The 72,089-nt window shown below is 25.8% G+C and overlaps 9 protein-coding genes across 9 annotated transcripts; 3 read left to right on the top strand and 6 right to left on the bottom strand.

Annotated features, from left to right (window-relative positions):
* Nucleotides 1–6,021: 6,021 nt before the first annotated feature.
* Nucleotides 6,022–7,437, bottom strand: OCT59_001733 (uncharacterized protein; the record flags this gene model as incomplete). The annotated part of the gene is made up of 3 exons (XM_066144036.1): nucleotides 6,022–6,245; nucleotides 6,328–7,003; nucleotides 7,111–7,437. The coding sequence occupies 3 exons, from the start codon at nucleotides 7,435–7,437 to the stop codon at nucleotides 6,022–6,024; spliced, it is 1,227 nt and encodes a 408-aa protein (XP_065995238.1).
* Nucleotides 7,438–9,744: 2,307 nt separating this feature from the next.
* OCT59_001734 (uncharacterized protein) lies at nucleotides 9,745–10,998 on the bottom strand (the record flags this gene model as incomplete). The annotated part of the gene is made up of 3 exons (XM_025313401.2): nucleotides 9,745–10,421; nucleotides 10,530–10,900; nucleotides 10,988–10,998. 3 exons carry the CDS (start codon nucleotides 10,996–10,998, stop codon nucleotides 9,745–9,747), a joined length of 1,059 nt encoding a protein of 352 aa, XP_025187375.2.
* Nucleotides 10,999–13,197: 2,199 nt separating this feature from the next.
* OCT59_001735 (uncharacterized protein) lies at nucleotides 13,198–15,121 on the bottom strand (the record flags this gene model as incomplete). Its single annotated transcript, XM_066144037.1, has 5 exons — nucleotides 13,198–13,904; nucleotides 13,998–14,135; nucleotides 14,222–14,423; nucleotides 14,812–15,008; nucleotides 15,097–15,121. 5 exons carry the CDS (start codon nucleotides 15,119–15,121, stop codon nucleotides 13,198–13,200), a joined length of 1,269 nt encoding a protein of 422 aa, XP_065995239.1.
* A 6,829-nt stretch (nucleotides 15,122–21,950) lies between these two features.
* OCT59_001736 (uncharacterized protein) lies at nucleotides 21,951–23,496 on the bottom strand. The gene is made up of 5 exons (XM_066144038.1): nucleotides 23,339–23,496; nucleotides 22,448–23,240; nucleotides 22,349–22,354; nucleotides 22,244–22,279; nucleotides 21,951–22,166 (listed from the first exon to the last, which is right to left on the bottom strand). The coding sequence occupies exons 2-5, from the start codon at nucleotides 23,157–23,159 to the stop codon at nucleotides 22,123–22,125; spliced, it is 798 nt and encodes a 265-aa protein (XP_065995240.1). The 5' UTR covers nucleotides 23,160–23,240; nucleotides 23,339–23,496; the 3' UTR covers nucleotides 21,951–22,122.
* A 4,235-nt stretch (nucleotides 23,497–27,731) lies between these two features.
* Nucleotides 27,732–28,342, top strand: OCT59_001737 (uncharacterized protein; the record flags this gene model as incomplete). Its single annotated transcript, XM_066144039.1, has 1 exon — nucleotides 27,732–28,342. The coding sequence occupies one exon, from the start codon at nucleotides 27,732–27,734 to the stop codon at nucleotides 28,158–28,160; it is 429 nt and encodes a 142-aa protein (XP_065995241.1). The 3' UTR covers nucleotides 28,161–28,342.
* A 6,801-nt stretch (nucleotides 28,343–35,143) lies between these two features.
* Nucleotides 35,144–38,600, bottom strand: OCT59_001738 (uncharacterized protein; the record flags this gene model as incomplete). Its single annotated transcript, XM_066144040.1, has 13 exons — nucleotides 35,144–35,475; nucleotides 35,567–35,688; nucleotides 35,754–35,928; nucleotides 35,989–36,116; nucleotides 36,231–36,501; nucleotides 36,613–36,774; nucleotides 36,861–37,055; nucleotides 37,184–37,438; nucleotides 37,522–37,591; nucleotides 37,666–37,894; nucleotides 37,995–38,224; nucleotides 38,291–38,446; nucleotides 38,538–38,600. The coding sequence occupies 13 exons, from the start codon at nucleotides 38,598–38,600 to the stop codon at nucleotides 35,144–35,146; spliced, it is 2,388 nt and encodes a 795-aa protein (XP_065995242.1).
* Nucleotides 38,601–44,235: 5,635 nt separating this feature from the next.
* OCT59_001739 (uncharacterized protein) lies at nucleotides 44,236–45,699 on the top strand (the record flags this gene model as incomplete). Its single annotated transcript, XM_066144041.1, has 1 exon — nucleotides 44,236–45,699. One exon carries the CDS (start codon nucleotides 44,236–44,238, stop codon nucleotides 45,697–45,699), a length of 1,464 nt encoding a protein of 487 aa, XP_065995243.1.
* A 6,641-nt stretch (nucleotides 45,700–52,340) lies between these two features.
* Nucleotides 52,341–53,609, top strand: OCT59_001740 (uncharacterized protein; the record flags this gene model as incomplete). The annotated part of the gene is made up of 1 exon (XM_025329260.2): nucleotides 52,341–53,609. The coding sequence occupies one exon, from the start codon at nucleotides 52,341–52,343 to the stop codon at nucleotides 53,607–53,609; it is 1,269 nt and encodes a 422-aa protein (XP_025187381.2).
* A 7,523-nt stretch (nucleotides 53,610–61,132) lies between these two features.
* OCT59_001741 (uncharacterized protein) lies at nucleotides 61,133–62,791 on the bottom strand (the record flags this gene model as incomplete). The annotated part of the gene is made up of 1 exon (XM_025324219.2): nucleotides 61,133–62,791. One exon carries the CDS (start codon nucleotides 62,789–62,791, stop codon nucleotides 61,196–61,198), a length of 1,596 nt encoding a protein of 531 aa, XP_025187383.1. The 3' UTR covers nucleotides 61,133–61,195.
* Nucleotides 62,792–72,089: the final 9,298 nt, after the last annotated feature.

Genomic DNA, 72,089 nt, shown 5'->3' on the forward strand with positions numbered 1-72,089 from the left:
CAAATATTCAGGTAAAACCACCTCACAAAATAATAGATTGCAATTAAGGAGCACTGAATAACAAATGGAAAAAAAAAATTTTAACATTTTTATATTAATAATGCCAAACTTCGAAAATTATTTTTAGATAGATATTTATTATGTGAATTTGATTTTATTTGTCTATTATTAATATGGGTTTTGTTTTTTATCGCACCCGCGATATGTCGCAAGGGCATGCGCCTCCTAATTTTATTGGCGAAAAATTTTTTTGTGGCGCGTCAAATTTCAATTGTAACACGATCTTAAAAAATTTTTTTTTAAAAAATTCTTCGATCTGTTTTGGTTTCTTTGTCCCTACCCTTTAATAAAAACAAACCTTTACATTTCTTTTCTAATTACGTTTTCATTAAAAACATTGTTTATCATGTTTATATTCGATGGTTGGTTTCTTTTTTCTTCTTTTTTGTCTTGTTTTGAAAACTACACTAAAGGTTTTTTTTCTTTTTCAGGTCCTTTGCGTTGTGGATTTTGACGTTAATATCATTTGAAAAGAGACTTTTCGTTCTTTAAAGACTCGGTAGGTGAAGTTTAATACACCGTGTTTAATAACCTTAAAAACACTATTAACGATTTTTTTTACTTTAGATTCTTTCACTTTAGATTCTTTTCACAACGGAAGTTTAATGTCAATTTCGTTACTCTTCCTTCTTCTCATTTGGAAAAAATATTGGTAAGTGTCGGTTATATAGACTATGAACTAATTTAAACGGCCTCTTCAAAGTTTTTGTATATGTATTAACCTCTTGTAAACAATATTAACCAATTTTCTTCTTTTTTTTAGGTTCTTTAATTTGATTTCCTTTCTAAAGAAGACCTCTTACTTTCCACTTTGGCGAAGTCTCGGTAGGTGTTATTCAGGTTGTTGGTGTACGCGAAGCTTTTAGAAACAACACTAACAGGTGTTTTTTCTTTTTTTAGGTTTTTTTTCGTTGTAAAAGCTAAGATTTACCGCCAATTGTGTTTTTTTTCATTTCGGTAGGTGTTATATAGGTTAATGGTGCATGTAATAACCTGTTATAAATGATATTAATGAGTTTTTTTCTTTTTTTAGGTTCTTTCACGTTGTTAAAGCCAAACTTTAAAGCTGATCTCATTTTTAAGGTACCTTTGTTACCTTTCACTTCGGTAGGTGTTATATGGGCTAATGGTGTATGTAATAACCTATTATAAATGATAATATTAATGAGTTTTTTTTCTTTTTTTAGGTTTTTTTCACGTTGTTAAAGCCAAACTTTAAAACTGATCCCATTTCTAAGGTACCTTTGTTACCTTTCACTTCGGTAGGTGTTATATGGGCTAATGGTGTATGTAATAACCTATTATAAATGATAATATTAATGAGTTTTTTTCTTTTTTTAGGGGTTTTCACGTTGTTAAAGCCAAACTTTAAAGCTGATACCGTCGGACGAAACATACCAGGTAATAAAGGACTAGTAGAAATTGTTTGGCGGAAAAATTCTAACGCTCTACCAGGATAAATGGTATAAATCCTTTTTTCTCCATTTTTTTGGTACCTTTGTTATTTTTTACTTCGGTAGGTGTTATATGGGCTAATGGTGTATGAAACAGCCTTTGGAAATGATTAAAGTATATAAATTAGGAACCAGGATGCTTAACAATTTTTTTAATAAAGTAATTAATTACATACACATAAAATTCTTATATAGAAAAGGTCTAATAATTAATGATTAATCCTTACTTTTCTTACTTTCTTGATGGTATTGTCTTTTTATTTTGATAGAGAGTTGGTAAATATTATATTAAAAGACTTCTTTTATTGCAGAAGCTTAATTTTAATTTTAAATCTTGTTAAAAAAAGACTTTTCATTTTCGGTAAAGTGTTGATAGGACTAATAGTATATGTTATTGCTTTTATAAATGTCATTAACTTGGTTTTAGTTCTGAATAAACGAAAATATTAGTGTGCGGACAATGCTTAATTTTATTGGCTAGTAAATATATGAATTGTGATTGTAACACAAAAGTTACTATTTGTTTACCTAATTTTTTTGTACGTCCCTTTATTTTTTTTTGCTTTTTACACACCTTATACCTTTGTTTACTACAATGCAACAAGAAAACTCTGAACCAGTTTTGTATCAAGGAAAGGCTTTCACCACTTGGAAGCAAGCATTTGAAACTATTGAAAGTCGGGCAAAGCAGCAAGGGTTTAATATCATATATAGTCGTGTTGAGAAAAAATCTGATGGAACTTTTCGTAGACGTACTGCACAATGTGAACATCATGGTAATTATGTTACAAAATCCAATAAAGAGACAACAACAAAACGTCTAGGCTGTGCTTGGCATATTAATTTATCAGAACCTACCTCTAAAAATCCTTTTAAATATGTTTATATTACAACACTTCATGATATCCATTCACATAATCTTAATCCTAATATCATTCAATTTGGAGATAACAAATACATACCTCCTGAAATTATGAAGGAGATTGAATTTCTTACTATTAAATGCAGAATGGGAGCTGCTACACAAAGACAATATCTTGAAGCAAAGTTCCCAGGACAAATAATTTATGATAATGATTTGTATAAAGCAATTCAACATTTTCGTCCACAAAATAAAGATGATAGTAATGATGCAGCTAAATTGTATACGAAATTACTTGAATTATCACAAAATAATCCAATGTGGAAGGTTGCGATCAAATTTGATAATAATAATACTCTTACACATTTATTCTGGATGACGCCATCTCAGTTAGAATTATGGTATCGGTATTCAGATATTGTGGTACAAGATGTAACTTGTAAAACCAATAGGTATGAGATGGCTTTAAGTTTATTTATTATTCTTGATGAAAATCGGAATGTAAGACTTGTTGCACAAGCATTATTAATTGATGAAACAAAAGAATCACATGAATGGTCATTTGAACAACTCAATTTAGCAACAAATAATGTGTATCCACAAGTAATAATGACAGATGCAGATCCAGCTGTACATGCTGCGATTAGGTCTACATTTCCTACCACATACCCGATGCATTGCACTTTTCATATTAGCCAAAATTTGATTAAAAAGGTTCAAAAACTAATTGGAAATAAATTTCAAGAGTTTTTTACAAAATTTCATGCTGTACGTAATACACTAAACACACTTTCCTTTGAATCAGAATGGAGAAAATTAATTACTCAATATCCTGAAATACAGCAATATTTGATAAATACTCTTTATAATACTAAAGAATCATGGGCTCATCCTTGGACATGTCACCAATTTACTGCAGGACTCCATGCATCTTCTCCTGTAGAAAGCATTAATGCATGGATTAAAAGTTATATTTTTAACTCTAATATTTCTTTATGTGAACTTGGGGATGTAATAGAGAGAAGACAAATGGCAGAAAACAAAAAATATCAACTTGTGTTATGGAAAGCTGCTATTCCCTGTATGCCTACTCAGATTTCCACTGCTGCGTTCATGTTTACTTCTATTAACCAAAAACTTGAAGAATATTTGCCTCCTGCCATATTAGAACTTCAAAGAGATGAAATTCGTCAGTGTGTTTTTTATAATGCTGTACAAGTTACCCAAGAAGTAATTGATGAATTTGATAAAGTATATATTACAATAATAATTGTATACTTATTATGTTTGTATTTTACTTGATTTAACATTGCTATTACATGTGTTTGCAGTATGATCTCTTATTAGGTCAATATTTGGAAGATGTATCTGATGCTCGTCAAATAACTGCAGCATGTATGATTTCCAACATTAATAAAGATCAAATTTCATCTATGTGGGCTGTAAATGTTGAAAACAAACTTGTTGAGAAACATTTTATTATCTTATTAATAAATGGATCTCATTATTGCTCTTGTCTATCTCTTATTAATCGAGGAATTATTTGCAGGCATTATTTTCAAATAATGCTTCGTAGTCCTGCAGCAAGATTCCATTTAAGACTTATTCCTTCACGATGGTATTATAGAGATAAAGATCCTAGTAAAGAGCAATTTTTAGTTGCTAGCAAATTTGAAAATGAGATTACACCTCTTATTCCTCAACATAATGTTCCATTTTTAACTGCAATTTGCAAAACATCACAAGAATTTATTACTCGGCATGAACAACTTACAGACATACAATTATATGGTAAAATTGCTGGCTTATCACATAAAGCTACTATGAAAGCTGTTAGTAAAAGGGATATACGTATAATACATATTTTGGAGAATTACTTAAAAGATGTTGATGAAGAACAAGATGAAGAACAAAATGAAAATATCGAATTAGAAGATACAAAAGATGATGAATCTGATAAGGAAAATTTTCCTTTTATTCTCAATAATCCTAATAAACAAACCAGGTCTAAAGGACGCCCGAAGGGTACAAAACGAATTAAAGCAAGCCATGAAAAAGAAAAGGCTACGACTTCAGTAAATAGTAAACAATATAAATGTGGAAATTGTGGTGATATGGGTCATAATAAGCGAAATTGTAATATTTTAAGATAGTTATCAAATGCTAAAGTATCTTTAAATTTGACAATAAAGTTTATTAAGCCTCCTAATTAAATCTTCACTAATACTTCCCAAAGATATACATACACCACTAATCTATTTATTATCTCCAAAATAGAAGACATCAGAGTTTCCATGTGCATTTTTCATGTTCACTAGTCGTACTTGTTACACTTGCTGTATCATCATTGTCGGGTGAATTACATCCGTATGAATCTAAAAAAGAAAAAAAACCATTAATTCATTTTAAAGACTACTATATAGTACATACACCATTAGCCCATATAACACCTACCGAAGTGAAAGGTAACAAAAGTACCTTAGAAATGGGATCAGTTTTAAAGTTTGGCTTTAACAACGTGAAAAAAACCTAAAAAAAGAAAAAAAACTCATTAATATTATCATTTATAATAGGTTATTACATACACCATTAGCCCATATAACACCTACCGAAGTGAAAGGTAACAAAGGTACCTTAAAAATGAGATCAGCTTTAAAGTTTGGCTTTAACAACGTGAAAGAACCTAAAAAAAGAAAAAAACTCATTAATATCATTTATAACAGGTTATTACATGCACCATTAACCTATATAACACCTACCGAAATGAAAAAAAACACAATTGGCGGTAAATCTTAGCTTTTACAACGAAAAAAAACCTAAAAAAAAGAAAAAACACCTGTTAGTGTTGTTTCTAAAAGCTTCGCGTACACCAACAACCTGAATAACACCTACCGAGACTTCGCCAAAGTGGAAAGTAAGAGGTCTTCTTTAGAAAGGAAATCAAATTAAAGAACCTAAAAAAAGAAGAAAATTGGTTAATATTGTTTACAAGAGGTTAATACATATACAAAAACTTTGAAGAGGCCGTTTAAATTAGTTCATAGTCTATATAACCGACACTTACCAATATTTTTTCCAAATGAGAAGAAGGAAGAGTAACGAAATTGACATTAAACTTCCGTTGTGAAAAGAATCTAAAGTGAAAGAATCTAAAGTAAAAAAAAATCGTTAATAGTGTTTTTAAGGTTATTAAACACGGTGTATTAAACTTCACCTACCGAGTCTTTAAAGAACGAAAAGTCTCTTTTCAAATGATATTAACGTCAAAATCCACAACGCAAAGGACCTGAAAAAAGAAAAAAAAACCTTTAGTGTAGTTTTCAAAACAAGACAAAAAAGAAGAAAAAAGAAACCAACCATCGAATATAAACATGATAAACAATGTTTTTAATGAAAACGTAATTAGAAAAGAAATGTAAAGGTTTGTTTTTATTAAAGGGTAGGGACAAAGAAACCAAAACAGATCGAAGAATTTTTTAAAAAAAAATTTTTTAAGATCGTGTTACAATTGAAATTTGACGCGCCACAAAAAAATTTTTCGCCAATAAAATTAGGAGGCGCATGCCCTTGCGACATATCGCGGGTGCGATAAAAAACAAAACCCTATTAATATATATTATATTTCATTAAGAAATTTACGAATTGTTATCTTTTTAATTCAAATTTCTTAATAATGCCTAATTTCTTATATTTATCAATAAGTAATTTTATATCCTTCATATTTATCTTTGCTGATTTAGTAATGTAATAAGTTTCAGAAATAACAAAGATCAGTGAAAGTGATCTTTGTGATGTACGACCTTGCCAGTTTATAAAAAATTCCTTTAAATCTTGATAAAGCTCTTCTATTGGCAATCTAGAATAAAAATCTAAAATTAAACCATTAAAATATTTTTGTGAATAATTTGCTAAAACCTTGAAGAAGATTTTACTATCAAGCCATTCACGAACCATCATAACAAAATTCAATAACTTCTAAATATTGACAATTATTCAGTATTAGTTTCAATGTTTCTTCATCCCTAATATAAGTGTATAAAATTTTAAGATTTGGACAATATTTAGCTAAAGCTAAATTTAATGATTGTTCATAATAGTTATTATATATATATAATACTGTTAAATTATTTCCATTAATTTCCAAAAATTTAAATAATATTTTAATACTATCTTTTGAAAAATAACTATTATCATATACAATCTTTAAAATTTTCAATTGTGAAAAATAAGCATTCTGCAATTGATAAAAAGTATCATTTTGATCTAAATTGAGTTCTTGTAAATTTTTGAACATAGCTATAAATTGTTTGGTTATTTTACAATTCACTAATGTTAACCTTGTTAATGTTAAAGAATGCTTAGTTAATGAAAGGATTATTTCTTTATATTCATAATTACTAATATACTGAAGATTTGCGATTTTTAAAATTTTTAAATTATTTTGCGAAGAAATCAAATCTCTTATCCATTTTGAAAATAAATTCCTAAAATTTATAGTTAATGATTGCAGATTATGAGAAATAAATTTAGGACAAATATCTGAATCACATCTTAATTTTGCAAGGTTTGATAAATGGATTTTCGCTTCAGATAATAAATAAAGATCTTCGTAACGTGAATTGTTACACTTCAAAACTTTTAATGATCTAATTTGATTTAAAAGCATTTTTAATATTTCTTGTGATAACAATATTTTTGCTTTTTATATTTTTTAAGTGTATGTTGAATCATTACTTCAATTTTATAAATTGAGATAACTTTGCAGAATGATGCATAATTGAATAATGGAGGTTTCTGAATTGGAACAGCAATAATAATTCCATTCTTATGTAAAATTTCTTCTGATTCCTTAGGAAGACAAGCAATTAAAGTATTAATAATTGATAATGATATATATGGCTTATTATCATTGTAAAATTTCCAAACATTCCTCCATAAAATTCTAACTGCAGTTTCACAATAAAGACTATTAACTAATAGACATGAATATAAAGTATTTTTATCATCATATAAATTTTCAAATATATCAATGAGACAATCAGCGGGAAGTTGACAAGGCATTTTATTTGTTTTTAATGAGATGTAAGATATGTAAAGTAAAAAATTAAGCTAATTTAAACTTTTATATCATTTATAGTCACACAATCTTAATAGTAATAATTTTGATGAAATGTGATGAAATGAATATAATTTTGAACTCAATATGAAAAATTGTTGCTCTGTCTTAGTAAAATATATGTCATCATCTCTGACTAAAAGGATTATTAATTCTTTCCTTTATACCTAATGACGTAGGTAGCGCTTTTTAAAGAGAATGACTATGAAAAGAATACCTTCTACCCAAAAACCCAAACCTGACCCTTTTATATATATATTTCTTGGTCCTGATGAAAGCCATGAACCATATATAAATCAGCGATGGAAGATGATTTGGGAGCAGGACTTCAAATTATAAAACGAGACGAAATAATAGATAAAAATGATAAAAACGGAACTTTTAAAACACGGAGAACTTAGAGTAGTATGTCACAGAAGACGTCAAACAAAAATTTTGATCTGTAAGAAGACGAACAATTTTACGAAACGACAGATGGTATAACGGGTTCGACGTGTGATATGTAGGAATGATAAGGTTGAAGAATTTAACAAATTAAAATGAGATTTTTAGTGAAAGGGTTAAAGATATTAGTGATAAAGCAGAAGGATCTAAAGGTAAAGATAAAGAAATTGTGATAAATGGTGTTACTTGAACGTAAATAATAAACATGTTAGTAAATACTAAATAGAGTATTTTTAGTACTATAATAGGCGATATCCAATTTAGTTAAGTTTTTATAGTATAGCTTCAAATTTTGTATTAGATGATACTTTATTGATCCAATGTATTTACTCAGGTTGATTTTGGTATTAATTACGTTGTAATTTTTGCCAATACTAATAAAGTTTTAATTAAAAAAAAAATAATTTTATCCCTTGTTTCATTTTATCCCGTCACAAACAACACTTTCATTTCCTTTTTTAATGCGAGCCCTGGAATATATTAATGTTGTATAATTTAGTTGCACTCATGTTCATCACACAAATACCAAAAAGTCTGGAGGACTTTAACGGTTTCCGTTTTCCTAGTCTTGGGTTATAACTGATAAGTAAAAAGAAATTATGATGCGTAACCCAATTAGCCATCCTATTATGTCTATTGAGATAGTATAGAAAAGTTCATTGTTAAAACTTTTGTTTACACCTAAAGTTTCTTTTAATTCTTTTGATTATTGAAGAAACCATGCAAACTTATCATCATCATTTCTATCTTTGATCAATTAACATTAGTGTAAAATATTTTAAACTATCAATGTTGCTTTTTCATTAAATTTTTTTTAACATGTGTAGTTGATAGTAGTTAATTTAAAATTCTCAAATTAGGTAATTTTTATTCCAAAATTTCTGATTTTTTTGAGATAAAGAATCAAACAAAATATTTTTTGCTTAAAAAAAATTAATCATTATGGCGGGTGGTTTGACAGTGAATTTGTTTAATACTTTTATAAGATACTGATATATATCATTGGTCAGCCTATTAGGATCATGATAATTCTGACAGTCTGATATTTTTTGTTAATGGCTAAATATCAAATTCTTTTGATATTAAATTAATTAATTTAATAAGTTTTAGTATCAAAGCTTCAGTATAGATATTTAAACTATTTTATTTCACAAAGAAAACCAATTTCATTCTATACTTTTATTTATATATTATTATTAAACTATCATCATGACCTTACCTACCTGAATGAGCAATAACAGCAATAACTATCATTTAAAGGTTTGCTTCAAATTGAGTTTCATTAGTTATTTCACTTTCTATTTCTTTAGTTATGTGCTGTTTTCTTATTTAAATGTTTCTTGCTCCTTAAGACAATTTAAGTCATTGTACTCTAGATTTCATCTTTACTCATGAAGACATCTAAAATGTTTGGAAATACATAGAATAAATTATCACCAGATGATATTATCTAATTTTAATTCTGGTTAATTTATAATCATGATTTTTTATTAGGGTATTGCTAAAATCACCGGTGGTGATGGTTACCGATGATGAAATTATGATGTGATTCCGGCCATTATTTTATTAGGTTTTTAATTCCGGTCGAAAATACATCTTAATGCTGGTACGGTGACCATCACCGCCTGTGAGCTTTAGCAATTTACTTTTTATTAAATATAACAATTTAAATTTTATTTTTAACCAATATATCATATATATAGTAAAATACATAAAAAGATAATTTAATAATGTTATTTACATCACAAAATTTTCAGGGTATTCAATATTGCACAAATGGTTAAATTTCTCAAAGTTTATTAACAATATTATATGTATAATTCTTTGTACAAATTTATATAAACATAACAATTATTAACATATAATTTTTGATCTTTCATAAATAAAGAACCTCGACCGAAATTAAAACCAGAATGATCATAATCTAATACAGCTTTAGAATAATTTATTACAAGACTCATTTTCATATTACTAGTATCTTCACTATTTTCAAAAGAAAAAATAAAATTATCAGTTGAATAATAAAATAAAAATTTATCATTATAACTAAAATTTAAAAGATCATTACTAATGGTATTAAAACCAATAGAACTATAACCACCAAAAATCTTTTCCGAATTTTTAACTTTAATTAAAACTAAACTTGCTACTTGACCTTTACATTTTTCTTTAAATGAATCATTACTAATCCCATCACGACTACCACGATAAATAAGATCAAATTTTTGTAAATTATATAATGGATCATCTTTAATAATATGAACAAATTTTGCACTTTTTTTATTGATCCAATTATTAATTATATTTGCAAGTCCTGGTTTGATGATTTTTGATTTAATTTTTATTTTTCCAGGTGATAAATATGGAATATTTGTCGATAACGTCCCACCTTTGTTAAAAGAACTTACAACATCATCATAAATATGTTTGGGAAAAATTGGCTTATAAGGATAAACTTTATCAAAAAATTCGGAAGGATTAAATTCTATAAATCGAACAAGAGGAATTAATCAAATCAAAGTTTTCTTTAACGCTTCATATTCCTCATGATCCCAATTGGCTCTATTGTTATCCAAATCAGCTTGTTCGATACCCCATTTAATCAGATAATCCCAAATAACAGTTTCTTCAACTTGCAAGTCATCTCGTTCAAGTAAATAATAAAGAATATCTTTGTCTAATTTGGAAAAACCTTTTAAAGTAATAAGTGATTGTAAGTCCATACAAATTGATTCAATACAATATTCTTGCAATTTTTCACAATTTGCAAGTTTAGAGATCGTATTAAGAACGTGAACGAAATTTTGTTGAAACCATGATTGTTTTTCTTTAATTAAATAAGATAAACAATTTTGAGAGTAATTAAATAATTCTTCAAGAAGTAACTCATCAGAAGCGACTAAAAGCCCAAGAATATCTTCACCTGGTTTATTTATCAAGTTAAGTTCACCCGTATAAATATATCTTAAAAAGTAAAGTTACGTAAATTTAAATAAATAAATAAATGATAAATGATTATCAACTTCAACAGTCATATGATAATGTACTTACTTCAAAATCATTTCAAAAACAGTAGGAGAAATATTTGGTTTATTAAATATGATCATGTTATTTTTTATCATAATTCATTCACTCGTTCACCAACTTGAATAATAACGTTAAAATCATCAGAATCATTTAATATTAAGGAAAGGTCTTTTGAAAGACCGGAATGGAACATTAAAGCCATTTCAATTTTATATAAATTTTTGTGTCCAAGGATCGTATTTAACTTTAAATGCACAATGATGTAATGATGACGAATCCGTGTAATGATATTGAATAAATCAGCTAGCGCCACAAAAAAAAAAATTTACGTAAAGCGACTAAAACGTAAAACATGTTTATTTTGAATTCATTCGTTTCTAAAAAAAAGGAGACATATTTGAACTATAATTAATCAACTAAATGATTTACGAATTAAATTACGCTAAATTTTTTAGTAAATTATTTTATCGTATTTTTTTCAGAATAATAATTATCCCCGTGCAGATCATCTGAATAAAAAAATTTTTTCACCAAGACTGCGGAATTATTACCATATCACCGTGTAACATTAAATTAAAAATTCGTAATGTAAATTAATTGAATATGTTGAGTAATAATATCACTTATTAGAGAAAAATATAATAGTATTCAATTTTTTACGCTTTAATAATTTCAAATTATTTATTGTAAATATTGTAAATATTGTAAATATTCTTTTTTGTATCAGCGTCGTGTCAAATTGTTATATACGTTATAGTTGATTAAAAAGTTGACATGTTCTCAAATTTAAATTAATAATTTTTGGTTTGGCGAATTTAATAATTTTCCTAAAGTGTATTACTAGATACGATTTCTTGTTGCTATAATTAATTTTGTAAATTGTAAATTTTTTATTTAGTAAATGTTAAAAAACAACTTTTTGATACATACTCTAATTATACATACTATAATTTTAAATAAATTTTATGGAAGCGTGTTTATAACTAATTTAAAATTTTTAAATAACGCTTGTCATTGTTAATAAATCTTGTGGAACAAAGTATTTTATTGAATGAAAGTTAACTCTTATATGACGTAAAAAATCATATGCAAATTTGAATTTACGTGATAAAGAAATATTCATGTAGCTTATTACCATAAAGAGTATGAGTCAGTTATTTGATACTTCCAGAAAAAATTTAACAATTTAATTTATTCGGAACATTTATAATTTTTCTTTCAATAGATTAATTTATCCAATCTATAAACTTTATTGATTATTGATACTTGAGATTGTCTAAAGATTCCTATCAAAAGAACTTTTATTATTTTTGATGGAAATCAATCCAGTCTGTGTATCGACGTGTAAAGTCAAGTATTTAATATATTATGATAAGGTTTTACACCCCTCGTGAAGAAAGACTATGACTGTATGTATGAAAAATGGTTTTTAATATTTTAATATCATCTTATATATGATTACCATTCTTACAATCTATCTATTGTTTTTGACTTAATCACCAAAAATGTGTTGAGGAAACAGATAAATCCGGCGAAAATATGCAGAGTAATTAATAAATTTTGACAGTTAATTCTGGTAATACAATATCACAACGAAAAATCCAATAACTAGTTCCTAAAGGTTTTTTTCTGATTAAGTTCAAATTTTCAAGGTTATGACATACGGGTTACAGGGTATGATGAAAAACCTTAGACGTTATGTGACCCTCGAAACGTTCGAGATGAACGAGAAAATTGAAATGGAGACTATCTGATCAAATTACTTATTTTATTTTTCAAAGTAAATTTATTTATTAGTAAATTATTACTATTGCTTTTGATATATATAGCTAAATATTTGTAATAATTTTTTTTTTTTAAAAAAATAATTTAAAAATGTTTAAGAAAAATAATAATTTTAAAGTAAGATGCTGAAAATAATGAGTGAGGAAAAGTTTTGTATAAGTATTAAAATAATAATAATAATTTTAAAGGTAAGATATAATAATTAAACGTAATAATCTAAAAATGAATCCCTGAAAATAATGAGTGGAAAGATTCTTTATATACTAAATGTTTTAATGAAAAAAAAATATTTAAAGCAGTATATAATCAAATATAATAAATTTAATCTAAATATAAATTAAGTGGGGAGAATTTTTTTGTATATGTATAATTAAGGTAAATTAAAAAGAAAGTTAAAAATTATTAAAAAATATGATATTAAATAGAATATTATATTTTTTTTATAAAAATTAATTAATCTTAATATATCTATAATTAGTAGTTAATTTTTCATCAACGGATCTCCATATTATTCGACGAAATCCTATTACTACAATAACAAATCCTATCAACTTATTAGGATTTGAATTAATTATCTTAATTCGTTCATCACATACTCCTGTGGAATATTTATTTGCCTGTCCTTTTGCAATTATTCTCATGTACCTTTCTAATTGCTTTGCTCCATTGTTTAATATATCATTTATAGTTGTGCGAATATATTTATTAGATTTTTTATCAAAATATCTATATTGTCTTCTTAACAATATATCTTCATCTTCTCTTTCAATTACTTTATCTAATTCTCCCAATTCATTTGCATCAAAATATTTTCCATCAGTATTACTCACTAACCCAGTTAGTGGAATATATTTTAATTCAATATTAGTATAGCATTCTCCAAGGACAAAAACATCAAGGAAACCAAATTTACCGTATCCCTTATTCACTGCAGTATTCATTATTAAGCAAAGTTCAGGAACACGATATTTTGATGGCAAAAGAAGTTCTATAGTTACTTGAAGAACTGATTCATTTGCTGAATATAATGACCTTCGTAACCTTGTTAATAATGTTTCCTTTAGAAGTTTAATGAAGCTGATGATATTACCTGAAACAAGATCTTTATATGCCAAACCAATATAATCTTCATTTTGTCTTTGTCTCTTTTTAAGGTCTAATAAATTAATATAATAAGTTAATGAATCATATAAAAAAGTAGTGCCATTTAATGCTAAAAGTAATGCAATTTAATGATAATAAGACTTACTAATAAATGGATCATCATCTGTAACTTCTTCATTATTTCTTTTAATGATCTTATTAATTTTTTTGTGATTTACTTTAGGATTTTCATTTTGCTTTGATAAATAATGATCCTCATTTTGGTTTTGCTTCTCTTTAAGTTCTAATAAATTAATATTTGAATATATAAATTGGTAAATAATATAAATATAAAAATTATTGAGATGATTTAATGATAATATGACTTACCAATAAGTAAATTAGATGTATTATCATCATCATTTTTTTTAATACTCTTGATTTTTTTGTGATCAACTTGAGAAGATTGAGGAAGATCTTCAGTGAGTAATTTAGTTTTAGGTGTTAAATTCTCTTTTTCATGATTTTCTTGGATTACGATTTTCCAAAATGATTTGAATTCCTTCTTATACTCCAAGCGTTCTATATTTAGCTATCATTAGTAAGAAAGCATTATTAGCAGTGTGTAAACTTTTTATTTAGTAGTAAAAGAAGGTACATAGTCAATTTCTCCTCCAAAATTAACAGACTTTTACCAACGACAAAGACAGGATGCCTGAATATCGAGCTATGGAGTGGTTACCAAGCGTCTCCAAACAGTAATTCTCAGAAGCCAAGGCTTATTGTTTGATTAACTCAGCAATCTTGTCATCTTTACATATAACTCATTCCCCAACGTATGTTCAAATCCAGCTAAACTGAATCATCATCACATGTGGACACATAATGGTATATGTTCAAACTTGATATCAACTGGTCAATCTCCCGTACGGCTCGTCTTAAGAGTTACCCCATCCTTGCAAAATAAAAAAAATACACACCTTTTCTTTTAATGTGTTAATAACTTGTTGATCCACAAAAATCTTTTCTGCTTCTCTTATATAATTACCAGCCCAAGCATTGTCAAGATCATTCCACTTGAGATCCGAAGTTACTGAGGCAACAACAATATTTTTATGTAGAATTAAGAACCCACGATATGATTTATTGTTTTGCTTTTTTAAATAAGAGATGAGAGCTAAAAGTCAAAGATTTAGTTAGTAAACATGCTAAATAAGAAAAAAAGAATTACTATAAAATAAAATATTGTTTATTATTAAACTTACTATCTTGGCCAGGATATGAATTCATGTTGATTAATTTCAATTTATTTAAAAAAGTGAGTATTTTAATTTGAAGTTTCAGAAATTATTTATTTTGAGAGTTTCAGAAAAATTTTAGAGGGCTTTTAAATAAAAGAAAAGTTCTTGATTCAGATTGATACATCAATGCAAATTTACTTGTCAATCTGACACATTATTTCTATTATTGACATGAAGAATAGAAGGCAATTAAAAATAATGAGGTTTCTCTTTAATTATCTACATGTCTAATTTTAAGTCATAATGATATAACTTTAACTCTATATTTTATTATTTAGATTAATAATACTATAATAATTTGTATATTGTAATTATGACAGTTAATTTATATTGTTGTGCTCATGTAAGACACAGATACAGTAAGAGTTAATAATGATTAAAATATATAACTTTAACTTAATTATTTTATTATTTAGATTAATAATACTATAATAATTTGTATGTTGCAATTATGACAGTTAATCTATATTGTTATGCTGAATTAATGATTAAAATATATAACTTTAACTTAATATTTTATCATTTAGATTAATAATACTATAATAATTTGTATGTTGTAATTATGACAGTTGATTTATATTGTTGTGTTCATGTAAGACACAGATACAGTAAGAATTAATGATTAAAATATATTTTAATTATAATATTAGGCGGCGAACATAAACTTTCTTCATCCTTTTATATTTCCTTGGTTTCTTTAGAATACAATTTAATTAATTATGTTTAATATCTTTAAAGATGGATTACTATATCTTTAGAATATAATTTAATTAATTTAATTAATTATATTATTAATTGTGTTTCATACCTTTTAAAGATGTATTACTGTATTAATTAGTACAACTATTAAAAGTCAATATTGTTAATTTGCGTTGCTTGCGTAATCATGTTTTTCCTGAAAGTTCTAGCATATATTTTTTTATTACGCAACTTTAAATCATTAGTAAAAATGTCATTTTTCGGAGTGACTGATTATTTCTCATAAAACTGCATGATCTAATTGATCTAATTGCAGATGAAGTTGCGTGCGTAATTCGTCATACTATTCACGCAGGACATTAATAGTTTATTAGATAAATACGTGATCAGCACGTGGCACATTTATAGTAACACAAGGATAACATTTTAATCTTCTTTTTTAGTCACTTGGTACATTAACACAAAAAATAGTTATTATTTTTTTTTTTGTGTACAAAATAAATAAACTTTAAAGAGTATATATACAGTACATTTTAATAAAATAATATATTAATAATATAAGATTATTATAATAATCTAATTAAACCTTTATAAAGAATTGTAGTACATGATATTTAATTATTATTCAATTTTAATGAAATCATAATGATAATTTAGTTTTATTCAAAATTAAAGAACATTTCTACTGGATTTAAATTGAAAACATTAAAAATAATTTTAAAAGTTGTCAATATTTTGCAAGTATCAAAGTTTGATGTAGAAAGATGTGTGGCATTAACATAATATTTTCGAATTATCTATTTCATTTACGTAAAATCAAAATTGCAAAAAATAAATTTCTTTAATGATTATTACTAATATTGCTATTAATAATCCATATGAAGATAACATGAAAATGATAAAATATTAAATTAAGTATATTAAGAAATTCAAAATTACAAATTTAGTTTAAAAATGGAAATATTCTTATAAAAAGACTTATTTATATTTTAATTCTGGATTATTATTGTAGTAAAGTATAAAAGCCTATATCAGGTTATCTCTTACAGTAGTAAAAATTTTTTGATCAAAAATTTAATAAATACATATTTGCATAAGTTGTATCAAATAGCTTTTTGTAACATAGTTTATAAGATTGTATAATTATTCCATGTAATTATTTCCTAATGATACAAAACAGTAAAATTGTACATCTAATTTAACAAAATGGGTAATCTATAAAATATATAAACATGAAAATAAATGTCCAACACCACAGGGTTGCACACACTTTTTAAGGTAGACTTATAATATGATAATTTGAGTTATTAACTTATTATTATCAAATAAAATTAATGATAAAAAACATGACACATTATTACTAGCTTAGACCTTCAAAAAAAATGAAGAAAAAATACTAGAAATACCAAACATTAAATGAACTGACCAATAATATTAAATGTTGAATAGTTGACTATTATTTTATTATGTATTCAAAAGTCTTAAAACTAATTTTTTTTTATAACAAATAATTAATTAGCCTCTATAGGTAACCAGTTAATCAGTGACTGGTTGATCATCTAAAATATACTAAACAAATTGTCACATTTAGATAATAATTTGAATTGTTGATATGTTTGCGCTGATTTATTCCATATTTATGGGTAATGAAATTTAATAGGAAACTTTTTTTGCTAATTAACGAAAATAAGCTTAGTCTGTATTATTAATGATGATTGGCGGCCGCAGCTATACTTGCCACCCAAATAATTCCCATGATTTTTTTTTTTAATATAAAATTTTCCAGATATAATATTTATAATATTTTAACATTTTCTTTAAAAAGATTTGTTTTTAATATGTTTTATAATTTTTTTATATATTTAATTATCTATAAGTATTATTCTATTGAGCATTTATATCATTTAATATCACATAATCTGTTAATTTATTGATCATTGATTGGGTTAAATATATTCATCTTATATTGTAGTATATATTAATATAAATTTGAAATTGAAATTAAAAATTAGAAAACAAAGTCCTTTTTCGTGAATGTCAAGCCATTATACTAAGCACGTTTTTTGAATACAAAGCCTTTTGTTTCATGTATTAGCTAATATTTTAGGGTTAAGCAAAATCTTACATGACACAAAATTAAACATTTTTTTATTGGTTAAAATTAGTATTATATGTGTAATTAAATATTATTGGTTAAAAGTAAGATCTTACCTGGGGTGGGTAATAAAGCTCCTTATGATTTATGAAACTATTATTAGTTAATATATGTCACTGCTCTTAATTCTTAAACGTTAAGCCACTTTATTAAAAGTTAATACCAAGCCACTTCCTACCAAACTCCAAGCCCTTTTTTATTAAATACCAAACCATTTTCTGTTAAATATTTAGTTCTTTCATTAATTAGAATATAAAATCATCTATAAATTATCATCTAAAAATGAGTATTTTAATTAATATAAATATCTGTTATTAATTGTAAAATTAACTACAAATCAGAATTACAAATCAGAATTTTTCTGATTTATAATTAATATTTTATAGATAAATTTTTTAATATATTAAAATAAAGTTTTAAATTATTTTATTGTTAAAATGTTTATACAAAATATATTTTTAATAATGAATTATCAATATTAGCATATAAGTTTTTTTCCATAAACTTTTACAAGACGGACTATATAATAAGAACTAATTTTTTATTGTTACATCACCTTATAATGGAAAATATTTTAAAAAATTTTTTATAATGAAGAGAAATTTTTATGATGAAAAAATAATTTTTTATACATAATGGAAAATAATATATTATAATGAAAAAAAAATTCTTTTTATAAAATGGAGAAACAAATTATTATTTCTTAAAATTTACTAAGTAAAAAAAAATGTAAAAAATACTGTATATTTTATAATATAATTTAATTAATATTAATTTTACTACCAATAGATTCCTCTTACTAAAATTAATTCAATGATATAAAATATTGGTTTTAAATAAAGTATTTTTTAAACCCACTCCTGTAATATACAATTCTAGTTAAAATTAATATGTAAAATTTATACAAACCTATGGAAAACCTGTAAGGCCACTTAAACTCAGTTCATCATTTATTTAAGTTTTAATAAAATAAGGGTAACATATAATAAAAATACATTTTTCATAATAACTCAATCAATATTAATGATGAAACTAAATATGATTTTACTACCATTGGATTAATCCAATAGGTTAGATAGATAATATTAAACTCCTGTAATACGTAATTTTGGCCGGAATTGTGTGATCGGCGCATAAATTTCCTTTTTTAAAATGTGTGTGGAACCTTTTGGAATTTTTGCATTAGCATCACGTTATTCACGTGATAAATTTGACCAATGGGAGATGGGGATATGGAATTATGACAAATGGGATGGGATAAATGGAATATGGGATGGGATATATTTCTGTGGCAAGTATATCCGCAGCTATCTGAACCAATATTGTACTTTTTTTAAATTTCTCAAGTTTTTATAAATATTTTAATTGGGTTAAAACTTGTCAAAACGAAATTAAAATTTGTAACCGGTTGATTAATCGTAAATCAATTAATTGATCAAATTAATTACTAATTTATCAATTTTAAGGTACCTTAATCAGTAATCCCGATACTATCCTGACCATTACATCAAGCTCAAGCCAATTGCTTTGAGAAATTTAACATTAATTATATAATTTATCTTTTGTAAAATTATTTTTTTATTATTTTATTCCGGTCTTTCAAAATATTTTTGCTTAATATTAAACAATGTTGATAAATCTATTTACAGTTAATCCTAGTAATACAGGCAGGGCTTTACTATATACTCCTATTAATTACAGTTTAATCATACTTTTTATATACTCCCATTATAATAATCTTGTTGAATATTGTTTAATAAAAGCCTTGTGATTTGTAATAAAGTAGTATTGTACGATATGATATAATAAATAAAATATTTTTAATTATGTACAGGTACGATGGCACGATACTAATCGTACCGAAATATTACATTATCATATGAATAACCTTTGGGTATGATTAATCACATTACAGTTGTATTATAAACAAAATGAATAATAATTTTATAAAAAATTTCCTTTAACTTTTTAGTGGTAAGTTTTAAAATTGAATTAAAAAGAAAATAATATTATAGGTATTATACAGCATTTTATTGGGAGGCTTTGTACCGTAACTGCAAGTTTTAGTTGTATTTATTATATAATATATACAGTACATCCAGAGAAACAGGTACGATAAGATCGGCAAATGATGCATACTGGTTAAAGTTTCATACCTAAAAAACAATAAAGCACAATACCGACAAAAAGATAACGTAACCAAATAAATAATACCTATTTATATTTGCTACACCATAAATTCTAATATTCGTTTGATGCTAAAAGTGAAGGTGGTTTAATTTTCTTAAGAATATTTTTTGATTGGAAGCAAAATAAAAATACTTCATGCTCATCAGTTAAACTCTATTGCATGAAGTTCACTGTATATTATAGGGGAATATTTTAGAGTTTAAAAGAATATTTAATCTGAATTTCTCCAATCACTTGCTCGTCCTTCAAAAATTCAATCAATAATCAACGTGACTCAGTGATTCACGTGCACAATAAACTCATGTACTCATACTATAAATTAATATGTAACATGCAAAAAACTTCAGGAATAGCGTGGCTTTATGTATGTATGTATGACATACTAACATTCTAGAAGCTATAAATTTTTCATAAAAATATATATATTTTTACAAAAATCTTAGTAATATTAGTAATAAAAAGTATTCAACATTAAACTTACTGATTCAATTTGTATCATGAGCAAATTAAATGATATAAAACCAAAATGTGTTCAATGCAATCTGACTTCATTTGATCTAACTAATTTATCCAACAGATGTCAAATATCTAAATTATAAACAAACGAACAGTTAACGAATTGGATCTCTAGCTTAAATAAATGTAAGAAAAATTTACCAACAAGTAAACGTTAAACGTTAAACATGACAAGATAACAATAATTGCATAACATGAGTTACTCATTACAAACACATTTTTAATTACCTGTTATAATAGGTTTTCGGATTTATTATTTTTATAAATATAATAATAATCAGATAATACCATATTTGGTTTAACCTAGATGGTAATAATTAAATTAAAACGGAAATCAATGTTGATTCATCAAAAATCAGGTGCCGCAGCATCACGTTAAACCCAATCTGAAAAAAAAGTAAAAATATTAGTAAGTTAAAAATTCTGCGCCAAAACTAAACCAAATCTTCCGATCCTAAAGAAAAAAACATGAAAAAAAAATTAAAAATAAAAAAATAAAAAAAAATAAAAAATCTGTCCTTAAAAACTGGAATAAAATATTAATAAAAAAAAAAAAGAGGAAACAAAAAGATGAAAATCTAAATTTTCTGAAAAGTAAAAATGACTATTTTTAAGATATTAAAATTTAAATAAAAATAGTTCAGTACAAAAAACCGAAAATGAAATAATTTTTTTAAATACTATTCCTGTTCAAAAAAACTGAAAGGGAATAATCTTAAAAAATCATTTTAGTTCAATAAATTGGAAAAATAATTTAAAAAAAATGAATAATAAAAAATAATGAAGAAAAAAAATTCAGGATCCAAAAAAAAACTGGAATATAAAAAGAAGAAATTTTTAGTCTTAGTTCCAAATGGAATAAAAAAAATTATCATAACTGTAAACCGTTCGAACTTTATACAGTTTTCGTACAACTCGCATAATAATAATTATCAGGACGCGATAATTAAAAAAAAACATGTAATATGTGATTTTATATAATATTCACAAATTTTTAATTCATACCATAATTATATGGAATTACTTTATATTAATCTTATTCCTCAAATAATACTTTTTTTTTGCTTATTCGAAATACATTTACTTTCAAATTATCTCTGAATCCACATCATTTTAATTTTACTATAATAGAACATTTTATAAAAAGATACTTATAATGAAAATTTTGCTAAGTATCAATTATTTTATATCAACGTATTTTAATTATACAAGTATTATATCTCTATATTATTTCATATAAGTTATTCTAGATTTAATTTGTAAGAATAGATTTATTTAAATTGTTAGTTGCTTACATTATATATATTTAAATATGCAATTAATGTGCATTTTCAGGGTGTGCAAATCAATTTTTTCATGCACAAAATATTGCATATTTTTTACATATAAAAAATTTCCTGATGTAGTTAAACTAATTTGAAAATAAAACTTCATTCAATATTATTTTCATCATCTTGATTCATTTCATTAAGATCTATAAAATAAATAAACAAATAAATATATATAAATAAAGTAACAATAAAATAAAACATTAAAGAATAAATATCTTACCTGATTCATCTAATTGACAATCAAAACCTTCTGTAACTATAAATCAATTAAATTAATATTAATAAAAATATTATCTTATTAATCATATAAATATAATTTACTTACATAATGCTGATTGAATAGCACATGTTTATAGAAAATATACAATAATTAGTAACGTACTAAATATAAATTTTTATTAAAAAGTAAATTAAATTAGATTACCTGAATTTACTGGTTCTGGAAGATTTTTGAAATTTAGAAGTCTACTAGTATATATTGCTTGTGGATGTGTTTGAATGCTACTAGATCTTTTTTCACTTGTTCTGTTTAATTTGATTTTATCATCATATTCATCTACTTGAGATTCACTATCTTTATTCATATCATTATACCGTTCATTTAATTTTTGATACAATTCCTTAGCAGTTGGTCTATTTTCTGCTTTAGCATCCCAACATTTATTAATCAAATCTGCAAGTAATTTTGGTGTATATTTAAAAATATTTGGTCTAAGTCCTTTACATATTTTAATAGATAAAGCATAATCATGAGGAATATTATTATAAGGAGTTTCTTCAGATATATATTCATTCATCATTATTCCAAATGAATAAATATCAGATGCTTTTGTATATTGATATCCACGTAAAACTTCTGGTGCCATATAGGGTAATACTCCATAAATTCCTTCTTGTTTAGCTGATTGCTTTTCACTATTTGCTGGTTGACACATTCCTAAATCACTTATATATGGATACTCATGACATAATATATTGCCTGAATGAAAATCTTTATGAATTTTTCCAGCATTATGAATATCTAGAAGTCCTCTTGCAATTTGTCTGAATTCATAAATTTTTGAATAATAATTTGATTCATTATTGAGATAGTAATTTCTCAAATTTCCATCATCACAATATTTTAAAACCATCATATAATCTTTGGTATTTGGATCTTGAGTTATTCCATAACATTGAATAACATCATAAAGATAAATCTGAAGATGAGATTTAATCTAATAAAATAATGAAAAGTGAAAAGTTTTTAATAAATATATAAATAACATATAAATAAAAATTAAAATAAATAACTTATATTTCTTATTTTAATTACCTCATTTAAAAATTCTGTACTTAAACAAGAAGAATTATCCAAACTTTTTAATGCAAATTTTATATTCTTACCATACTTTTTCCATTTTTGATTTTCAATATCCCAAGAATCAATATATCCTTCAGGCCATTTAGCAGAATAAATTTTACCAAATCCACCTTTGGTAATATAAGTAATATCTTTAAAATTTTCAAAAGGTATCCATTCAATATATTTTTTATAGTGCACAGCATTAAGTTGTGATTGTTGTATAAATTCATCGATATCTTTATTTCCACTAGTCCAATTTTTAAAGTTATCCTTAAATCTTTTAGCATTACAAGGTTGACACCATTTTATTCCTGTGCCAGGTTCATTACATTCTCCACATATTCCATATACTTGTTTTCTTTTTTCTAAGTCATTCATATAAACTACTTTTTTATTTGACTCTTCTATTAATTCAGTAGTTGAATCTATAGTAGAATTTGTAATGACATGTTCCTTTTATAATAAATAATTAAAAAAAAAACTATTACTATTTAAAAAATAATGTTATTAATAATAATGATAAAGTGAACTGTTTTTACCTGATAATCATCATTGTATTCCTTCCATAAACTTTTAAGATTTTCTTTAGAATTCATTTTGGATATTTCCATACGATTTGGGTTGTATATATATAGATTGAATTTATTTATTAAATTCAAAGATAACAAATAACGTTACTTTAATAAATGAAGCGTAAAAAAAAAAACGGAGTTCGGGTAAATTTATTCGCAAATAAACTCTCGTGCAACATGTGTAACATTTATTTAAAATTTCTATAAATAGTATAGTATAAACCTGGGTTACAATTGATCGGCATAAATGAAAGCAATCATAGAATAAAAAATTTTCGCTAATGGGTTAAGTTATTATTTTAATAGTCAATATTATACTTTGATAATAATAAATTAACTAAAATTATTTGCAAAAATTCATATAGTGAGGTTAATAAAGTTAATAATTTCTAACCCAGCCCTGTAATTAATAAACTACTTTTACTTAAATGAAATAATCCTAGTAGGCATTGAAAAGAATGGATGGACTTTTCTTTTGAATATAAAATCGTAAAATTAAAATTGGTTTATTTAGTTATTAAATATTATCATGTAAAAAATTTTTTTTACTTAAATGAATTATCCATTATAAATTTCTTATTTTTCCATTTTGTCGATCCGTAGCGGAATTGTCATGTGATACCGATGAATATGATGAATATGATAGTAAACAAAAATTATTATAAACTCTAATTTTCACAGTTTACAAAAATTTTAATTAATTATTGAAACAACAAATAAATATTTATGAAATTTTATTAGAATTAAAATCAAATAAATTCATCATCGTTATACTACAGTACAATTCGGAAAAAATAATTTTTGGATCATTATTTCTGTTAATTATAAATATGTATTCTAACTAAAGATGAAAATGTATTGAATAAATTTGTAAAAAAAAAAAAAAATTTTTTTTCTTGCATTTGACTTTAAAATCAATTAAACTAAATATAGTTTGATAGATAAATTAAAAAACTATTTTCACAAGTTTAAATCATCATCAAAAACTATCGTTAATCCGTTAAAGTATGTAAAATATTTTATTAAATTTTGTATATCATTAAACGCGATTAAACAAGAGGTACGTACTATATTTATTGAAAAAGTTGAATTTTTATTATTCAAATTTTGTGGCCTTTGGTCGCAGTTTTTTAATTTTAGCATCGTTAACTAAAAAAAAAAAATAATTCTCAAATAATAAGGATCAAAATAATAAGGAAATATTAATATAGTATTCTCTATAAATTTATTATAAATCTTTTAGTTTACATCTTTATAAAATTGATTGTTACGATACTTTTTTTAAAAAATAAAAAAAAAATTGAATTTTGTATTAAGAATTTTAAAATTATTTCCTTTCGAAATTGCATTTGTTCGCAACTTGATCAGCAATCGCATATTATTATCAAACTGTATATAAAAAAAAATTTTTTAATTAAACTAATTAAAATAGTAAAAAAAAAATTTTCATTTTCCCAGCTGTGGATATAACAGCACATGAATTTGCGAATTCATAGATTTGGATTTTCCCATGACTGGGGTAATTACCAAAATTGACGATATTAATGTGTTACAAATAATATTTCTAAAATAAAAGAACCATTTACAAATAAAGATGAGCAACATGGTACAAGATTTCTGGGGAAAATAACTTTATCGATTGATTCTATAATTAGCAACTAACTGAAAAACCAAAGTAAATAGTATATTTTTTGAAATCTAAGCCAAGAATTTCTTTCTTATATGAATATTAAGTTTAGTTTCTTTATCAGTTTAACTTGACGAAATAAATGGCTTAGATTGATCCGCAAATCCGAAAGGTTTGATTGATAGAAGTATAATTTTTATTAAAATTAAAATTGTGATTGAACGTGAACTTCAATGTTTATTTTCTTAGAAAGTAAACAAATTGTACAGTACTGACTTATTCTCATAAAGATTTTATGTAAGTCCATTCCAAATAAAGCCACGTCATATTTCCAAATCAAGTTGTATATAGTCCATCATTCACAAACGAAAATTTCTAATAATGTATATATGAAAGGTTTTGACTAAGATCTAATTTAAGAAAAAAAAAAGTATAAATACGTTTTTTAACGATATTTTTTTCTCACATTAGTCAGATAAGTCAGCCACATATAATTGAATCAGGTGACAATACATATTTCATTAAACAATCTATTCTGCTGATTGTTATTCCAAATCGGGCCATAAATGAAAAAATCATATACAGACAGTAATTACATTACGATGCTGAGACGTTGCTTTAGTTAAAATGACTAAATATTGAAATATTAAATTGAAAAAAAAATATTTGATAACAAATAATAAACTCATCACTTTTTTTTGTGTCATTTTTTTTTTTTTGATTCTAGATCAAATAAATCCTCTCTCAATCTCTTGTTTCTAAAAATAAATAAGAAAAAATAGTTATTGTGACCCTTGCAAAGCCACATCGAGTAATTACCATTTTTATCGATGTATAAACATTTAATTTACACATAAAAATTCTAATATTTTTTAACATATTTTTTATAATAAAGCAGTAAAATACTTTTATTCAAAAAAAGTCTCTTTTTTTTAAAGAAAAAAATATGTATACATATCTGAACGTACATATATTATAATAAACTACGTAAAAAAAAAACTATTTAAATTCTTTGCACTGCAATGTAACACAAAAACAAAAAATCAATTTGAGCTTTCTGATTGGATTTTGTAGATTACCTAGCGTGTATATATATAGCAATAAATTAGATAAATTTGGTGATATAATTATAGGCCATTAAATTGTAGATCACGAATTCACACGCCAAGATTACGATCTATCTTTTTAATATATTTGGTTAAATTTAGATCAATTACTGCAAGCTAAAAGATTGTCATCCTATTTTGGAATCTAGGTCAACTGGTCAACCTGGACTAAAAATCATTTTCACGTATAATTACAATAAATTTTAAATTTTGATTCTTATTTGAAATACATATTTTGTGTCATTTTTTGGAAATCAATTTAAGAAATTTAAGAAATGAAATAAAACAGATGTTTATATTTTTTCACTTTATTTCTAAGATGTATAATTCATCCGCCTCAGCTCCGGACAAGCATCATTTCAGACTGTCAAATACAATTTACGAAGCAATCTTATTGTTCAATTTTAATATTGTATTTTTGAAACCTAAACAAGAATTACTTTTTTTTGATGAATACTAAGATTGATTTATCGTTTAAAATTCATTAACGAACAAAAACGTTAAAACTTTTATAGTAATAATGAATTGATTGATAAATTAGAGAATTTATATGGTTTATTGCATACTAATTACAAATAAACAAATTTAATAAATCCATCAAATAGATATACCGTCACACTATGAAAGATTAGATTAATAGGAGTATTAAATTTTTTTTAATTTATGATTGAACTGAATGAACAGGTTATTCAGATATAATTATTTTATGCAATTAATGGTCTTAAATGTTAGTATTTCATAAATGAAAAGTTTTAATAGAATAGTTACGTATATAATATATTCAGATGAGTAAATCAGAAGATGAAAAATGTATCAGTAAACGGTTTGTTCAGCTGATATGTTAAATTGGGTCTTAAATGATTTTTGAAAATTTAATATAACACGTTTTATTATACTAAATCGGGTTGTAAATGGTTCAATCTAAATAATCGATATGAGATAATTTTTTAATATAAAGGCATATCAAATTCGAATCCCTTTCAGACTAAAAAGTTTCAAAAAAATATTTCACTCTTAAAGAAAAAAAAACCTAAAATAATCCAAGCTTCATTATCGAGATGTCTTATAAAAAATCTGTTCGTGCATCAATACAGGATGGTAACAATCATGCATTTTGCCACGAAGCTTCAGCTGGAGTAAAGAGTGATTCGTTTGGCGCATCCGCAGAAGCAAAGTATAATAGTTCACTATACAGATACTGTGATGATGTTGGAGATCTTAAACTTTTAAATGCAGGAGTTGGAGCAAAAGCTGCAGCAAATACTATTGATGGCCTCAAAGCTAAAGTTGAAGCACGTTGTGATTTGGTAGATCTTGAAGTAGGAGGCTTTAAATCAAAATTTGGTATCAGTGCTGATACTGGTGGGTCAATTGGCTCAAATGGCGTAGAGGCTAAGGTTGCAGGTATTGGTTTTAAATTTGGTAAAGAAATGGGTATTAGTCTTCCTTTTGGAGAAATTTCATTTGATTTGGGAAAATTGTTTTAATAGTTTTACTTATTTTAAAATTTACTTTAACTTGTCATATTTTATATCAGTAGTAACACCTGTAATATTTTGATATTTGTTTACTACTATCTTTTATTGTTCTGTAAAATTTTTTTACTTTTATATTTGTTATTTTATCTTGTTATTAATAAAGATAAATTTTATTATTATCATATTATTACAACAATAATTTTATGGCGCAGTTTTCATTAATGACATGATAATCTTGTTTATTCAATAAAAACATCCAAGACGTGATATAATATAAATTGAATATTATGCTTTTAATTCACTGATTGATCCATGAATATTGTAATTAAAACTTATATAATATCATATATTCATATATTCATATTTTCATATACTATACTTTCGCTAAATCAGCATTCTCCCATTAATTAATTGTAATAGCATCATTATAATAAATAATTAGAACCAACCAAAATTTAATAAAAGCTAGTAACGCATCACGATCATCTTTGTTAGCGTTTACTTGTTTTTCTATTTCGTGCGATCTTTTTTTGTTTTTTTTCATTATTTTTTTTATTTTTTTATTATTATTATTTTCTATTATCAAACTTTTGCTTGTTAAAATCACTTTTCATCATCACAATGTTTCCTTCCAAAATCGTTTATTCATAATATTGTGCGCTCTTTCTAATTCTATGACTATTAATCCAAATTTTTTTCTTAATATTTACGAAACGTGTTCAATAATCATGATATTTTTCGATTCTTGATTACTCCTTATTCTATTAAAGCCATTATTAAATAATCCTTAAACTAATTCCTAAACCTTTAGATTTGCCAATAAATATTTTCAAATTTTCAAATCCTCTTTAATTAATATAATAAAATCAACATTTAATCAATCTCAAACATTTGTAATATCTTGAAGATTTTATGTAAACAATTCCCCCTTCATATGTTACCAAAATATTTTCTAGTACTAAATTTCAAATAATGTCATCTCATTATCTTCATAAATTCATATGTGATCTCAAATCTTTGGATATTAGATATTTGGTGAAATTATTATTTATTATATCATCAATAAAATTTAAAGATTTAACTTTACTACGTTTTATTATTTGTGAATAATAAATTATATTAGGTGGAATTATTAATAAAATTAATATTCGTCAAAGTATGTAAAATTGACCTATTAATATCGTAATCATTAGTTATTACAATTTACAATCATATCTAATATCAATTCCTTATATCTATCCATCCACCTAATAATGAATCATAAAACCATATATCTACTTTTAATGTAATTATAGCGTTCAAAAATAGAAAATATAAACATCTTATTATCATCATTAATATCCTCCTCTTTACCATTATCGTACTATACTTAATGATTGAACAACAATCAATAGTAACTAAGGCGTTAGATAAATCAAGGAATGAATAAAAAATTCTAAAAGTTTTACTTACCAAATTTCATGAAATACTTTTTCGGAATGTAAATACATTAATCCAACGAGTAATACCATGTGCAATTTGTAGTCTAGTAATGTACTAAAGTTTGATTTTCAAATAATCCCTCAATTTTCCTTCATAAAATTAAAAAATAATTACTATTTATTTAAGTCTATTATATTAAAAATTAAATATAATCGGTGAGTAAATTAGATAATATAAAATGCAATAATAAATTAATAGATTTACAGCAGATTTCTCGTTAACCCGGAAAACGATTGTTATTTGAATGATCAATTTTACGTTAAACTATTTAAAAAAAAAATCATTAAATTTCTTAATAATTAAAATTAATATAATTCATTACTTTAATATACACGATGATCAAATAGCTAGACATTTTGATACAGATATAATGTTGGAAAAAATACGTTCAAGATAAATGTATGAAAATATAAGATATGTTTAAGCATGTGCCCAATTTGGAAATTCGCTTTCAGAAATTCTTGAATTATTCAAAATTTTTTTAATAATAACAATAATTTTTTGATCCTCCCAATTAGCTTTTTTTTTTAAAAAAAAAAATATTTCATGAATTCTATGAATTATTATATCAATATTTTCCATCTAGATTACTAAATTTATTAAAATCAGAAATTCAATATCTTCCCCATTAATTTTTTCATCTACCCATTCTTACAAAAAAAATTTCATTATGAACAAGAATTTACTTATCTGTGATCGGTACCGAATATTTTTCTATTTTGGTTAGCGATCATCAAATATACCTAACCCTAAATTTTTGTTGACTAACCCCAAACTTTATTTGCCGTACTTGCCTACAATAAGCTAAAAAGAAAAAAATTTTTTTATTTCGATTTCTTTTAATATTTCCTTTATCACCAAGTTACGAAAAAGAAATTAAAAAAAATTTTTTATTATCATTATTCTTCTCGTTAATTTTATAATATGGAAAAAGAAACTTTCCAAATTATGAAAAGACCTATTGAAAGAGGGCCGATAAAAGTTCGAACAAACTTCTTTGAAGTTACTAAGTTACCGAAAACAAAAATTACACATTATGATGTAAAGATAAGTCCTGAGGTACCACGGCGATTAAATAGGGAAGTATTTAACCGTTTTTCGGAAGAAAACCAAGAAGCCCTTGGGGGTGTAAAACCAGTATTCAATGGTACGTATTCGATATATATATTGTTCGTTACAAATATCCAAATATTGAATAAAACAAAATTTGAATGTAATTTCATAATATAGCACAAAATTGTATTACGTATGCTTTTTTTAGAATTATCAATGCTATATAATGTCTAAATATATGCTTGTATTTAAAAGAAGGAAATGGATACTTACTAACTAATAGCAAATGTTTATAGGAAGAGCAGATATGTTTACACACAAGCAATTGCCATTTGAAAGCAAAAGTTTTGAAGTAAATTATCTTGTTTATTTTTTTACTTTTTTTGACTTTGAATTATTAAGTTTAATTATCATAATTAGGTGAAAATAGAGCAAGTTAACGCGCTCGTGACTAAAAAACGTCTACCTGAAATATTTAAAATTGCAATAAGAAAAATTGGAGTCATTGACATAGAGGACCTATTCCAATTTTTACACGGAAAAGGCAACTTAACCAATAATTGCCAAATGGGTAAGCTTTTTCTTTACTTTACTTTTCTTTCTTTAATAAAAGTGAACTTCATAATGGGTTATAATCATATTTATGTTATAAGCAATATATGCAGTGAACATCATTATCAGTCAAGAGATTTCTGCAAATCATCCTACTTTACTATATAATTTTTATACTCCGCAGGGAGCTACATCCCTCCATGAGGGCATAGAGGCTTGGCAGGGGTATCACCAATCAGCACATCCTACAAGGGGCAAAATGATGATAAACATAGACTTACATGCTGCTGCTTTCTACGAAGGTGGTCCACTTATTCAGATGGTTGCAAAAATATTGGGTCTTAGATCTCCCAATAATCTACGTAGACGATTATCAGATATGGAACATCAAAAAGTTGAGAAGAGAATAAAAAATCTTAGAATAAGTGATAATCATAGACCAGAAAATAAACAAAAATTTATGATTGAGAAATTAACTCAAAATTCAGCTTCTGACATTATGCTCGAAGTTATTGGTAATAAGATTGATCTGAAAACCTATTTCCAAAATATATATAATATACGTTTATTATATCCATTTCTTCCTTGCGTTGTTGTAAGGAAAAATATTTATCTCCCAATTGAAGTTTGTGATGTAATTCCGGTAACTATACATTAGTTCATCCATCTAGTGATATCATATGATTAAAAGAAATTTTTTATTAAAAAAATTTTTTATTACGTATAACAGGAACAACGATATTGGCGAAAATTGGATTGTAATCAAACAAATAAAATGACAAAATTTGCTCGTCAAAATCCGACCATTCGGGCAAATAGGATTCAGACTGGTCTCAATATATTAAATTACCGAGATAACAGATATCTTAAACAATTCGGGATGGAAGTATCAAGTGATATGACTGTGGTAGGTTTGAGATATTATTGCATCATAGGAATGTATCTCCACTAACGCGAGTTTACAGGTGAACGCTAGGATTCTCCCAACTCCAACAATTCAATACCATCAGTCATCAAGGAAGAGTCATGTCCGGCCGAATGGTGGATTGTGGAATTTACGAGATAAAAAAGTAATAAATGGTGCCATTCTCAGCTCATGGTCAATTTTGGCCTTTTTAAGTTATAAAGACTTACCTGACCAAGCTATTAAGCTTTTCATAAGAGAATTAATTACTACATGTCAAGATACAGGAATGGTAAGTTAAATTATATTAAGCCATTTTCGTATGAATCATTCAAATTTCTAATCACCTATAACAGAATATCTCAGAGAGGGATCCTCCTATATGTCATGCAAATCCTATAGGAAATACTGGAGAATCATTAAAAAAAGCTTGGTTGAAGGCTAGAGAAAAGGCGTGGGGAGTTAAACCACAGCTTATTCTTTGTATTCTCCCAAATACTGGATCAAATTTATATGCCGAAATTAAACGTGTTAGTGACACAATTATTGGTGTCGCAACACAGTGTGTCCAAAGTACACATACGAAAAAACCGGTAAAACAATATTGTGTGAACATTTGCCTAAAGATGAACGTTAAACTTGGAGGAGAGAATTCATTCCTCATTCCCGAACATATTCAATTCTTGGCAGATGAGCCTACTATTTTGATGGGCGCAGACATTAATTATCCTTCATCTGGTAAATTGTAATTTTTTTTTTTCACATGAATTATCTTACTAATATATTTATGTTTCTCGCATATCTCTTTAGGCTATAATGAAAGTCCATATTACGCTGCCCTATGTGGTTCCGTGAATGTTAAGGCATCACATTATGCAGCGTCAATTAGCGTTCAACCCATCTTTTCTGAAATAATAGTAGATTTGGCAAATATGGTTAAAGAATTGTTAAAAACATTTTATCAAACTTGTGGGTTAAAACCCAAAAAAATTTTATTTTACAGGAACGATGTTTCAAAGATTCAATTTAAGTATGTGCTAGAAAGAGAACTAACTGCAATTAAAGGTAATTGAAACATTTTATTCTTAGATTTATTCATGCCTTTTGTTAACCTATTTAATTACTACAGAAGCATGTCAAAGTCTTGAGGCTGATTATAAACCCACTATCACATTTGTTGTGGTACAGAAGAGACACCGCACACGTTTTTTTCCAATAGAAAGGAAAAATGCTGATAGATCAGGAAATTGTCTTCCTGGTACTGTTGTTGAAATGGACATTACACATCCATTTGAATTTGATTTTTGTAAGTAATTAAATTGTGTATTGACATAAATTTTATAGCATTTTCTAAATGACTTTAAATCCTTACCAGATTTATTAAGTCATGCTGGACTACAGGGGACGTCTCGGCCAACTTATTATCAAGTTTTATATGACGAAAACGGATTTGATGCAAATAAGTAAGTCAATTTAATCTAATTTAATAATTAATTGGTATACATAATTAATATATAATTGATAATTTAGGTTACAAACGTTATCATATAATCTCTGTCATATATATGCACGTTGTACACGTGCAGTATCTTTGGTAAGATTTTAAATTGCATTTGTTATCATTGTATGCAGTAATTAATAAATATCACATTATATTTAAATAGGTACCTCCGGTATATTACGCCCACCTAGCTGGCAAAAGGGCAAGACTTTACTCATTTCATTACACTGATACGGAATCATCTGAAGGTGGCAAAAATGTTGCAGTAGCAGTAAGGGAAGAGCTACGAAAGGTAAATTTAAGATGACTTGAATGTGAATTATTCTCAATTATCTCATTTCTATAATAAACTCTTCCTTTTAGGTTATGTACTTTATATAACAACATCGTATAAAATTATCAGAAATGAAAACTTACTTGCATTATATTTATCCAAAAAAAATATATTTAAATTTTAAATTTTATTTATTGATTTATTTTGATTTGTAAATGGTATTTAAACCAAAAAAAAAAAGTCTTATATTTAAATTGGATATAGAATATAATTGCCAACTGTTACATTAGTGTTATGTTTTACTTTGTTTTTATTTTTATGTATTTCTTAAATGTGCTTTAAGTAATTAACTTTAAATGATTAATAAAGAAGTGTATATTGCTAACAAAAAAACCTAATAAAGTTTTAGACACTCACTCATATATAACCCGCAAATTTTTATTTTTATTTTTCTTTTTTTAACTTAATGATAAAAGTAGTACGGTGTATCTGATCTTAGTATAGTATGATTTTGTAAAATAGTATGTATATTGCATTTTTTGTTAGTACGTATGATTTTAAATTGTACGTACCACTTTGATTGTTAAATATAGTAAAATTGTACGTATCAGGTATGTAGTGAAAAAAAAAATCATACATACGTATATAATCATGCTTTTTACCAGCCTCGCCATACACTTTTTCGATGGCGCTTGCTCATTCTTTGGGGGTGACGAAAACAAGTACAGTATGGAATCCTATGTATGTATGTATGGTGACCTATGTATGGATGTATGGTGGCCTATGTATAGTATATTACTATTGTGATAACGGTAATATGAAAAGTTGTAGAGTCGGATCAACCAACTGAGTATTGTATGATGTTAAAATTGTATTGAGTATGGTATGTATAATCATACAATACATTAATTATACAATACATTACATGTTAGTTGATATACTTATTAACATTTGAAATGTGTGATGTATAACTTTAATAAATAGATTTCAGTAAAATTATAACAAAAAGCAATTGAGTATGAAATTGAAATTTACAAAGTTATTAAAGAATAAATATATGTAAAAACTTAATAAATTATCAAATTTTAGATTTTTCAACGTAAGAACTATTTGTATTTTTGATTTATTTGTAAAATTCTATATACCGATATAATAGCGGTCAAAATAGCAATGATCTGCTAATTACTTCGTTTAATTTGTAAAAAAAAAGATTGCTGTTACCTAGACTATTTAGTAGAATTTAACACATGTTCTTTTTCTGCAAGTGATAATTCCATTTCACGAATTTTTGCTTCTTTTTCTCTTAAAATAAGTTCACGTTCCCTTAAAGCTAAAGCTCGTTCTTGAAATTCAAGCTCACTAAATTTTAAAGTTAATTCACTTTCTTTATCATCCCCTTCAGTACCATTTCTTGTTTTAATCTTTTTGCTAGAAATCGTACATATATTCTCTTTATCATCCTCTTCAATTTCAATAATATTTGTTTTAGTTTTCTTATTAGAACCTGTATGTTCATTTTGTTTACGTTTGGTAGGAACTACTTTCGTCAACTTCTTAGCTATATAAATAAATTATAAATTGAAACAATTTAATGTTAATTACAATATTGTTATTTAGCATTACAACTGAAATTCTAAAAATATACTTACCATTACGTTTATTGGACATAACATTACGTGAAATCAGACCTTTATCACATCCTTTATTTGGTATATTATATTTTTGGTGAACATAAATGGTAGTAAATCTTTCTTTATCTAATTTTTGACCACTGTAATAAATTAACTTAATAAATAAATAATAATTTTTTAAAGGACAAATTATATATCTACATACTGTAAAATAGCCGTTAACAATTTAAGATCTCTTCCACGTTGATTGCTTAGCGCATGAGCCGATTCTGCTACATTTGTATTATCAGGTGATGTTATCCAAACATCATTAGCAATTTTTGACATGGATTTATTAAGTGACGCAATAACCCATTTTTGACGATAGAACGTAATCCAATCTAAAAATAATACCATTTAGTAATATTACAATAAAAATTCATTTATTAAGTTTTACTAACCTGCAGCATCCTCTTCAATTGCTTGAATATCATCAAATACTTGATTAATTGCACTTTCTGATTCAGCTGTAAGAAGTGCAACCATTTTGTTCTTTACAATATCATTGTAATCCTTTTCCCAAATTTTTCTAAATATTAATAATTAAATAAATTAGTTTTTTTGTTTAAATAAAGTTTATTTATAAATATAATATCTTTTTTTAATAGTTTTTCTTTAGACTTAAAAAAAAACAAATAATTACCTTTTATAATGGACTAAACAAGATCTAAAAATATGAACCAAATGTTCCTCCCAGTCCTTTGTATTATCAATTTCATTTAGAGCCAATCCAAGTCCTTTTGCTTGGGCATAATCAAGATCTGCAATGATGCAATTCCAACCAGATCCATGAATATGTTTAAACTGAGGGGGTAAACCCATTAATTGTAATACAAGATCAAATAAAACGTGAAAAATTCTTTGATACGCAATAGTTGTTGCACGATTAGTAAACACTCGGGCAAATGTAAGAACTAAAAATAAATATCAATTATCAATTAATATATATAATTTCAAAATTTATAGTATTAAAAACAATAAAATATATTAAATTATCATTAAATATCATATAGTAAGAAACTTACTCAAGTTATGTTCATTACTATAATAATTAATCTCAAATTCATTTATTTCACCCATTACACGCTTGAAAGACAAATCGATTTGAAAATGTTTGCACTTTATCCATTCATTTAATTGTTCAGAAGTTGTACAAACAATTATTACATGTTCATCTTCAAAGAATTCTAATAATAAAAATAATATATTATTTCCTTAAAACTGTCATTAAATAAATTAAATACAAAAAGTAAAATTTACTTTTAATTTTTACCTAAACGGTTTACATAATCACGAAAATTATTAATATTACGTGAATAATTGTAAACAACTCCTAGCAATCCTTGCCCTTGTGGATGAATTTCTTTCTGAATCTTATCAACATAATACCGAAGATGATCAGTATTATTTAATGATGCATGTATATCAGAAAGATATTCAACGCCAAAATAAGTTTTAATTAAATTTCCTATCAAATAAAATACATACAATTAGTATGAATTTAAAAAATTTTTATAAAAATAAAAAAAAAATCTTGTATAATAAATATAAATAAATATAAATAAATATATATATTTTTATTTTTTTATTATTTACCTGTTATAATATGAGTTGGAGTAACATCAGCATTATCATTATTTGCTTGGTGAATTAATTCTTGTAGACGTGTATGAATAGTAACAGGTACTTGGTTTGGAGGTGGCGGAGGATGAGTATGAATTCCTTTTGATATAAGGATCACAAATGGACAGCTTTTAATATCAACAGGAATTAGTTTAGAAAATCTAACTTCACATAATTTTTTCATAAGCTTTCCTTGTGTAATGGTATTTTCTGAACGATGTGGATGTGCTGATAGTATACATAATTATGTGAATAAACTGAAGTAATTTAGCAGTAAAAGTTAAAAATTATATTAAAATTTAATGACTTACGACAATATATTCTTTTCGTACTATTGCTGAATACTAAATAACAATTATTTACTGGTTCATCCGTTTCTCCCTAGAGTATATATTAAATAAATTAAATAAGCAAATAAAATATTTAATTTAATATTCAAAATATTTATATCTAACCTCATATAATCCATTTAAAAGTTGTTGAAGTAAGTTAAGGTCTACATTTTCTTTAATACTAATAAACTGATGAAATTTTTCATTCATTCTCCAACCAGTACAACCAATAAAATATGATGGAGGTACAGTTTCATCATGATGTCGTAAACATTTTAATATAGGTTTTCCATTACATTGAACTCCATCACGCATATATCGACATTCAGTTTTGTATGCAGCTAAATATTTACTAAAATAAAAATAATAAGCAAATGATCGCTATTATGCACGACAAGGATTATTGTACAACTAAAAATAGTATAAAAGACCTTAAGTTTCCAAATACTTACGCAAAAGTGTTATAATTCACGTTATCAGTTGATAACTCTTTACTCATTCTTAAACGTAAATCTGAGTTAGGATCTACCAACTTGTGTTCCATTTCCCGAAGTTCTGGACCTGCAAATTCACAAATATTTACTCCGTGGCATGTTCTATCTTTTTTAATTACAGCAATATCACCAAGATATGTACAAGTTGTTTTATTTTGGCCACAAGGCAAACCCATAGAATACTGAACCTTCAAAAATAATGAAATAATTAGTATTTTTAATATAATATATAATTTAAAATTAACTGATATTACATCTTCAAATGCCATTTCTATATTTTGCCACCCTTCAACATGATAAATTACTGCAGTTCCTTCTTCACTAGTTGGTGGGTATTCTAATGGAGTTAATGAGTGAATTATCGTTTTAACTGTGATATTTTTTGTAATATATATTTCTGTATTATCTTCCTGTTTAATTAAGAATATATTTATATAATTGAAATTTTTTATTATTATAATATATTTACTTTATGAATATACACGTAAAAAGCAAGTTTACCTCCGAAACAAGATCTTCTTCATAGATGATATCTTCTTTATTAACAAAATTAGTATAAGACATGTTTATTTCACAGTGAAAAGTCATCTGTTTAACACGAAAACAATAAATGGTATTTAAACGCGTGAAAAAAAATTTTTCTCTTTCTTTATTTTACTGTATATCGTGTATAACTGACCAGATTATCAGATCATAAGATGATTTTATACTATATATATACTAGTATTAGTTTCACAAATCATGCTGTATAAACTAATTTCGAAAGTTGTCAAGTGATCATACACATCATCAATTTAATATCATACAGTACTCAGTTGGTTGATCCGACTCTACAACTTTCCGTATCACTCTTGTGATAACTATACCGTATGAAAATTAACACCATACATACCATACATTGACCACCATACATACATACATAGGATTCCATACTGTACTTGTTTTCTATATAATCTCATTCTTTAAAATATGAAAATAAAAATTTAAACATAATTATGTGTTGTTTCACTAATAAAAAAATTTAAATCATACTATCATACATACATATTATTATAATATATATTGTGATAAGTATATATGTACCATAAAAAAATCATACATACAAAGTAAAATTCCACAAACATACTAATATTATATATAATCGAATATTCAGACCCCAGAAATATAGACTTTTCGTGCGTAGGTAGATTTCTTTTGATCCTTTTTATCTCTTTTAACATTCGCTAATTACCCCTATTATTTTTTAAAAAAAAGATAAGTAAAATATAACTGACCATTTATAATTGTAAGACCTTGGGACCGGAGAGATCAATAATCATGACTATCCTTAGTTACTCACTTATTTGTACTTCCAAAACACTCATACTGAATTTTGAAAAAAGTATTGATAACAGAAAAATGGGGAAAAATAATATTAAAAATATTGTCTAAGTGAGATAAATATATTGCATGTCTCCGTTATTTGATTTAGGTGCTCCTAAAAGTATAAATACGATCAACATAATTTAGCGTGATGCACGAAATCTATGAAAAGATATAAATAAGCAAACCATTTCTTAACAAAGAAAAAAAAATAAAACAATCAAAAAAAAAAAAAAAGAAATAAAGCTTTTCACATAAATCAGACTTTTTAAAATCAATTATCCTTCAAATTTCCTAAACATAATAAATCAGACTGAAGTTATAAAAGTTTTACATATGTTTGGAAATTAAACTATTGTTTAACCATATAAAAATTTTTTAGAAAATTGATCTATATGTCAAAGTTCTTCCCGGAAATTTTTTTATAGGTAAACAAGTTAACAGGAAGTCCTAAATAAATCCATTTGAGGCATTTGAGGCAATATCTTAAAAATTAGAAATAGTAATAATAACTGGTTATTTATTGTTATAAAATATTCATATAAACTAAGTAGTTAAAAATTTTTCATTTATTGCTTCTTGTTTATATATTAAAATTTAATAATATTATTGTTATGGTTATTATTTATTAATTTCAATCATATTAATCATTCTTGATTTGTCTTGCGTAATTATTAATTAGGAACAGTTTTATCATTTTGTTTTTTTTTAAAAAAATAATAAAATAATAAAATAATAATAATTAATTTTTTAATTATTAGACTTTGGTAATAATTAATATTAAATAAATAATTTTTGTGAAAAAAATTTGTCTAACTTTTTCTAATTTCTCGAGCACACCAAATTTCCCATTAATTGGCTGATCATGATCATATAAAATAATAATAGAATATTTTATTAATAAAAAATTGTTTCTTAAAGTTTAAGAAAATAGATTTTCTTTGAATATAATCAATTTGTTAGTCATACATGACACATATGCATGAATTATAGTTCAAAAAAAGTTATAATAAAGAATGCTATATAAGTAAATCGAATTTTTTTTTCTTGTTTTGCATTGTTCGCGCCTCAAATGATAAATTTCAACTAATTATTCATTCAAATGTTATTTATAGTCACAATTGGAAATTTAAATCATCATGGACTTTATATTCTATTTTTAATTTAATGATATTATATTCATTACATAGACAACTATGTTTCCTAACAATTCGATAATAAGGAATTGGATCAAAAACGTGATGTATTTGGCATGTGAACATCTTTGGTAATGTAACTTACTATTTAAAATTTTAAATAAAAAAAAATTAATTTAACACAGCAACATGCCGAACCCAACCTGGAACTAAAAAGATGAAAAAAAAAATTATTTAGCGAAAAAATACTGACAAAAAAAAGGTAAATACAAGACTGATCAGATGAAAAAAAAATCAGTAATAATAATTAATCTAAAGAAAAATACAAAATGAAGTGAAAAATTTTTTTTGATTTTTACCGTCATAATGCGAAAACTATTAAACCCGATCTGGACAATAATCAATAAAAAATAGTTAAATAAAAAATGAAAGGAAAATACAGAACTTGGCGCTTACTGTAGTACGCAGTAACTCGCCAAACCCGATCTGTATATATAAAAAGATAAAAAAAATAAATAATAATTTAAATAGTAAAAAAAAATTATGAAATAAACAAAAGAAATCTATGCAGAATCTGTCCTAAAAAGATAAAACCACAAAATAGTAAAAAATGATTATTTGATAAAATAATGATCCAAACCTAAAGAAGAAAAGAATGAAAATAAAAAAAATGAAAACCAGTCAGTCTTAAAAAACTGGAAAGAAGAAAAGGGGAAAAAAAAGATTAGAAATTCAAATTTAAGAAACTGGTAAGAAGGAAGAAAAAAAATATTAGTAAAAAATCTGGTCTCAAAAAACTATTTTATTCTATTCCGGTTCCTTTTGGAACTGGATCTTTTTTTATTTTTTTTTATTAAGCAAAAAAAAAAAGAATCCGGTACTTACCATCTTACCGTCTTACCGTGGTAATTCTCCAGGTTACATAATTTTTGAGTGGTCGATTTTATATTATTATCTGCTAGAATGTAAATCATTTTTAATAAGAGCGTTTAACATCCCGTATCATGTTTTATATCATCTAAAGATTACGAATTAAGATTCATGATGAAATTAATAAAAAAATTATATTTTCATGATTGCATGATTAATAATTTTATAAAAGTGATATTTCTATCATTTTCAGCAAAATGGTTTCGGCGAAATGGCCCTTCGGCGAAATGGCTTCGGCGAAATTGGTTTTGGCGAAATGTCCTTTCGGCGAAATGGATGATTCGGCGAAATGGCTTTCGGCAAAACGTACCGTAACCCATCTAAAGATCTTGGTCAAATCTAAAAATCAAATTTTAAAATTGATTAGTAATCAAAATATATTTCATACTTGCTAACGTGTCAACCCAGAACCCAGATTGCATTGGTATGTTTTTAATAATTATTTTTCATATTTTCTTTAGCATTATTCAAATACTAATTACTTTTTTTTTCTAAAAAAAACAATTAAAGTACTTTTGTTTCCCTTTAGGTTTAATTAATATTAGTAATCAAGAAAAAAGGACGTGAGAGAATCATGTGACCACTTACAAGAATCCACAGCCTGATCCAACCCAATAAAGTTAGGAAAAATTTTAAGAAAAAATATCAGTAAAGCAATAATTTGAAATTAGGTAATTTTTATTCCAAAATTTCCAATTTTTTGAGTTAAAAGACAATAAATTTTTTGCTTAAAAAAAAAAATTAATCATTATGGCGTGATAGTTTGACAGTGAATTTGTTTAATACTTTTATAATGATATATAAATTGGTCAGTCTTTTAGGATCATGCTAATTCTGACGGACTGATATTTTTCGTTAATGGCTAGATATTAAATTCTTTTAATATTAAATTAATTATTTTAACAAGCTTTAAAATCAAAACATTAGTGTAGACGTTTAAATTATTTTTGTTTCCACAGAAAAAAACAATTTCAGTACAACAGACGTTTAAACTATATATATTATCATGATCTTACCTGAAGTCTGAACGACGCGATAACTACTATTTAAAGGTTTGCTTCAAATTGAGTTTCACTAGTTATTTCACTTTCTAGTACATCTTCAGTTATGTGTTATTTTCTTATTTAAGACAATTTAAGTCATTGAGCTTCAGATTTTATCTTTATTTATGAAGACATTTAAAATGTTTGGAAATACATAGAATAAATTATTACCAGATGATATTATCTAATTTAATTATGGCTAATTTATAATGATGATTTTTTATTAATTATTAAATATAACAATTTAAATTTTATTTTAACCAATATACCCATAAAAAGATAACAGTAATAATAAAGTCATAATTTTTGAGTTTTGTAAGTGTTCGCATACCCAACCTTATTGGAACTAGTAGTGACTGTAGTGTTGCCTGATCGTTTATATTGTTTTCAGTTGCTATTCACATTCCCGAGAAAAAATGTCCATAATGTATTTCTGGAATAATTTTTCCAGTAGTAAGAGAGTTGTATTATAACTTTTGGTTTGACTTTAGCGTTTGGTCATAAATTACAAGTGTTAAAAAAAAATATTTGAGTATAAAAAAAGGGTTGACTTATTTTTTTATATGTTTATTATCCCTCGTATATGAGATTACGAATTGATAATAATAAATTAACTAAAATTGTTTGCTAAAATTTATATAATGAGATTATTAAAGTTAATAATTTCTAACCCAGACCTGTAATAAATAAACTACTTAAATGAAATCATTATATTACTTAGTAGGCATTGAAAAGAATGGCTGGACTTTTCTTTGAATATAAAATCATAAAATTAAATTGGATGATTTAGTTATTAATTATTATCATGTAAAAAATTGCTTTACTTGAATGAGTTATCACTATAAATTTCGTTATCATATGACTTTTCCCTTTTTGCCGATCCGGAATTGCGAATATGATGAATATGGTAATAAACAAAAATTATCATGAACTCTAATTTTACAGTTACAAAATTTTTGATTAATTATGGGAATAACAAATAAATATTTATGAAATTAAAATCAAATAATTCATCGTTATACTAAAGTACTATTCGGAAAAAATTTTTTGGTCATTAGTTATTATACATTTGTAATTAGCAGAAATAAAAATGAATAGATTTGTAAAAAAAAAAAAATTCTTTTTTTTACATTTGACTTTAATCAATTGAACTAAATATAGTTTGATATATAAATTAAAATCTATTTTCACAAGTTAAATCATCAAAACATTAAACGCGATTAAACAAGCGGTACGTACTAAAAGTTGAATTGTTATTACATAAACTGTAGTCTTCATAACATCTGTCCAACTTTTCATTTAAATTAACTTATAAATTACGGTACTTTGTTTTTTAGTTGAATTACAACTGTTAAAACTTAAAATCCTTTATTTGTCTAATTACATTTTCGCTAAGCTTATTCTTTCATTGTCACATGACTCGCATCGAAAAAAATTTTGGCTTATCAAATTGATTATCCGGAACTTTTCGGATGCACTTATTAATCACATGCATCGTGTAACAATTTTATCATTAATTTTGACCACATGAACGAATTTTAATTGATTTAACAAAAATGTTGTCACACAATAATGAAACAATTAATGCAGTGTTCATCAGAAAGCTCCGAATGTACGGATGTTTAAATATAAAGTCACCCATTTAGTAAAGTTCATAAATACTAAATACTAAATACCAAAAAAAAAGAAAAAATATTTCTTTTTTTTTTGAAATAATAAAACAATAAAATGGCATATCGACTTCCAGCTGATTGTTTAAATGAAATTTTTGAATATTTAGAGTTAGATAGATTCACTCTACACTCATGTCTGTTAGTTAATCATCTTTGGTGTGAACTTTCTGTTAGAATTTTATGGAGGAATACTTTGAATATCAAATTTGATTATAAACATTCATTTAAAATAGAATCGTCAATTCTTAGTACATTAATTGCTTGTCTTCCTAATGAATCAAAAAAGCTATTGCATGATAATAAAATTTTTATTTCAACACCCACTTCAAACCCATTGTTGTTTAATTATGCATCATTTTGCAAAACTCTTTCAATTTATGAGATTAATAGGATGATTGATAGTGTCCTCAAAAATAAGCCATCATTAGATTCAAAATATAAAAATAGTTTAGTTGCAAATGAAATTATCAAAATGTTTGCAAGTCAAATTTCTTCATTGAAAAAATTGACTTATCATCATACTTTTTATTATAATCTTAATGTTTCTTTCCCTCATTTTCCCGGAGCAAGAGATCTTTTAGAATTATGTTGTAGTTCAGATCTTTCTTCAGATTTTTTTTATCAATTATCTCAAATATGTCATAATTTACAATCTATTTCTATAGATTTTTATGATAGTTCTACAAACGAGTTAAAAGAATTAATTTCTTCACAGAATAATTTAAAAAATTTAAATTTATCAGCTTTTAATGGAAGTTGGGCAGATATTATACCTTCTTTAACAAAGCATTCTCATACAATAACAAAATTAAAACTTTATAGTGATGATAGTAATTCATTCTCATTTGTTAGTTCATTCCCAAATTTACAAGAATTAATAATCTCATCCTTTGATGGAGTATTTGAAGATTTTAAAAAATTACAATATGTTAATTTTTCAAAATTACAAATTTTAAAAATTCCTTATGAATGTCCAAAACCTGAGTATTTAATGAAATTTTTAGAAAATAATGGAAAGAGTCTTAAAAAATTTTATATAGGTGGAAGTAACAAAGCTTTAAGGTTATCTATTGCTAAATTTTGTCCAAACCTTAAAAGTCTTTTCATAATATTTAAAAATGGTGAGCTAGAGGTACTAAAAACCATACTTACCAGTTGTCAATACTTAGAAAGTATTAAAATTTGGTGTGGTAAAGATTATTTATCTGAAAAAGAAGTATTAGAAACTGTTGCAAAATATTCACCAATTAATTTTTGTGAATTAAAAATACACCATATTACTACAAATTCGGATGCATCTCCGGATGATTTGGAATCATTCTTTATAAGCTGGGAAAGAAGAACACCAAAAAAATTACTCTCATTTATAATTATTGATGATATGGAAATTTATTATGGTTATAGTTTTGAAATTTTAGAAATAATAGAAAAATATGAAGATTTAGGCATAATTGAATTTATAACTAAAAGTGAGGAGAAAGAAAACGAAGAAGAGGAGGAGTATTATGATTTTAATTAACTTTATAATTATTTTGAAAATAGGCTTATTTTATTTAGGTAATCTTAGGATTTTAGTGATATTCTTATGTTTATTATTTTAAATGATTGAGATTTGAATAAGGAAACCCTGATTATTGGCAGTATTATTTATTAAAATGTTAAGATTAATATGAATGATTTTTAGATTTTTATTTTATTTGTTTTTTTTTTATTGCACCTTTATTTTTTATATTTTTAAATTTGCAAAAAATTGAACTTGTTTGAAGTTTTAAATTTTCTTACATAATAATAATAATTAATTACTAATGTTCCTATTGTCACTATTTTCGAACTTGGTGTATTCTGTGAATTGCAAATCGACACAAAAAATAAAGATAAAAAGGTTATAAAAAATTAATATATTAAAAGTTATTGGATGGGAGTAAAAATATCAGTCACCCCACATCTGTCATAAGATTCGAATATACTATGATGCAAATTTGCTGATCGTCTTAACACAAGATACAATGCAAAGTCTAAATGATAGTTAGTATCATACTTACTAAACTGCACTATACTATATGACATCATAGGCTAGTATATCATACTAGTATCATACTCAATATCTATATCATCCAGATTATCCGACACAACATGAGAAATAACCTTACTTAGAGACCTTCTAGAAACATGTCATGCTCCCCATGGAAATGATCTCTTGTTTCATAATAACAATTCAAACGGTGTCTTGACATTGTTTATGAATATGATCAACACCTAATATGATCAACACCTAGGAAAAAATTTTGTTCAAATTTGGTGATGACAAGGTAATCTCTGCTGATCATTTTTTTGTCTGCGAAGCTGATTTATGAATTTATGTTTTAGAAACAATACTCAAAAAATAGTCTTGTAGAGCAATCAATCTGTGTGAAGTAATAGATTTAGAGAACTGGAGGAAGTCAAAGACCCAGGTGAAGCAATGACTAAAGATGTGGATATTTTTTTCTTCTCAAATCTCTATCTATATCAATAATATTGCAAACCACACTCTCTTATAAATAAATTATATATTTGTATAAATTTTATAGAAAAGCGGAGAGTAAATAATTTGATGTTGAATTGGGATTCTCATTAAATGGCCACATAGGGTTTATATTACAATTTAAAGTATAACGCAGAATAATTTTTTTTATTGTTTAAGATATAATAATATAATAGTAATAAAAATATAAAGATTAATACAATTATAATCTTTTATGATCATAACAGTACTTTAGTTTTTTTCTTCGTTAGATCTAACTCCAAAGAGATAGACCTTAAAAAAAGACATCTCTGCAACCATATTTTTGAATTTCTAGATTTGAATAAGATGCTTAAAGTCAGTAATTTTGCAATTATTAGGGAGTGATCATTCAATATTCACTTACATTATCAAGTTGTTCAATCCGTTTGTAAGTTTGTTTGAGTGATTCTAAAAATTGTTATTCAGTTCCTTTCAAATTTTTCTCGATTAAGTGATTCCTTAAACTGCCAACTGCACCAAAGCAAGATACCGTATCCGTATGCTGAAGTGAAGCGCCGGACCTTTTAATTAAATACACCATTCTACACGTGCAATGTCACCGTACAACACAATAATGTAATAATCTTTCATTGAATATAAGAAAAGTTGGCTAAGTGCGTAACGTAAGATGGCAAAAATCACACAACTACGTTACCCTTGGATAGGGTAAAGCTGATAAAATTCCCACGCAGTAGGTGCTGTTTGAATACATCTATCTTTTCCAAACTGCCGCTATTCCAAGACCTGCGAGAGCTGTAAGTTACCACATTCTCAGGAAGTTTGACAAACAGAGAAAATTTAACGCTATTTATTTTATTACGATACAGTACATCTATATTACATTTATTATTCACGAAACTTCTCGTATTTCCTGAGTTATTAGATAGTTTCTCAAATTGCTTGAAATGTTCCTTTCTAAATAATTTCTGATTGAAGTACTGGCGTTGCAGCAAATAATATTAATGGTAGATAAAAACATAATGACGCGAATTTTTGGTTACTAAAAAAGCTTTTAACTACTAGAATGGAAAGGGTGTCAGAGGAAGATGGGCTAATTAAAAATTTTTGTGAAAGTGATAATTTAATAGTTTAAGAAAGTATAAGGGGTATACATATATACATATATATTTGTATACATTTATAAAATAGAATTGACCAGTGACTTCTTATGATATTAAAAAATTGATTAACTTATCGGTAAAATAACTATGCGAAAAAGTGATTATTGCTCGCATGAAAAAATTCTCATGAAATATTGATTTGTTTTAAATTAGCCAATCGGAAATCAAAAATTGTTGATAATCAAATAAATTAAAATATTTTAATGATATGTAAAACTTTAAGAGTATAATAAACGAATTATTTAAAATATTAAACTTAAGAAATTAAGTAACGTAAATATAAATCATCACTGATAAAGTCATAAAAAGTATAATTTAATAAATTCAAAGTATGAAGAGTATGTATAGTATAATATAATAAAAGTAAGAATATCAAATATATAAATGTAAATATGTAAATTTTATTTTAACAAAGCGTAAATTTTTAAATTATTTTACTTTTTTATTAATTTCCTTTTTTCTGATTTGTGAATAATATGAGGATCCGAATTTTCTTTTCCATCAGACCCTTGTCTAGTGCAACTAAATATTTAAGATACCAAGATTTTAGTATGCTGTGAAAAGTGACAATGAAACGAACTTTAAGAAACTATAAATAGTAAATAAATCAAATTTGGTATAATGTCTACATTTTTTGATGTAAAATTTAATATTTTAAAACAATTTATTTATTTATTTAAAGTTTTTTATAATAAATACTATAATTTGCTTTATTCATACCGATATCACACCCTTTGTTTTTCTATTTCAATTAAAATGCCATTTCGTAACATTTTATTCATTTACCCAACAAATTTCTTCCCACATGATTTTGTGGTGTCTAAATTTTGATTGGCTTATAACATTTATCTTAGGGAGTTAGGACTATAAAATATAAAATATATTAAATTGATTTATTTTGAACTTGTTCATTTCTAATAAAATCATGACATTCGAATTATAATAAATATTTTTTAACCATAATTGACCATTTACAGTCATAATAAAACTCGTAGAGTTACAAAGAATGGGATAGTTATGTATTAGTTTAGCTTTGTATAGGTTAGCAAGGTTATAAAGTTGTGTAGTTAAATAGTTGCACTCAAAACAAATAAAGATTAGTCAATTGTATTATAAAGATTCTTTACATACAGTTTATAATAACAATAAGTTTTGAATAATAGTACTATTAAAGGTAATAGTAACCAAAGTAAAATCGAAGTTTTGAAGTCACGTGATTATATTATTACGTGACAGTCGTATGGCAAGCGGTAGTGGTCAAAAGTGCGTAGCAAAACATAGCGTGTACACGCTACAAAACATAGCGTATACACGTTATATTTCACGGCGGGTTACCCCTGTTCTGTTGGGTTAACCTGTCAATTTCAGGGGTAACCCGCCATAAAAAGCAACGTGTATACGCTACATAATTTAACGCGTATGCGCTTTATATTATAACGGTTTATTAATTTATTTTGGACCAAATTTTAAATTATTAAGGGATCGAATACCTGCCGTTTCAAATATCAGGTACCCGCCATTCTACATATCAGGTACCCGCCGCTTCACATATCGGGTACCTGCCGCTTCACATATCGGTACCCGCCGTTTCACATATCGGGTACCCGCCATTTTACATATCGGGTACCTGCCATTTAATTTTTTTTAAAAAAAAATTTTTTTTTTATTGGCTTTTTTTTATAAACAAATTTTGTAGAGAACTTTTATTTTTAATATAGGCAAAAGCTTTGTTTGATAGAATTTCATTGGGAATTTTTTTAATAAGATTTTTTTTGATAAAAAATTTCGTTAGAAAATTTTTTTCATTGATAGGGACATTTCTGAGTTTTTTTTTTTTGATGGATAATTTCGTTAAAAACTTTTATTTGATAGAAATTTCATTGGAGAATTTTTTTTAATAAGATTTTTTTTTTTTGACGTATACTTAATTTGTTGGAGCAATTTTTTTTAACAGGAGAGATTTTTTTGATAGAGAATTATTTGAGATTTTTTTTTTAATAGGAGAGTTTTTTTTTTGATATAGAAATTCTTTGAGAATTTTTTTTAATAGGTGGTAAGAATCTTTTTAATCGGGGATATTTTTTTTGATTGAGAATTTCATTAGAGAATTGTTTGTTGAAAATTTTTTTTATTTTTTTGATGGTGAATTTTGTTTAGAAATCTTAATAGAAAATTTTATTGATAATAGTTTTTTTTTAATAAGTGTATCGAGAATTTTGGCTTGAAATTTTTTTTTAATTTTTTTTATAAAAATTGATTGAAAATTTATTGGAAAATTTTTTATTAAATTTACAATTGTAATAAATTTTTACTTCTCTTCATCTTCCCATCACTTCTTTTCATCTCCCATCGCTCCTTTTCGTCTTCCATCACTCCTCTAGTCCTCTTCGTCTACCATCACTCCTTTTCGTTCTTTTCGTCTCCCATCACTTCTTTTCGTTCCTCTTCATCTTCTTTTTGTCTCCCATAACTCCTTTTTATTTCTTATCACTCCTCTTTGTCTCCCATCACTTCTTTTCGTCTCCCATCACTCCTTTTCATCTCTCATTATGTCCTATTTCTCCTTTTTGTTTCCTATCACTTCTCATTACTCTTTTTTACTACCTTTCATCTTCTATTACTTTCCATTACTCCCACTGTTATTTCATTTTTTTATTAGCATCTTTCTCCTTGATCATTGTAATTTACTTATCTTTTTTATTTATTGTTATTGTTTCTTTTATTTTTACACTTAAATAAAAATAAATATATGGTGATTTTTTTCTTTAAAATCGTAAATGGGTGACTTAAATTTTAATATTTGCAAATAAAATTTCATTAAATAAATAATTACCATTATTGATATCAAAAGTTAATATGCTGACTGCCAGTTCTTATAACGGGTACCCGCCGTTTCTTATAGCGGGTACCTGCCGTTTCTTATAACGGGTACCCGCCGTTTCTTATAGCGGGTACCCGCCGTTCCTTATAACAGGTACCCGCCGTTTCTTATAGCGGGTACCCGCCATTCCATATAACAGGTACCCGCCGTTTCTTATAACGGGTACCCGTCATAACATATAACGTATATAACGCTATGAAATATAGCGTATTAAACGCTATTTTTTGCAACAGGTTACCCCTGAAACAGACAGAACAGGGGTAACCCGCTGTGAAATATAACGTATATGCGCTACAAAACATAGCGTATACACGCTATGTTTTGCTACGCACTTTTGACCATGGCGGCTTTCCATACAGTCGTGACACCTGTGCTTGTCTGCTTGAGCACAGTAGTATTAAATCAATGACATAAATTTGATCAATTAGTTACTGCGACTTCATAACAATATTAAATTTTGACACATTGTGCGACAATATCGGAATCATCACTCCAAAAATGAATATATCGGGCGTAATAACAATTTGATACTTCCCCTTTTAACATATAAAATTATAAAATATTTCCAAAAGGATCATTCAATTTTACATTCATGCATTTTAGTTAACAGATTATGGTGTCATTTAACGATTCCGTTATTATGAGGAAATCAAAATATCATGTTTTTAATATTTACTTAAATGATCATGATATTTACTTAAATGATGATATTAAAATGAAATGAAATCAAATTGATATAAAAATTATTAATAATTCATTACCCTCAAATACACGATTAAATATTTAAATACATATAATTTTATTTTATAAATTTACTCAATCTAAATAAAATATACATTCATTGATTGTTGATGATCAATGATTTTATCAATCAAAAAATCTGAAATTTGATGATACTACAATTTTGACTCATATTGTATTATGCGTATTATACTTATTCTATTATACATCTATCAAAAAAAACTTTGATGGTAGGACAACATCTATTGTGAAATGCACCATTTTTGCATTTCGTTCTTGAACCCGAAATCAACAAAAAAGAAAATATCAAGAATGTTTATAAATCTTTTTATTAATAACTTCACATATGTTAAAATTCTTCAACACTTGTTATATATATTATATAATATATATTTACTGATATGTATATTATATCATATATATTTTATATCACATTATTACAAATAATTATTATTTAATTACCTAAATACAAGTTATTAATTATTATTACTCATATTACTGTTCCGATCAAATTTTCATCAGATGTTTGGTGTGTGATAATTGTATGGTTTTATCGTGAAATTTACATCGGATCAAAGTGTAATATTGAGTCACCTTTTGAGTCATCCAATACATGTATAAAAAAATTATATATATATATACATACATACATACATATAAAATTTTAAAAATACGCAAAAAAAAATTTTTCTTTTTTTATTACCAATATCCGTTACTTTCGTACACGAAAAATATATTATAAAATACATCGCACGGAGCAACAAAAATCGATTTTTTTATTTTTTCTTGTTGCTCTTTACTATACTTTTCTTCCAATAAACCTTATATATATACTATATACTTAAATTTTTCTAAAAAAATATCAACACAAAATGCAGTCAACTTCAATACAAGTTTTCCAACAACAACAAGAAGAAATTTCTAAGATACGTCCTGGAATTGTAGCAAACTTTATATATAAAGTTGTTGAACTTGCTACCTATACTTCCGATTTTGCCGATGATGCTATAAATATATTAACTGGAGGTCATTCAACTAGACAAAATTATGGTTACGATGATAATGATGATGAAAATGTCTATGTCCATAAGAAAAAAGATGTTTCTACTTGGAATGAAAATGTAGAAACTGTTGAAGATGAAGAGCCTCCATCTTACGATAATTCAACTGAAACTAAATCTTCACTTACAATTTCTACATCACTCTCACAACAAGATTATCCAACTACTCAGTCTGAAACTAAACCTTCATTTACAATTTCTACATCACCTTCGCAACGAGATTATCCAACTACTCAGACTGAAACTATACCTTCATTTACAATTTCTACATCACTTTCGCAACAAGATTATCCAACTACTCAGACTGAAACTGAACCTTCATTTACGATTTCTACATCACTTTCGCAACAAGATTATCCAACTACTCAGTCTGAAAATGAACCTTCATTTACAATTTCTTCATCACTTTCGCAACGAGATTATCCAACTACTCAGACTGAAACTAAACCTTCATTTACAATTTCTACATCACTTTCGCAACAAGATTATCCAACTACTCAGTCTGAAAATGAACCTTCATTTACAATTTCTACATCACTTTCGCAACAAGATTATCCAACTACTCAGTCTGAAAATGAACCTTCATTTACAATTTCTTCATCACTTTCGCAACGAGATTATCCAACTACTCAGACTGAAACTAAACCTTCATTTACAATTTCTACATCACTTTCGCAACAAGATTATCCGACTACTCAATCAACACCAACACATTCACCAACAAATTCAACCTCACGACAAAGACAATTCCGTGTTCGTCGTGGCTGTAGATTTGTACGTCACAAATCATCTTCAAAAATGAGCAATAATTTCAATAATACATCCGATAATAATGATGATGATGATGACGATATTATCCTTAAAAGACTTAATAGTAAAATATCTGTTATGATAGCTGAAGCTGAAGCTGCTTTAAATAGTAAGGCTGAAGTTACAGAACTTGAAATGATACTTGCCGAGGAAAAAGAACGTGATGAACGAATTAGGAAAGAATTTGGAATACAAACTCTTAATATTCACAATTACAATTATAATAATTACAATATCAATTATAATAACAATCACAATTACGTTTACTGAATTCTTTTAAAAATTTATTCAAAATTTCTTTTTTGCTTGGTATTGGTCGGACGAAGAAATATAATATTTCCAATTTTCTTTGCAAGATAGTAAAAATAATTAAAAATTACATGCATATGTTTATTATTTAATATTTCCAGTTTTCTTTTGACGAAGTAAAAATAATTAAAAATTACAAATATACATTTATTATTTAAATATTTCCAACTTTCTTGAATCACAAAGTACTATTATTTAAAAATAATAATACTTTCCTTATATATTTTGATCAAGTAATTTACTTATATTAGAATGAATTTAGAATAACTTTTTAGATTGAAAAAAAAAAATTCAGTAATAGAATACTTTATATTTTTAAAAGGCAAGACTGGTATATATGTTAATATGTATATATGTATTTACTTTTTATATTTTTTTTAAAAAAAACATTAATGTTATTAACTAATGTAACTTTTACAATATATAAATAAGTAAAAATTAAAAAATTTTATATAAAAATTTATTTAATTTACTTTTTTTTTTTTTTGATAAACGTATAACGCATCATAATACATAATAAATTTCTAAAATTAAAATACATTGTATTTAATTTACTTTTCTTAATATATAAGAAATATGAGGCCTTTTCAGTAAAAAGGGCGGAAACTACCTAGAAATGAAAAACGAGTTTTTGCTAGATTTGGGTAGATTTTGACATGGGCCAATTATAAATGAAAGTCAGTTTGCATAATAAAACATCGCGATTTAAGCATTTCTAAAATTAGTAGTACGGGAACACAAATTTTTTTGCAACGGTCCCAATTCACATCAAGCCAATTTTTTTAACAGTAAAAAAAAGTTTTTAATTAAATCTTATTTTTTTCATTAAAACGGTTTTTAAATCGTTATTAAAAAACTTTTTTTTCGCTAAACCGATTTTTTAAACCATAAATATCATTTTTTTAATGAAAAGTCGAAAACGGTTTTAAACCGTTATTATTTTCCTTCTCCAAAACAGAGCACGACAATTTTCTTTTGATGCAATTTTTCTTTAGGTACAGCTTCTGGACTTGGATTTTAGATTGGAATACTGGAAATGTAAGTTGAGTATTTGGTGTTTATTTTGTTTTTGGAATGTTATTAACATTCCTTTTTTTTAGGGACGGCTCCTGGACTCGAATTTCGGATTGGGAACTCAAAAATGTAAGTTGAGTATTTGGTATTTTTTATTGCAGGAACGTAACTAACGCTCCTTCTCTCTTTTTTTCTTTAGGAACGGCTCCTGGACTTGAAATTCGGTGAAACAGTAAGTTGCGGAGGGGGTGTTGTATTTTCTTTTATTGTAGGAACGTCATTAATGTGATTTCTTTTTTTCTTTAGGAATGATTCCTCGATCAGCATTTTTTAATTATTACCTGATAATTTAGACTTTGGAATTCACGAAATGGTAGGTTAGGCCGTTAGGGTATGTGTGTGTGGTGTTTTTTTTGGCTTTTTTTCATTTAGAAGCTGCCACTAACGTTCCTTTTCTTTTACTTTTAGGTAAGCTTGCGAGCCTGCTTGAGCCTGGATTTTTTGTGGCTTGGTTTGGCTCAAACGGGTTGAGCTGAAATTTTTCATGGCTCACTCAGCTCATTACGACTCAGCTTGGCTAGCTTCCAAGTAGACTTGTGATACTAATCACTTTATTACCTGGTTCATCTAATTGGCAATCAAAACCTTCTGATACTATTATTACATTAATATAATGTTAAAATTTTATTTGGTAAAATAAAAAGTATTATTATCGGCAAAAGAAATCTTATTCAATATTTTTACTTACAGTCATATATAATATTTTTATTACTGGTCATTATCAGACTTGTTATTATATTTTATTTTATTGGATATAATTTAATATTCAATCCACTTTATATTTTTATATAATAATTTAGAATTTATTTAAATATAAAATAACATACGTGAAAACTATAGGTAATAATTATAAGTTTGTTAAACTAATTTATTTTGATTTTAAAACTCATTCAATATTATTTTCATCATCTTGATTAATTTCATTAAGATCTATGTTAAAACAAATAAATAAATATTGAATAAATAAAATTAATAAAAAAAAGACATAGAGCAAATATATTACCCGATTCATCTAATTGGCAATCAAAACCTTCTGAAACTATTAATAATAAATAAATATAATATTAAAAAAAAATACTATGAATATCATCAATTATGTTAATTAACAATAAATATAATTACTTACATAATGTTGATTGAAATACATCTATTAAAAAAACAAATAATTAGTAATGTAATAATATATCTTTTTTGTTATTAAAGTAAATTATATTACCTGAATTTACCTGATCTATTTCTCCGTTGTACATTCCAAATTTCCAATCAACTAATACAATTTTAGTTAATGAAATTTTACCTTAATCGGAATTTTTTTTTTTGATTATGATATTTTTCGTTTTTTTTAAACTGAAAAAAAATTTTATCCCTTTCTTCTTTCGGTTTAGTTTTTTTTCAACCCGAAAAATTTGTTTTCTCGTTTAGGTTTAATTTTTTTCCAAACTGAAATTTTTTTTAAAATAATCATATTGTTTCGGTCTTTTAAGACCGATTTTTTTCATATTATTTTTTTTGATCTTTTTTTAGACTGTATTGTTATTTGTTTTTTTAAAATTTTTTTTTCCCTCTTTTTGAACCAAATTATTATTTTATTTTTTTCGGAATTTTTTTCGGTACTTCTTTTTTTTCAGATTCCTTTTTTCGGAAATTTCCCTTTTTTGAACCGATTTCTTTCTTTATCTTTTTTCTTTCCCCAAATTTTTTTTTTAATTTTTTCTTCCTTTCAATTAATTTTATAAAAGAAAAATATATTTAAAATAGTATATCATTCATTTAGTCATGTATAATCAGGGTAGTCAAATTGGGATTAAATCTCCTTCTGGCATATGAATATCATAGTTTCAACTATTCATTAGTTTTTCTATTATCATAATGTGGTAGTTCTATTTTCTACATTTATAAGATACAGTGCTGCATATTACACTTTTTCTTTCAAAAAAAGCTTGATCTACAAAGAAAATATTAGAATATTAAAATAGGATATAGGAAATTGGCCAGATTATATGTTATATTGTATATATTCACTTATGGGTTGATGACTAGTTATGTTTTGTAAATAATAATTATACACATACTTATAAAAATTTATTATAATCTTATATTACATTAAAATTACTCAACGTGGAAAATAACTCATGTGAAAAAATTTATGTTGAATATATTAATGATGTCTTATTACAATTATGTTATAAATAATTATGCACACTTTATGTTATTACAATCACTTTCATTAAATAATACAGATAATATAAGAAATATCTAATGCTTACTTCGGATATGATGATAACTTGATTTCACATACAGAATATTACTATATCATGGTGACTGAAGGTCACATAGTATCCTGGTGGTAAATCAGTTATCATCCACAACATGATTCTATAACAATAAATTCGTTAATTTAACTAATAAAAATAATGTTTACTTATAGTAAATTATTTAATATAGTCATAAAGATAAAATAAGTAGTATATCAAATTTATTTTTCCAAGTTAAAAAATGGACAAATCTGTATTCACTATTGAGTTACTTCGATACAATATCCAATAATATATTAATCGCTGCATTAAAGCTAACCCTTTATGCTTTTTTGCTACGCTAATCATGTCACACAGATTTACTCAAATTAGGCAATTATTGGCAATTATTATTAATATTCACATGTGGCTGAAACTTCAAACTTAAATTTTTGCACCCTTATTATTTTTTTTTAAAAAAAAATGTCGTCAAAATTTTTAGTAGAATTATCTAACGATTACGAAAAACTTTTTGAAACAGAAATAGGATATGATGTTATTATTTATGCTGGAGAAGAACCAAATGTTAAAGAAATTCATGCACATTCAAATATTTTATGTATTAGGTCAAAATATTTTCGTACTGCATTTTCTAATGAATGGGCTGAAAAAATAGACGGAAAATTTATTTTTAGAAAACCAAATATTTCACCTCATTTATTCAACATCATTCTTAGGTAACGTAAACATTTATATAATTAATTAATATATTAACATTATTCTATAACCGTAAATATTAATTATTTAAATATATTTAGATTTATTTATAGCGGAAATATTGAATTGAAAAATTTGCAAGGATCAGATGTATTGAAATTATTAATAGCAGTAGATGAACTTAATATTCAACAATTAATTTCTCATATTCAAGAATATTTGATTAATCATCAAACTGAATTTTTACATCAAAATCCAACTGGTATTCTTGAAACTGTTTATCAACATGAAACATTTACGGATTTATGGAATTTTTGTCTTGAAAAAGTTTGTGAAGATCCTAAAATCTTATTTAATTCTGATAATTTCACTAATTTGAAAGCTCCTTTGTTAGAATTATTATTAAAAAGGGATGATTTAAATATGGATGAAATTGAGATTTGGGAAAGTTTATTAAGGTGGTGCTTTACTCAACAAAATATTAAAAATGATCCGACAAAATGGAGCAAAGAAGATATTACAAAGATTGAGAGATCATTACATAGATTTATTCCTTTGATTAGATTTTATAATATTAGCCCTACAGATTTTTTTTACAAGGTTTATTGTTATAAGGAAATCTTACCACAAGATTTGATTCATAATCTTTTAGAATTTCATATAGTTCCTAATATGAAACCTAAAACTAATGTAGCACCTCCAAGAAAATATCTAAAGTTTAAACTTGATTCAACCTTAATTGAATCAAAACATGTTTCTCTTTTTGCATCATGGATTGATAAAAAAGATTCCTCATATTATAATAGTAAAAATTGTCCTTACGAATTTAAGTTATTATATCGTTCAGGTCAGGATGGATTTAATGCGGAATCATTTCATAAAAATTGTGATAATAAAGGTGCTACTATTTGGATAGCAAAAATTAAAGGCTCAACACAATTAATTGGAGGATATAATCCACTTGACTGGGGTGGAAATTGTGGTCAAAAAAACACTACAGATAGTTTTTTATTTAATTTTACAGATGGAAATGATATTTCTTCTGTAAAATTGGGTCCCATAAATAACCTGACCGGTGCTAGTGCTATTTATTGCTATAATAATCAAGGGCCCAGTATGGGAAGTTTAAATAGCAAGAATTCCAATAATTGGTCTTATTATGCTGGTAGTACCACTTACCCTAATATAGGTATTCCATCAAAATTCACAATAGAAAATTATGAAACATTTAGCATAGTTAAGCAATAACACGTGATGTTGATTTATGTCCAAAAATAGTTTCAACAATTTTCATTTTCAAAAATCACATAAAATTACCATGAATATGTGATTATGGTATTCATTTTGCAACATGGAAATAACCAATAAATTGTTGTAGTTAAATTACAATTTCTAAAATTTTTTATAAATCTTAAAATTTTAATTGTACCTTGCTTCTTAGTAGACGGAATTATCATGAAAATTTTAAAATATTTACTAGAGTTAAATATTATCATGTCGTAGTTTCAATGGATGGACTAACATTTAATGAGAATATTATTGAGATACAATAATTTACATGTACTGTAACTTCACTATTTTTAATAAATCTTCAATATGATTTTATCTCCTTTATTTTATTATTTTTATTATCAAATTTTTTGAACAAATGACAAACTAAAAGTATAAAATTTTAAAGCACACTTCATCTAGCTACAGCAGTAGTAAACTGATAATCGGCGAACCTTTTAACTATACCTTTATGATTATTATTTATAAAAAGTTCCCTGATTTTTAATTCTTTTTCATCATCTAACTCCGATAATTTATTTTAAGTTGACAGTATTGTCAAATCTAATATGGTGGTGATTTTCCTATAAACCAACAGTGAGATCTCCAAAATAAATTTGAATTTTTAAATTTATGAACTTTTTAGTTATTTATTAAAAAAAAATATATATATATGAATTTTAATATTTTACTTTAACTGCTCTCATTTATTTTTTAATTAATTGTAAATATAATGATAATTACGAAAAGCTCGTTTACTGTTCGGAATTAATAGTGAAAATTTTGAACTTTATCTTTTGAAATTGTAAAAATGGAGTATTTTAAAATAGCATAATACTCAGTTTCTTAATTATTACGACATTACAAAAATAAATTATTAAACAATGGCTACCTGCTAAACAATTAAATTTGCAGTTTATGCATAGTAAATATGAATGATCATTCAAATTATTAATATCCGTTAAAATAACGGATCCTATATAACAACCAGATGAGATTGACAAGATCGTCAAATTTTCAGGAATTTCGTCATCAAACGGCATAAAGATCGAGATGAAAGTGAAAAGGACTCTCATCATTTCATTGCATCTGTTCAATAAAAAGCTTTCCATTAAAAAGTAAGTATATGGATGGATAGCGGTATGGTAATCTGTATCATGATTATCAAATTATTTTTGGTCATATATGAAAATCAGAGTTTTAGTCCAATATCATTACGCTGTTATCATGATTTAAAAATCTACCATTATTCACTTTAAAATGAAAGTTTTAATTAAGAAACAAGCAATTTAAATGATCGTTCAACTGCTGCTGCTATTCGCGCAACTTATTACAGAAAGTTAGCAGTAACAAACAATGCAGAAATTCGTTATATCTAACAAATCAAACTTTAGACGACTTTATTACAGAAGGTAAGAATGAAGTGGATTATGCCTTCTGGCGTGATTTGAGCACTATGAATTGCTAATTTCCACGTTTTGGTAACGTCACATCAAATTCGGTTAAGCAAGCATCAATCTATAGAGCAAAAATTATTGAAGTCAGAAGGTAATACTTGTTGAATATGTAGAGTTAGGATCCATTGTTTGAATGGATATTACTAATAATTTGGATGATCATTCATATTTGCTATACATAAACTGCAAATTTAATTGTTTAGCAGGTAGCCATTCATATATAATGATAATGGTTAATAATTTATTTTTGTAATGTTATAATAAATTAAGAAACTGAGTATCATGCTATTTTAAGATACTCTATTTTACAATTTCAAAAGATTTAAATGGTAAAGTTCACAATTTTCACTATTAATTCCGAACAGTAAACTTTACAAGTGAGCTTTTCGTAATTATCGTTATATTTTACAATTAATTAAAAAATGGATGGGAGCGGTCAAAGTAAAATAGTAAAATACAAATATTTTTTTTTCAATAAAATAATTAAAAAGTTGATAAATTTGAATATTCAAATTTATTTTGGAGATAAATATAAAAATTTCATTTATCATTTTAAAAAAAAAATTCTTTTGGATATATTCTAAATTTCTAATTATAAATAATTCAGTTAGATATTATTATGCTATTTCTTTATATTTAAATTTTCAAGTTGTTATATTTGTACAAAAGAAACGAACTTTTAAATCTTCCGTACTGTATTACTATTCAATTTTACGCTTAAGAATTTAAAGTATTAAAGCTACTAGCTTTATTTATATATAGTGATAATATAAAATAATATAAATTGCATAAATAACTAATAAGTTTCTTTTATAAAATTATAAACACCAATAGCCGAATCATTATAATTTAGAACTTGAATATCATATAATTGAAATTCCTTTACTTCATCTTTCAAAGAAAACAAATCCACTACTTCTCTATGAAAAAGTTCTAAAATAGCTAAATATTTAACTCTTTTCTTTTTCATTATATATTCTTTTATATAAGGTAAAATATCATGACTATTTTCATCATTTCTAATTAACAATTTTTTAATATAAGTATTTTGAGAACTTTTTAAGAATACTTCTAAATCACTTCCCTTAGTTGCAAGAACCAAATTCAAATATTCTAATTTAAAAGGAAGAATTTGTCCTAAATTTTGTAATAAATTTGAACTAAATTTAATTTTACCATCAGATTTAATAATAAGATAATTAAGATTTTGCCTAATATTTTTAATTAAATTGAATATTAAATTAATATTCTTAAAATGTAGTACAACATATAAAAACTTAATATTGCTACAATATAATTCGAGTGATTGTGATAATTGTAGTGATTTACACTTTGTAATTTTAAAATTTTCTAAATAATTGCCAGATTTTTGTATTAATGGATCTAATAATTCATCCATTTTATCCAAAAATAAAGATCTTAATTTAAATGGTTTGGTAACATTATTAATTTGTTGAATAAATCCAGAATCTAAAGAATAACAATCAACAATATGAATTGATTCTAAAACATTCAATTGATTAAATAATTCACTTAGAAAATTCATATTTTTAAAATCAATAGAATAAAATATAATTGTATTTAATGTATTTGAACAATTAGAATTTTTTAATAATAATAGTAGAGACAAAGGGCAATTATGACTAAATGAAATCTTTTTAAGATTTTTTTGTAGCTTAATCATTTGTGATAAATTTTTTTTGATTATTGGATGACCATTATTTATAATTGGAAGTAGAAAATAAAGTGATGAAATTGAATTGCAATTAGAGCAGAGAAATTCCAAAAATTTTGTTATATTATCAGTTATTTCACTATCAAAATCTAGTGTTAAACTTTTAATATTATAAACGAAATTCGTATTTTGTAAAACTAATTCAAAAGCCGCACCAAAACATTCAAATTCTTTATAGCCATCTACTATAACTCCAAAACTATGCAAATTTACTTCATTTTCAATGAATATTATAAATAATGACCTAAAAATAAGTTCTATAATAAAGTCTAATATTTGTGAAGTTGGTGAAGTTAGTAAATTTGTATATGCCCACGTTTCAATAGAATCATAAACTTTATATATATCTAAATGTTTAATAAATTTAGGATAATTAAATAATGTATTTGAAGAAAATAAGCCACTATGGATTACATATTCATTTAATCTTGTTTTATCGTCATCACTTAAATTACACAAATAAATTTCAATAAAACGATAATTTTTAGGGGATTTAATTGAAAATGGATCTTCCCATAATAATGAAATTGCTAAACGACACCATAATCTATTAACTAATATGCATGAATGTAATGTTTTATAGTCATAATGAAAATATTGTATGACTTCGTTTAATAACTCAGACAAATCTCCTGAAAAAAATTTTGAACATGCCATGTTAAATGCAAAGAGAGAGGAAAATAAAGGGATGCCGAAATTACTAGAAGGTTACGCCGAATTTATTAGGAGCGGCAACTCCGTTTGTCGCACAAATTAATGTCAAACTTACGGAAAAAACTCTCCCCCGTCGATCCCTCGATCAAATCTTTACGAGAAAAAATGATATTTTTTTAGCACCAGACAAACATTACCAACTGATTATTCTCTCTTTTAGGTACATTTTGATACCAGTTTCGTGAATAGTTGATATGCAAAGGGCTCGTTACAACAAATTATTCGTTTTCGTCTCGGTTGCAAAATATAGAACTCAGAAAAGCCAGAGTTTGATGTATATCGCAAATATAACCTTGGCGGCGATGAAACAAACGGTTAACGAAACAAAATACTGGAAAATTTTAGTATTATTATTTTTTCACGACGGCCTTTCGTATACTGGGTTTTGAAAATTTGGTTTCCTGGGAATTTTTCGCCTTGCGGCGCAGCACAAATTTATAGCACGTCTGCACGTGGCAGTCGTGGCACTTGTGGAATGCAGGATGATCCAAAATAGAAATTTTCGTTGTCTCAAAGAACCAATTATTTTATTGGTAGATCGTTGTAGCATCGGTTGACGTCTTCACATAGTTGAAGTCAGGTGTTTTCACGTTTCCAACAAAAATCTCGTGGAGACTTTCGGCCAATCAAGGATTATTTTGAACACGTGACGTTGCCATCACAAGACTTAGAATGAAAAAAAGGATACCACTATAGGGATGCTTTGAAACTATGGGCTAGGAGCAAGGTCGTCACGAATAATGAGAATATAGAGGTGAACGAGGTTTAAGACGTTAGGAGGAGTTCACGGTTAATACAAATTTATAATTAACAATAGGGGGTGAACGAAACGGTCGAAACGTCGCAAATAAATCAGGAGTTCGCGAATATCTGGGTTATAGGGGGAGAGATGTTCTTAGTCGGCTGTTAATTAGGAGGTAAAGCAGGAATAGTAGGGTAGTTTAGTTTAGTTTTAAATATGTTAGAACTTAGAATCCTATAGGTTTAGTATTAGTTTTTATATAGATTCATCATTCATGGGATGATAAATCAGGGTACCGCCACTTTATTATCTACTACGCGTAACGTCTGCATGGAGATTAGGCTCCTTTCGGATTCGCTGCTAGATTCTCGTGAGCTTAGGAAAAAGTGATGCATAAACAACAAAAGACCAAAAAGTTTGTGTCCTGAACGGGATGTAGGTACGCGCAGTGTCGCCAAGTTTTATGCATATAGGTCTTAGTTCGTTTTAATTTTTTTTTTCTGTTTTGTATTTGTATTTGTTTATAGATAGATACTTTATTGATGCCATGCTAATAAGTTGGGATTGTGTTTCGCTATAATAAAGTTTATATATAAAAAAAAAAATGTCAAACTTACATATATTTGCATATGATCACATGATCACTATATACGGGACTAATCAGTCATGCGATCGTATTTGATTAGCCTATCAACTACGTGAATTTAATAATAATACGCAATATTTCATTACCATAAATTAAATATATGTAATAGATATTTTGAAATTTTATTGAGTTTCACCTAAAAATCGTAGTATTATAATATACAATATATCAAATAAATTGATTAAATCAAGAAAGCAAATGTATCACGATAATCATTGCACATTTGATCTAAGCCTATTTTAACTTTTTAATATTTGTATCTTTCCTTCTTTGTTTCCCCCTTTCCCTTCCCCTTATCTTTTTTCTCACTTCTCATACTTTCTGTTGAAAAATCCTTACAAACATTTTTTAGACTTTTTTTTAATTTTTTTAAATTGTTCTTTCGGCTCTTAGGTACGAAATTTTGGTGAATTGAATTTGTTAATTGTTCTTATTTAACAAACGATTAACAGTTCGTTTTCTTTCTTTTTTTTAGTTGTATTTGGGTCATGAGATTTTTATAAATTAATTTTAGTTTTTTTTTAATGAATTTTACTAACAATTCATTTTTTTCAGTTTTTCTTTTAGATTTTGCCGATTTTCTCTGGAAGTGAAACTCATCCAAAGCTGCAGAAACTAGTAGTCTGAAATATTTGACAGCAGATCAGCGATCTTTATTTTTTTTCTGATAATTACACCTACTATCTGTAAATATGCCCTAAACTACTTTATCAATTCTTATTTCTATATCTATATATATGATTTATTTTTTTATTCTAACTTAGCACGCATATTTTACACATTTTTGTCTTCCTTTTTCTTCTTTTATGGAAGTCTTGTCAAACAGCTTGCATTTATTACCATATTTTATCTTGGAACTCTTCTCACGTTGGTATTTTATTATTATTATTTTCCATCACATTCAATCCCGCTAACCACTCTCCAACCATCCTAATTTTTTTCATCTCAACTTCCATTTTTACTTTTCATTCTTCTTTTCTCAACTCATTAGTTATCTCCATTATCTTCTTGAGGGTTGTATATTAATTTTGTTGATTGGATAGACGGTATTACTTCATTTAAGATACCTTTTCTAATTTATTCAATTTATGTGTGTTGAATTTTATTTTTTTATATATTTTTAAAAAAATTTTTTTTTATATAATTTATATTTTTTTTTTGTTTATTTTTGTGTATCCAAAAGACAAGGTAAATTTTGAAATTTTTTATAAAAAAATTGCATTTTTTTCATTAAGAACGTATGCTAACGTTCTTTTTTAATTTTTTTTATAAAGAGTATGGCTCTCTAGTCCTTTCAAGATGAAATGGACGTAAGGTATGCAATGGAAGAATATTTTTTTAAATTTTTTATTATGAACATTTACTATCTTTTTTCTAGAGAACGGCTCCCTGGACCTTTCAAACCGAAGTAGATGCAAGGTATGCTGGGGGAAGAGGAATTTTATTTTTTTTTAAATTTTTTCGTTAAGAATGCTAGTTCCTAACGTCCTTTAATATCTTTTTTAGAGAACAGCCAATTTCGTGGGCTCTGGACCAGTTCTCTTCGTGAAAATATTGGAATTTACCTGTTCTTTCACTTTTTTTGTTTCTGTTATTTTCTTAACTTTCATCTTTTCTTTTTTTAGATCTTTGACCCTTCTTTTTTTAAGGACCTGGTGATTTTCTTTTTTTAGGTTTCGATGGTTCTCTTTAGAAACGAAGGTGTGTCCAATTTTTCTTTTTCTGTTTTTTTTGTTTAATTTTCTATTACTAACATTTATTTATTTTCTTTTTTTAAAATTTCAGACGGTTTTTAAGGTGTAAGTTTTGGTATCTTGCTATTTTCTTAAGCTTCCATTTTAATAAAACAATTTTATTCTTTTTTTTAGGCGAAAACTTACCTCAATAATTTAATTCAAACCCTTTCTGAAAATATTACTAAAACAGTGCCAGCAGGAGAGTAATAAAATGGCCACTTTTGAATTCTATAAAACTTTTGGTACTGATAAAATAGGTCAGCAGACAGATTCGTTTTTTAATCACCTTTTTTTATATTTTTGATTGCCAACCTGAGCTTGTTTGGTTTTTTTTCTCGTAAATTTCCTTCATCTAAGTGCAACATTTTTTCCATAATTACTACACACTTTATTGTCCTTTTTACAATTTTGGCAAAAAATTTCTTTCTTTCCCGACTTGACAAATTTCAGATTGAGAATAATTTTTGGCAATTATCACATTGACGACTTTATATAATACTTTATTATATATTATTTTAGCAATATGCTTAATAAATTTATAATGGGATCAAGTGGACTCAAACCACCAACCCCTCCCTATCAAGGAACTATGCTTTTAGACGACTTTTTAGTGAGATTTTGGTAAACATGTTTTGGTTATTTATTTATTTTTAATGAATGGTTGCTTAATAATTCAATTTTTTTTTTAAAAAAAAAAAGGTTTCATTCTTGAACACACGTCTTGGTTGGTGCTTTTTTTAGTTTCAATTTTTTATTTTAACGAACTGTTGTTAACAGTTCTTTTTTTCTTTTTTAGGTGATTCCCAATGTGGGATTTGATTGTCATACGTTAGAAACTTATATTTTATTTACAACTGTTTAAAATTTTTTATTATTTCATTACCACATGTTCTTAAACATTTTCAAATTCGATAATCTTCAACAGTAAATTTTTGTAAATTACAATGACTTACCTAATAAAACTTTAATAAATCATCACCATTTCGAACAAATAATTTATTAACCAAGAAAAAATAAATCATCTAATACAATATGTTATAACTAATATTTTATAAATTGTCTGTACTACGATTCCAGTCCGATAATTTAGTGAGCGATCGTCTTAATGAGAAATCGTATCCAAATCATTGCTGAAAGCTCACGATTGATTGCATGATTTGGCCATGATTTGATTTGTTTACTCTTCGGACACAATTTAATATATTTCAGCAAACGGTATACGATATCAATTCAAAAATTTTCCAGCCTTTATATCTGGGTCTAATAAAGTAATATGAATATGTCAACACATCAAAAATATTTGTTTAATAAATTAAACACTTTTCTATATGTGCGAAGACAAGAGTTGTTCGCTTCTAAAATATCAGATAAACGTGAAATAAAACTTAACAATAAAATTTAATGTTACAAGCTGAACTTTGCTATCTGTTGGAAATTTACATATTTTTTTTAAGAGATTTTTTTAAATTTTATATATGAACAAAATTATTTTTTTTCCTGAATTATGTAATATTACAATTTAAAAGTGTCCTATAAACCAAAAAATTAAGATTATGCATTAGTTCTAATAACAGAAAATACAAACACAAAGTTACATTCGTCTAATTTTCCCAAACTAGTTGAAGGTATAGTACTATTTGATGAAATACTGTTAATATTATTTACTTCACTGGGTTTAAAATTCTATGTGTATTAAAATTTTTTCAATTTCTTCTGCTTTTGGTCGATTTAATGGATCTGAATCTAAGATTCTTTTAATTAAATGTACAATTAATTGTGGTACTTTAACAGTTAATATTAAATCTTGGTCTAAGTCCTTTACAAATTTTTATTGTAAAAAATTTTGTCATGGATTATCGTTATATAGCTCCCGAAGTCTTAAGAGAACAAATTATACCAAGGCTGCTGACATTTATGATAGTTTTGGTATAACTATGTATGAAGTAATTTCTGGATTACGCCCATATTATTGAATTTTCTGATGCATCATAATTTGCAGGTTTACATAATCCCATATCATTTATAACTGTATTATATTTAGACTTTGACTATTTACAAGATGCTATACTTGGACTTAAATGTATTCATGAAAAGGAATTATTTCATCGTGATTTGCATATTGGTAATATATTAATCTTTTTGTCCCAATTTAATTTACTATAATTTTTATCCAAACAATTTCGTAAACTTCCACTCTGGATTCTGAGTTATTCCATAAAATCCAATAATAAATTATTGTCTATTTTCACGAATATATTAATAAAATTAACAATTTCAACATTTAATGTTATCATCTTTTATTGCGTAAGCTTTAAAAACTCCATTTTCTTTTATTTTCATAATTTAAATTCATTGGGAACAGTAAATTTATTAGAAATAATTTCGTACAAAATATTCCTATGATATTCCTCCGTCCATCCAGTAGAGAGCATAAAACTACACCGTTTTCCGATACGAAGAAAATAATATTTTTTATTTACCAGACATTATTTAATAACACCATTTTTTTGCAACTGTTAAAATGGTAAGACGTTTAATATTAATTAGCAGAGGTCACGGTAATTAACCGACCAGGACTGATATCGGTCGGTCAAACGGTCAACCTAAGCGGTCGGTCAAAGCGGTCCGTCAAAGCGGTGGTCGGTCATAGGTCCTAAACAGGCTATGACCAGCCATAACCGTTGCCATCTCTAGTTTTTTTAAAAAAATCAATTTAACATGTACGACGTTAATAGAAAGATGATTATTGATTTTCAAATTCATAAAAATCAAAAAAAAAAATTGATATTTTTACAACATTTTATAATTAAAGAAATTGTTGATTTAATAATAGACTAATATAACCAAATCCACATCCAAAATTCTCTAAATAATCACCAAAATGAACAAATTCTAATACATTTAATTGTTCAAATATTTTCTTAAGTTGATTATAAGTTTAAAATTGACGTAATATAAAATAATATGAAATAATTATAAAATTTATAAAAATATTTGTAGTATTTTCATAATATTAAAAATACTTCTAAAAAATTAATCAATTTTTATTGATAATTATTTGTTACCATATTAAATTCCTAATTATAAACAAAAAACTACTGTAACCATCTTTAATTTACTCAGTAATACATTATAATACTAAACTTTTCTATTTAAACAAACTCATTGGTCCCGGTGCGAAGCAACGGGTAACTGCTAGTAATTTATAATAAATTATTTCTAAATACTTTTAATCATTAAATCGTAAATCGTAAACTACATTATTTTTTTTTTATTTACAACTGAAAATAGTGTAAAATATAATAAATAAGACTTTATTAAAATTTAATAATCATTCTTATTGATAGTCAAGTTAACTGAATATATATACTTGTATAAGAAGTATCTGGATCCGATTTTCTGCAAAAAGTTGGTATTTTATTATTAGTAAAAGTTTCAATAATAAATTTTCAAACTTTACAAACTTTACAGAAGATATTTAATATTTTTAACTATCAGATGTTTTACAAATATTTATTGTTTCATTATTCGCAGTTTTCAGATTGTTTCTCATTCCTTCGCTTACAAAAAACAAGTTCATTGAATGTTTTAAACAAAGTTGATCATCCACTTGCGATTAAACTGTCAATAAAGAGACTTTAGAACTCTGTCTTGTATTTTTTTAAGTGCTTTTAAAGTTAACTTTCAAAACTTTTCATTGGAATTTTATAGTCCACAAAAGACACGAGACCCATTATTTCGCTCGCAAAAATCTCTTGTCAATGCTATTAAGAGAAGTTTAACCTAAAGTCAGATCTGTTTAAACTAACCCGGAATTTAGTTGAGAAAGAGTTATTAAGCCTTCATAATAATTTTAAATGTACAGTGTATCACCACTTTTATATGGCCCTTTTTCTCTTTTTTAAAGTAAACGTTGTCGATCACATAAAATAAATCACATGACAAATCAATTAGCCAATAACACGAATCCTTGCCTAGAAGATAGACGTGTTTGATTAAATCGACCAATATTAAAGGTATCGTGGAGATATGAACCAGCAGAATCGCAAGCACAAATTAAAGAAGCAGATATAAATAATGATTCATTAAATAACAGCATTCCTTCAACTAGTTTAGGATTATCATATAAAACACGTTCGGAAGCTATTTATACAAGTGTAGTAGGTTACTCTTCCTGAGCCAAAAATTCTGACGATTTTTTTTATGAACAAATGATAATATAATAAGCATGAAATTTCCAGGTATTAATGATAATTTCGTTATTTTTGAAAAACATCAATTTTGAAGATAATAATAAAATTTTTTATTATTAAATAAAATCTTTACAAATTTGATATTTTTCAATTGAATATTAATTAAGATGTAATTAAGTATTTTACGCAATTGATGAATAATATTGGTTTTTTATGATCTAATATTATTTTATTTATATTTTAATAAAAAATACATATACCCAAATAAATACTGTCAAGTTAGGTAATATATATATATTTATATGAAATCAGCTACAAAGCAATACATAATAAACCACAATAAACTATTGATAATGCAGCAAGTAAAAAAGTATAGTGAAACTAATAAATGTAAAATGTTAAACCAAAAATAAAACTCCTGTTACTTCTGTTCCCTCCTTTCCTACCAGCTGCGGTATCTGAATTCTAGACTTCCTTTGCCAAAGGCAGCTCGTTTTCTGTCTTCACCATAAGGCAACTCATATTCTGTCTTTTTGACTGCGGTATCTGAGTTAGACTGCGGTCTCCGAGCTCAAGAAAATCCGTCTAAAGACAATTCATATTCTGCTGATAGCTACCAACTGCGGTATCTGAATTCTAGACTTTCTTTGCCAAAAGGCAGCTCGTTTTCTGTCTTCACCATAAGGAAACTCGTATTCTGTCTTTTGACTGCGGTATCCGAGTTAGACTGCGGTCTCCAAGCTCAAGAAAATCCGTCTAAAGACAATTCATATTCTGCTGATAGCTACCAACTGCGGTATCTGAATTCTAGACTTCCTTTGCCAAAGGCAGCTCGTTTTCTGTCTTCACCAATAAGGCAACTCATATTCTGTCTTTTGACTGCGGTATCTGAGTTAGACTGCGGTCTCCAAGCTCAAGAAAATCTGTCTAAAAACAATTCATATTCTGCTGATAGGTCCGGCCAGTCACTTCTGTTTCAGTTGAGTAAGATCTCAGTAACACTTATACCATTCCCCTGATGTCTCCTTTTTTGTCCTTGGAATGACCAATAATGTTCTATTGGTTTGATCATAAAAAACTTTGCATGATTTCATACAAATTTAATGTTTGCATGACAAAGAACCTCTCAATAAAAAAAAATTTTTTACACTTATTATATATTCATCATAGTATAAAACTCAAAATATTATGTAAAATAATTTTGATCATAACAAAAAAATATCCTCAAGTTATGATTCTATAAAAAGCCCATCCCACATCTTTCCCAAAAGAAAAATAAAGAGTACAATAATATAATATTTTACATAAAAATATAAAGTGTAAGATAAAAACAAGAAGCCATTCTTGTTTTAATATTTTATTCACACAAATTTAATATTTGTATGAAAACCCTCATCCTTAACTTTTCAATGAAGAAAAGTGTAAAATATTTCTTACACATATTATATATTCATCATAGTATAAAAACTCAGAATAATATGTAAAATATGAAAATTATAGGCAAAAAAAACATTTTCAAATCATGAAAAGTCCATGCCACATCATCTTTTCCCAATCTCTCATTTTTTCTGAGAAAGAAAGACAATCAATATAATATTTTACATAAAAATATAAAGTGTAAGATAAAAACAAGAAATCATTCTCATTTTAATATTTACCCATACAAATTTTAATATTTGTATGGCAAAGAACCAACTTTGACTTCTCAATAAAGAAAAGTGTAAAATATTTCTTACACATATTATATATTCATCATAGTATAAAAACTCAGAATATTATGTAAAATATGAAAGTCATAGGTATTGAAAAATTATGATTCCAAAAGTTCTATATAGCAAATAAATATTGTGTGAATTCATTGTGTTTACAAGTGGGTTATCTACACATAATCAATAAACAGGAATTTCAAAATCATGAAAACTTT

This window comes from Rhizophagus irregularis, chromosome 10 (assembly GCF_026210795.1).
Source record: "Rhizophagus irregularis chromosome 10, complete sequence".
NCBI classification, from domain to species: Eukaryota; Fungi; Glomeromycota; class Glomeromycetes; order Glomerales; family Glomeraceae; genus Rhizophagus; species Rhizophagus irregularis.

What these genes read in the sequence shown, in the direction of transcription:
- OCT59_001736 (XM_066144038.1), bottom strand. Translation starts at nt 23,159, where the DNA reads ATGATGGTTTTAAAATATTGTGATGATGGAAATTTGAGAAATTACTAT. An exon ending in TTGTCAATTAGATGAATCAG is followed by an intron (nt 22,167 to 22,243) that starts GTAAGATATTTA and finishes TTTATTTTATAG; the next exon opens with ATCTTAATGAAATGAATCAA.